This window comes from Henckelia pumila, chromosome 4, assembly GCF_033568475.1.
Source record: "Henckelia pumila isolate YLH828 chromosome 4, ASM3356847v2, whole genome shotgun sequence".
Taxonomy (NCBI): domain Eukaryota; kingdom Viridiplantae; phylum Streptophyta; class Magnoliopsida; order Lamiales; family Gesneriaceae; genus Henckelia; species Henckelia pumila.
Genome location: NC_133123.1, coordinates 221,810,309 through 221,882,397, shown reverse-complemented (window position 1 = coordinate 221,882,397; position 72,089 = coordinate 221,810,309).

Here is a 72,089-nt window from a genome sequence, read left to right as displayed (position 1 = left end):
TCGACTAGGAACAATTTAGAATATACAGTATTCCAAACATGAGTTTCATGATAGTCATCACATGACCATCTCATATTCTTTCTACTATTTGTATATACAAGGGCTTTATCTATGCAGCTTGCATGGGTATACAAATAAAGATTTGCCAAATTAAATAATGTCAAATATTAATAAAATAAATATTGTCATACAAGAGTTCTCTTAAGGGCCATCGGCCAACACATTGGCTCGACGGACACCTACTCTAACAATCTCCCACTTGCACTAGAGCCAACTACCCATATTCTTCAAACCCATTGATTCGCGATGCTTTTCGAACAATGATCCTGGTAAAGGCTTAGTTAGTGTATCAACAACATTATCTGCGGAGGCGACTCTGTCTAACAAGACATCTCCTCGTTCCACAATTTCCCGGATGATGTGATATTTTCTCAGTACATGTTTGGATTTCTGATGAGACTTTGGTTCTTTTTCCTGAGAAACGACACTAGTGTTGTCGCAGTACACCGGGACTGGATCAACTCCATTAGGAATAACTCCCAACTCTTGGATGAAATTCCTAATCCAAACAACTTCCTTTGCAGCGTCGGATGCAGCAATATATTCTGTCTCAGTGGTTGAATCCGCAGTGATGTTTTGCTTGGAACTCTTCCAAAAAACAGCAGCACCATTGAGCATGAATACAAAACCGGAAATTGACTTCGAATCATCAACATCGCTTTGGAAGCTAGAGTCGGTATAGCCTTCCAATTTTAGTTCTCCACCCCCATAAACCAAGAACATATTCTTAGTCCTTCTCAAATACTTGAGAATGTCTTTCACAACTTTTCAGTGTGGAAGACTAGGGTTCGATTGATATCTACTTTTAACACTAAGTGCAAAGGCCACGTCAGGACGTGTAGATATCATCGCATGCATGATAATACCAATTGCAGATGCATATGGAATGCGTGTCATCGCCTCTATCTCTACATCATTCTTGGGAGACATGAACTTGGATATAGACATGTCATGACACATTGGTAGATGTCCTCTCTTAGACTTATCCATCGAGAACCTCTTCACGATGGTATCAATGTATGCGGACTGGGTGAGACCAAGAAATCTTTTCTATCTATCCCGATAGATTTGTATTCCCAATACAAAAGATGCTTCACCCAAGTCCTTCATCAAGAAATTACTCGATAATCATACTTTAGTTGATTGCAACATTCCTACATCATTCCCAATGAGTAAAATATCAGCAACATAAAGTACCAGGAATGTCACAGCACTCCCACTGACCTTCTTATACACACAGGGTTCCTAAGGATTCTTATTAAGCCCAAACTCTTTGATTGTACCATCAAATCTGAGGTTCCAGCTCCTAGATGCCTGTTTGATACCATAAATAGATCTCTGAAGTTTGCATACTTTATGCTCACTTCCAATAGATGTGAATCCTTCAGGTTGAGACATGTAAATTTCTTTCATAATATACCCATTAAGAAAATCTGTCTTCACATCCATCTGCCATATTTCATAGTCATACCATGCGGCAATGGCTAGCATTATCCTAATAGACTTGAACATTGTGACTGGAGAAAAATTTTTTTCAAAGTCAAATCCTTGACTTTGAGTATAACCTTTTACTACCAATCGAGCTTTGAAGGTCACTACCTTCCCATCCGTCCCAAGTTTCCTCTTGTAAATCCATTTACACCCTATGGGAACAATTTCTTTAGGTGGATCTACAAGATTCCACACTTGGTTCGAATACATGGAATTCATCTCAGATTCCATAGCTTCAAGCCACTTGGATGAATCGGCATCAGACAATGCTTCCTTGAAGGTCCTTGGATCACATCCATGGTCAGGCTCATCTTGTCCCTCTTCAACAAGTAGACCATACCATATAGGTGGTCTTGAGACCCTCTCGGATCTCCTAGGAACTTGTATTTCCTCTCTTGGCTGTTCGGGTGTGGGTTCCACAATCGTGGGTGTTTCTCGAACTTCTTCGAGTTCTATCATCTCCCATTTTCTATCCAATAGAAATTCCTTCTCCAAGAAGGTTGCATTCCTAGAAACAAACACTTTTGTTTCTTTTGGATGATAGAAATAATATCCAACTGAATTCCTTGAATATCCCACGAAGTAGCATAAAATGGATCGAGCATCCAATTTATCTCCCACTTTCTGCTTCACATAAGCAGGGCACCCCCATATTCTAAGATAAGAATACTTTTGAGGTTTTCCCATCCATATCTCATATGGTGTCTTATAAACTGCCTTTGAATGGACATTGTTCAACAACAGTGCCACTGTTTCAAGCGCATATCCCCAAAAGGATGGCGGCAACTCTGTGAACCCCATCATAGATCAAACCATGTCCATCAAAGTTTGGTTAAGACGTTCTGAAACACCATTCAACTGAGGTGTACCAGGAGGATTCCACTGCAAGAGAATCCCATTCTCCCTAAGATACTCTTGGAATTCATCACTCAAGTACTCACCACCTCGATCCGATCGAAGTGCCTTGATGTTTCGTCCCAACTATTTTTCTACTTCATTTCTGAATTCTTTGAACCTTTCAAAAGCTTCAGATTTGTATTTCATCAAATACACATATCCATACCTAGAGAAGTCATCGGTAAAGGTGATGAAGTAAGAATGTCCATGCTTAGTGGTGATGCTAAGTGGACCACACACATCTGTATGGATCAAATTCAACAGCCATTTGGCCCGCTCTACATGGCCCTTAAAGGGAATTTTGGTCATTTTTCCTTTTAGACAGGGTTCACAAGTAGTAAGAGAAATAATATCAGACATATCAAACATGCCTTATCCCACTAGCTTGTTCATCCTTCTTAAAGATATATGACTTAATCGAGCATGCCAAAAGTGTGCCGGATTTAGAGTATCTTGTTTTCTTTTGGATGTTGTTGATATTTCTTGGACATTATACATAGGAATATCTTTCAATTTTAAATTATAGAGATCGTTTTCCAATTGTCCTGTACCAATTAAACATTCATTCTTATAAATATTGCAAACACCTTTGCCAAATAAACAAGAATATCCATCTTTATCAAGCATACAAATGGAAACAATGTTTTTCACCAAATCTGGTACAAACAAAACATCTCTCAAAATTAACTTAAAATCATTGTCCAACAATAAGTAAACATCTCCAATAGCTTTGACAGCAACTCTTGCCCCATTGCCCATCCTCAAGAAGGTCTCACCATCCCTGAGTCTCCTACTTCTTGTCATCACCTCCAAATCATTACAGAGATGTGAGCCACAGCCAGTATCCAATACCCAAGAAGAAGAGTTAAGTGAAATGTTAACTTCAATGTAGAACATACCCTTTCCAGAACCAATCTGGTCAAGATATTCCTTGCAACTACGCTTCCAATGTCCAGGTTTCTTGCAGTGATGACAAATGTCACTAGTCCTGTTAGCCTTAACTGGTGTGGCTACCACAACAGGACTCGGAGCTTGCCTCTTTAAGGGCACATTCTTTTTGGGAGCATGGAAAGAACGCTTATTTTCCTTCCCATGTGGTCTATTCTTTGAACCAGATGAAGATCCCACATAAATAACCGGCTTCTCTTTCTTGATTGTGGATTCAAACGTAACAAGCATGTTAACCAACTCCTCAAGGGTTGGATATAACTTGTTCATGTTGAAATTCACCACAACAGGGTCAACTGAGCTAGGCAGTGAGTGACAAGAGCAACACGTCTGTGGTCAACTCAGTTGGTAGCATAAGATCCATGCTAACGAGTTTCTCCATGAGCCCAATCAACTTTAGGCCATGCTCATGGACCGAAGCCCCATCTTGCATGCGCAAAGTAATTAGCTCCTTGACAATCGCATGTCGAAGTGGTCGTGTTTGTTCACCAAAGAGTTCTTTGAGATGCAAATGAATGTCAACAGCATGCTTTGCACTCTCAAAACGTTCTTGTAGCTCATCATTCATAGAAGCCTGCATATAACACTTGGCTTTCAAGTCATGGTCACACCAATCCTTGTAAGTTTGAAGCTCCTCAGGACTACAATCAGTCGGTGCCTTATCAGGGGGCGACTCATTAAGTTTATATGCAATCCTCTCCGAGTTCAAGACTATTTTCAGATTTTTTAGCCAATCGAGGTAATTTGGACCGGTCAGTAAATGTTTGTCGAGTAGTGTAGATAACGGATTGCGAATTGATGACATTGTCAAAAACTTTGTACGAAAAATAATAACAGATTAATGTCAATGACTATTTTAAAATATTTAATAAGATATAAAGTATGGACTTTAACTTTATAAATTTTTAATCCCACTGTTTTGACATTTTCACTACCCTCTAGTGAAAACGGGAAACTCCTTTTCTCAGTAGGTACATAAGGTCCAATTAGCCAATCATGATCCCGAATAATATCAGCCAATCACAATTTCTAAAAGGTAGTTTCTAATTGCATCTCCATGTAACCCTTACGTAAAATTTGTCTCACGCTTGATTAGGACCCAATAATATGACATCGTTCATCTTTACGTGTCAAGCCTTACCCATCGATATCGAACCTTAATGGACGGTCGCCATGAGTTCCCCCAATAATATGAGCCGAAGTCATGGGAGTTCCACGTAGTTCACATCACCATGCCAATGGATGTCACAGCTTTCCGGCATCCAAGCCCCCCCAATAATATGAGCCGAGCATTGAATACGGGTAGTGTTCATCATGCATCCATTGTCGATGGAAGACATGGAAATTATAAACAAATTTATAATTTCCCTTTTTGGGCTTGATATAAATTTTGAATCTAATTCAAAATGAGGGTTTTTAATTTTGAAATGGTCTCATCGTTAATTTTAAAAACTCGCCATGTTTGATCGTATGTTTGCCGGATTCATGCAACTTAGTTATTATAAAATAATAACGCACATACTCATTATTTATAATATATCATGCATATATTATAAACAGTAAATTAACAAGGATAATCAATCGCCCCAAAACTATTCGGCCCGTGTGAGCCAAACACGAGCCTAGGTCCAATCCTAGGGAATGCATGGGATGCAAATGCAACAATTACATAAGCTTCCAATATTTACTTGTCTTGGATCTTCATAATTCATCATGGCCCACCATCTTCTAATCTTGAACTTCCACTATCAAATATTTTACATTAAAATATCCATGGCAAATAGGAATACATCTCATTGAAAATTGCACTCAAAGCCTTTAACCCTTCACATTCCCACACACACATTTATATAATATATATATATATATATATATATATATATATATATATATAAATATATATATTCAAATGGCTTTTGAACTTATTTTAATTAATTATTAAACCTAAACCCATTTAAGTTTAATCAATTAATTAAATTTAACTTGAACTCATTCAAGCCCACTAGCAAAAATAATTATATAACACTATTTTATTTTGAGCTCTACAAGACTCAATAGTGTTTAATTAATTCAACACTTGAATTAATTTAATCATTTGAACATAACAAAATCTACTAGTGTAAAATTAATTCAACACTTGAATTAATTAATTAAGTTCAAAATAATAGTTTAGAAAATCAACATTTTCACCAACTAATTATTTTAAGTCAACTTTTAATCTTGAAACGCATTCACAAATTAAAAGTTACTTTTGCATTTAATCTCCAAGTTAGAAGTCAAACTTCTAATTTATTTTACTTATAAACTCCTTTATAAGTTGTTCAGCACATTGAACTAATTTTAATCTCAACGGGATCTAGAAAGCTAGTACTTGTGTGACCCTCAATGGTTCATTGATACAACTAGCAGTGGGTTCACATCTCCATGTGATTCGGGATCAAGAAGTCCATTATGTGAGCACACCCATATAGCTCTATTCTTATTGATCAACTCCTTGATAATAAGAACGTTAGAAAACTCAAGTCTGATAGTACCCAACCAGTCATGTGAAACGTCTAGCAGCATCGCTTGCATGACTACTTAGGTATCAAATGATAGTGCCTGCAAGGACCAATCAATTCTGGTTAGCGTACAGTACGGTCCCTTCAACTCATATATCCCGACCGATTCGACAACCATTGGTTTATCGAGAGTTGTCATTGAATCGATAAATATGTGTCATGCCGTAGTTGCATCGAATGTGTAATTCAAGAAACCCCTTTCTTAATTATCACATACTCTGATCAGAGATTTCAAGCTACGTATGCATGAGATCACATAGGATATCCATACCCGTAGGTAAGTGGTGAATCCCCGACTACAATACATCGACTTCTATATGTTTCGTCACAACACCCAACATTGCCACCTGATGACCCCAGATGAGTCGGTAAACAATTCAAAGTGAAGCACTAGCATATAGAGTCTCCATGTTATTCCGGGTTATAAGGACTAATGGTGTACAACCATAAACTAGGACTTCTCCACTCGATAAGTGAGAACCACTTGGAAAATCCTTTAGGGAGGGTTGTTCAGTGTACTCTACAAGGAGCACCTATTTGCATGCTTGGACATCTTCATGTCCCCTACCAATGAAACATGGTACTTACATCGCAAATACTAGTCTCAAGCTGGAGCGACCTTTATCCTTCTTTATGGCGGCTGAATCGACTAGGAACAGTTTAGAATATACAGTATTCCAAATATGAGTTTCATGATAGTCATCACATGATCATCTCATATTCTTTCTACTATTTGTATATTCAAAGGCTTTATCTATGCAGCTTGCATGAGTATACAGATAAATATTTGCCAAATTAAATAATGTCAAATATTAATAAAATAAAGATTGTCATACAAGAGTTCTCTCAAGGACCATCGGCCAACACATTGACTCAACGGGCACCTACTCTAACATTATACAGTTCTTGTATTTGTGTTTTTCATGCAATAAGAAGTGTAGAGATAAATCTTGATTCTTTAAGAAGTCGTAGAGCTTGGGCTGTTGTTGGTTTCGGTGTTTTGAGCTCTGGGTTTTCATTAGCTAGTGTTTTGTTATTGTGTATGGATATTAATATTGTTGGGTATTTTGAAGGGAACATTTTCATTTCGATGTTACAGATTTTAATAAATTAAATACTATTTTTTATTTCATGTTTGAAAGAGAACTTGGCATCAAGAATTTGTTATTTGCTTTGAAGTAAATTTGCCATTTAGTCTAAAGCCTTGAAGTAAATTTTCCACGAGTGTTCTCTGTTAAGTTAAAGCATGATTTAGATTATAAGTTGGAGCTAATGTATAAGTGTGTCTGCTAATATTTCATGCAGATTTTCTTTTAGGAAAATGAGTGTACTTAGATCCAACTGACTTAGAGGTAATACACTTGTTCACACATATAGATTTACATAAACAGTAGCATTATCCCGGCGAAAATGCTCAGTGTTTGGTTATGCATTTTATGTTAACAAATTTTGTTGTTGTTTTTCATGGAGAATTTGATTCAAGGGCAGTAAAGCAGAGACTACTCTATCAAATTCAAATGTGCCGCAAACTTTATCATCGAGGGTCAATATCCAACGACCCAAGTCCAGTAAAGCAGAGACTTGCACCACTAAATGCGTTGCCAGTTGCATTCAGGGTGGCTTTGGATTTCCTGGAGAAGACCCTCTCAATATCTGGAGGTATACATACTGCAGATTCATTTTTTTTAAGTTTTTTTAATAATATAATTAATCAATTATGGTTTTACAAAATGAATTTAATATATTGAAATATATTGTGGTTCTCATATAGAAAAAGCGCCCATGCTTAATAATTTAATTAATCAAATTTGGTTTTACAAAATGAGATTAATATATATTTTAATGAATTTGTCTGTAATCCAATTTTTCCAAGAAATCTTTGAATGATTCATGAATTTGTCTGTATTAATGGGACCAGTTCATGATATTACAAGTGCCTCTAGCTGAGTTGGAACATTTGCTTCAATCAATATCCGATGTAGCTGATGTAGTAGTGATTCCGTATGAGTTTTCTACTAGTTTGAGTCTATATTCCTTAGTTTGTCTTAGTCTTTTCTAAAAATCCGCCTCAAATTTGCGACGAGGTATCTAAAAATCGAATATACTTCAGAATTATACCACTCCTGTACCCTTTGTTACAAAATTGTTGATTGATTACCATTACGAGCTACCATTTATGTTTCTACACTTTCATATATTTTCGAGATCGCGCAGCTATCCAGATAGCAGAAGCAGGACAGAGTCTGATGGCATATCTTGTAAGAAAACCTGGCAGCACTATCTCTGCCACTCGAATCATGGATTTCATTGCAAACCAGGTATGAAAAACCATGTCTTTTAACGAAATAGGATTCTTAATTATGTGTTTTGCCGAATTTTACACAAGTATTTTGCATAAGTGATTGTTTTGCCCACCATCTACAACATCTTTTTATGGTAAGATGTCGGAAGAATCCTTTGACTTACATCACCATGTAGTGTCTCATGAATACGGTAATGGGTTAGATTCTTCCACCCACGTTTCATAGCTGATACCTTCTCATTTATTTTTTTTTTTGTCAAAAATAAATCAAATGTGCTTTAAACTTAATGTTTGACATGTAACTTGATCAGTTATTGGGCATTATTTATTTTTTTTTGGTTATTTATTTGTGACTGAATATTTAGTCCGAGGGAAGTTTGGCAGCCCTGCTTCAGAGGCTAGTGGTAATGAATATCATATTCAAAGCACTTAAGGTGAATTAATTACTATGTTAATGATTTTTACCTTTTAATCATTTGTATTTGTCGTTGGATTATTAACATTATATATGTAAATATTTTTAAGGAAACTGACATTGGAAGACAAGTAACTCGACTGAGAAAACATTCATCTGATGAAGTTCATAGGTTGGTGAAAATCCTTGTCAGGTTTGTGTGAGAACTTTAGTTTCTCAAAAAATTCAACATTCTTGAAATCATTTCAAGAAATTGCTTCTTTCTTCCAGAAAATGGAAGGACACTGTTGATTAATGGGTGAGGCTGAATGTAACAGAGGAAGAAGGACAGATTATGTGGCTCTGCGTTTTGTGTTTGATATTTTGTTAATCATTGATTTTTCAGTGTTTATGTCTATTCTTTATGCAAATGGAAATGGAAGCAGTAGCTAATATCCTGTGCATATAAACTGAAGATGTTTGTTTTTTATATTTTGTTTGAGATTGATTTTTCAGTGTTTATGTCTATTCTTTATGCATATGGAAATGGAATACATTCTTGGCAGCATGCTTCTGTATGCGTCTTTAGCTTTGGTTTTGATAATTCAGTAATCTTCTGCATGTTTTGATGCAATTGGTTTACAGTTTTGAAGACGATTTTGTGTTTCTTTTCTTGTTTTTCAGTTGTATATTGTATTTTGATTGCATGATGGAATTTATTTTATTCATTTTTCTTGTGTTGATTCATTCTCATGAATATTGCTAATTGTTTTATTTATGATATTTCTAGGAGTCTCTAAAACAGGGGCGTCAATAGCTATTTGCATGTAATTTTTAATTTAAGTTGAATGACAGAAATGAATTTGTGCGTAGAAGCTATGTTTCAATAATCTGTTGTACATGATTGAAAGATTGTATATTAAATTTTATTTTAGAAATTTTTGAATTTCTTATTATTTTGTAGTGTAGAATTATTCTTAACCTTTTTATAAATATTTTGTGGTGGAGACTCTGAATTACAAATTAATAGCAACTTGAGTTACTGGAAGAACTATTATTGATGTGGAGCAGCTTTGCAAAATACTACATTTGCTCTCTAACATTCCTATATCTGATATTGCTGTCATATTTGCAATTTATATGTTTGTGAAGAAATGGTTTTGTATTTGTGTAGATACCACTACAATGTCGCAGACTCAAGGTTCTGTAAACATGTATAAAAGGGGAACGAAAATGGCTTACATATTAGCTGTGTGGCGTCAGCTCTAAACCTATGGTCCTTGATCATGGATGCTGGGATAGGTTTCAGTTTTCAAGTGTATGAGCTTTATGTTGTCTTTCTTCTCAAGTTTGTTTATTAAACTAATGTTTCTTGTTATGACTTCTTGTGTCACTTCCTAGCTTGGCCTTGTTTCCTATCCCAACAATAATGTTTCCTGGTTCTTATTAGGATTGGATCATGGAGCAGTAGGAGAGAAATTATTACATGTGCAATAGCTGGTTCATCTAATGGAAGTTCGCTGGTGGTTATATCTAAAGGTAGGTTGAAGTTTCTCTTTTCTTGTGATTTATGCCTTATGTCAGCTCACTTTCATTTTTTGTCATGCAATTTTTTATTCCCTCCAGTCTTAAATATGCATTTGGTGCTTCTTGCTTAGAAATTAAAATTCTTGTTCGCTCTAAAAGATGAGGAATCCAAATTATAAACGTGATCACCAGAAAGCTCGGTGTTGCTGCACTAACTGGAGGAACCTTGATGGCTATTACTGGAGGTATACAAACTTTATCACTCATTAAATAATTGAGTAACAAAGTCATGATTGTTAAATCTAGTATCTAAAAAGAAAATAATTCCGCATTTCTTAATTAAATGGATCATAACTTGATAATTCCAATCGCTTAGTGATAATTTCGTAATTCGTAGTTCATTTGATAATTCCAATCGCTTAGCGATAGTTTCGTCATTCGTAGTTCATGTTCTTTTACTAATAAATATGTGTTTGCTTTTACTTTTCATTTTAATCTATTCATATTTGTTTTATGTTTGTTTTTATTTTTAATAATTTACAGTATGGAGATACAAATTAAAGTAAAAGAGATTGTTGCGGCTTTTATGAAATCTTGAGACACTAACATGTGCTGAAGGAAGGAATCAAAGTTTTTCGAGATTAATGCATAGTTTTTTCTTATTGTTCATTAATTTAGAATTCAATTATTTTTATATTTGAATGATTTATAATATTGGAAGACTCTATATTAAATTTTATTTTACAAATTTTTTGAATTTTGAGTGATTTATAATATTGAAAATTTGGGAATTAATTTTTTTTTGGTTTTTTATTTGAACAAAGAAAACGCTTAAAAAAGCGTTGTCTTTTTTTAAGCGTTGTATTTTTCAGATACAGCGACGCTTAAAAAGCGTTGTCTTTTCCAAAAACGACAACGTTTTTTTATAAAAGACAAAGTTTTAAAAGTGTTGTCTTTTTTAGATTCGACAACGCTTTTTAAGCATTGTCTTTTCCAGAAACGACAACGCTTTTTCTGCGTTGTCTTTGAGCGTGGTCTTTTACAACACTGGCTACGACAACGCTTTTTCGGGGACATTTACAATGCAGAAAAAGCGTTGTCTTTAGCCGTTTTTCTTGTAGTAAAATACTTAAGATAGTATTTTGTCATGAAGTGCTAAGGAAATTTGTACTTGGTACAACCTCAGAGCATTCTACTATTTGGGCAATTTAGAATCTCGAGGATTGCCAAAGATGGGGTTTCTTTTAGGATTACTGCTAATCGGGGACGATTGCAATTTACCTTGTATGATCAAGTTAGACGATGACTTGACAGTAGAAACAAGCAAGGAAATTGGTAGTTTCCAATATAGTGCTTTTATGCAAGAAGAAGCCGAGATTGATCCAATCAATTGCTTAGTGATAGCAATGGTCAGGAAAGGATCATGTTGTTGCTTCATGTGGGAGTTGTCCATTGAACAATAATAGTGAAGGTTGTCAACCGGAAATTTCGATGAAGTGTTCCTGTGATGACATCTTAGTATACTGTTGGATTGGAAGGCTTCGTAGGATTGCGATGAAGAAACTTCGTTCTTTCCAGTCAGCAAGCCATATCCTTGCGGACTGTTTGTCAAGGATATTGCGTTTCAGCAATGGACAATAGTCGGATGAGTGATGTGTAGCAAGTTACTACAAGTATAAAGTAATCCTAAGAGTAACTTTGTAGCAAGTGGATTGCAATTTTCCGGGGATGACATGCTTGCCAAGAATCTTCAATGCTAAGGTTGATGCGTACAGCCAAGGCACGAGTTGACTGTTTGAATCCGTTGGGATTTAGTTTCCAGGATCAATAAGTTACACTTTGTGAGGTTGGGACGAGCGATGATGGTATCATCATAGACTCAGTAGAAATTTATACCAGGTGCAATGACTGTCGAGTTTTGAGACGGAATAGGAAGCATTTCCATATGCCAGTGCACTGTGGAATGTCCCAGTCGAGCATATTGGTGGGAGCTTGCCTTAGTCTTGATGTGTGTACAGTGATTGCGAGTATGTATAACTATCAAGAGGATGTCCATTGATTGGAATTCATGGGAGAATAGCCTATGGTCGAGATGATATAGATCATCAGAGATGCGATGATTTCCATTGCGGTATATGCATATGACTTCGCAGGCCAATGGTTCAAAGAAGGATTTTGTTACATGATTGTCATGTGATGAGAATTCCTTTATGACACAATTATTGAGTTATACTAAGAAAATATGAACTGTGATTAGCACTAGACTAGATGGTCTGAGTTCCCAGTAAATTATATTGGGAAGCTTGTTCTGCTTCAGGGTAACACGGGGAAAGATAATCAGTCTAGGAAATCATGTGAAACAGTTATGTTGAAGTATGACTTTATGTCGACTGAATTCTCTTGGAGAGAAATTCAGTATTTGCTGTGTCAACACAGTGTGGGGGAATGGTGTTTCTTGACTAGAGGTGCCGTGCACCGAGAGATTTTGGAACCATTTGGTGGATAGATGCAGTTAGTGATTTGACAAATGTCATAAACCAGTCAGGTTGTGACTTGGTATTCATCAGTCTAATATTTCCCTTGGGACGATGATCTCGATCGAGCGAGTATTTGTATCCTTCGTGATCAGGGAGATCGTGGTCAGAATAGAAGATGTATCAGTGTTGTGATACATTAGTGCCAGGGAAGTTCGACGGTCGACAAGAAGCACGATAATATTCAGTTGGGAGAATGCTAATGCGGTTCAAGCGGTTGAAGCTTGCAGGAAATTAGACAAAAGTCTGAATGTGTCGGAAGTTATTTCGACCAGGCGCTCGAGCAAGTGTCTGTAGTTCGTTCTCGAGGTTCTACCCTAAATTTCGAGGAAGAAATATTTTAAGAGGGGGGGGGGAGAATTTAGTGACCCGTAACAGTAATTAGCGATTAATGAGTATATTAATCGTGTGATTATGTTTTGATTTATTAATACATAATTAAGGAAACTCCATATGAGTTAACGGAGTTCGGAAATGGATCCAGAACACTCGAAAATGGCCGAGAGAGTCCCAAGACACGAGTGGGATTGGAGCCACCGATCCAGAATTGGAGCTTCCGATCTTAGTGAGTTCGGAACCACATCGGAAGCAGGACAATCGGAGCTTCCGATCAGCAATCGGAGCTTCCAATCGGCCGTCGGTGACAGGTGTGTGGTTTCATGTAAAGGAAATGACGCGTGGCAATCAAAGCCTCCAAAGCAGGAACAGAGCTTCCGACATGCGGCGTTCGAAACTTCCGATCATGGAACGGAGCTTCCGATCATTGTCTATAAATATAGGTGCGAGGGCATCATTTCAAAGCGCACCAAGTTCCTTTCCTTCGCCCGCGTGGCTCTATTTTAGGGCTTTGGGTACTCTTATTTTAGAGTTGGAGTAGAAAATATATTTTAGCATAGTCAGACAGTGTCTGACATAGTAGCGGAGCGGCATCCGAGTAGCGGAGCGTTGCTCGAGGCTGTGGAGCTGTAGCAGGGGTGTGCCCCTAGTTGCGGGATAGTCGTCATCAGTGGGCTGAGGACGGACGCAGGTATAGCTATGGTCTTCTTAAATTAATTAGGAGTATGCAATAGCTTAGTTAAGGCTTTTAGAGCTTATTGAATGATGTTTGGGTACTTGCATTGTAGAGTTGATGATAGGCTTGAGAACCTAGATTGGGACTGCTAGGAACTGCCTGTAGAAAGGTACGTATGATATATGTGTTGCATGAGCAAGTGCTATGTGTTTTTCATGTTTTACGGCTTTAGCACATGCATGTTTTTACGGTAGACTGCATCTGGTATGATGTGAGTCATGACAGTTTCTATCGGTGATGAGTTACTCCTTATGGATTCGTGCCTGGGGGACGCTCAGCCCCTGGTTTTGCTATCACTAGGAGAGACCACGATGGTGGAGTAGACGCTATAGTTGATAGGGTAATATACAAGTACCCCGCGGAGTCGCTCTCTTAGCACGGTACTGTGTATTCATGGCGCCCTGAGCTTATTGGTTTTAAAAATTGTCTTAAAGTCATTTACGTGCTACATATATTTTATATATCATTGCTTCCGTATTGAGCGTAGTCACTCACATGCAGCATTTTCTGTGTGTCTGGACACCCCATTCGACGGGGCAGGTGTAGGTGCGATTGAGCACCAGGAGCTTGGAGTAGCCGATGGCCAGTGAAGACAGCATAATTAGCTGTAGGTTTTTACCCTCTAAGCTAATTTATTCGATTGGGTTGTATAATCGAATTTGTTTAATCGGTTGTATTTTTCCGGTCTGTTTTTATTTTTGTTTCCATAGCAATTTATTTAATGCATGATTAGTTATGCTCTAAACTCTGATTAGATAGTGGATCCGGGTTGGGTCGCTACAGACTACTACAGGTTTACATCTCGGAGGGACATCAACAAACTCCCAAGTATGATTGTGCATGATAGAATCTATTTCATTTTGTATTGATTCCTTCCAGAAAGGAGATTCTGGATTTGACAAAGCTTCTTGAATAGTTCTATCTTCATTATCTAATATGTATGTTAGAAAATCAGGACCAAAAGATTTATAAACTTTTTCTCTCTTGCTACACCTTGGTTCGTCATTTCATAGTATCGTATCAATTGTATTTTCATAAGTTCTTTTGTTCGAACTTACTTCTTTCCTTTCTTTACAAGAAAACACATTTTCAAAGAATATAACATTCCTTGATTCTTTGACCGTTCCTTCACTTAGATCTGAAATTGTTGACTTATGCACTAAGAATCGATATGCACTACTATTGTAAGCATATCTAATAAAAATGTAGTCAACTGTTTTAGGTATAATTTTAATTTTTTTTGGCTTAGGTACTTTTACTTTAGCCATACACCCCCACACTTTAATGTATTTGTAAGATGGCTTACGTCATTTCTATAGTTCAGATGGGGTTTCATATTTTTCTTTGTTTGGTATCTTATTAAGAATGTGATTTTCAGAAAGTATCTCTTCTCCCCACATATTATGTGGTAGGTCAAAATTTAGTAATAACGCTTCATTATTTATTTTAGAGTACAATTTTTTGTGTTTTGCAACTCCATTGAATTGAGGTGAGTATAAGGCTATAGTTTGATGAATTATGCCATAATGTGAGCAGAATTCTTCAAATGGAGTGACCACTAAATTCGGTATCAACTAGCAAGTATACTAGGTCAAATAATAGTAAAGTGAACAGAGAGTCCAAGTATCGAACCCACAGAGACTGACATATTATAATTACCAAAATATGATTATTTTAAATTAATCTAGACTAAGCAATAGAAGTGATTTTCAGAATTTTAACTAACAATTAAAATTTATAAATAAAGTGAATTAAAATAAAATGCAGTAACAATTTTAAGGTTTGAACTATTGGTGAGAAATTCGATCAAGGACGCACGTTAAAAATTCTAGGTCTAGAATTTGTTAAACCTATTCAAGTATTGACGGATTAATTTTCATAATTCTAATCAAACATAAATGCATTCAATATTTGTGATAATTCTGTTTTTACCTAAAACCGCATACTGAAACCGAATACTAGGTCTAGTTGGTTTAACCATATGTCAATTATTGGAGTGAACGAAATAAATTCTTAATCGGTCGATTCAGAATCAATTAACATGTAAGTAAATAATTGGCCAGATTATTTGCAAGACAAAATATAAATCTAATAATCAATAATTTAGATATCAATCTAAAAACCCCAAATCAAAATCCAAATATTCAACGACAATTTGTTCGGCCCAAACACGTGTCCTTGATCGAAATAAAAAGACTACTCTAAATTAAAATAGTCTAAAACTCAAATTTTTCAACCCAAAACATGAATCAAAACTCAAAAAAATAAGAAAAGAAGAAGAAGAATGAAGAAAATCTCCACTCTGATTGTTGTAGCTGCCGACTCTATGGTAGAATACGTCTGGAACCCTCTTTATGATGATAAAAGATCTATATATACGCCAAAATATTCAAAAGATAAAATCCTTCTCGACCAAGGAATTTTTTAAAAATAAAAGTCTGCACGCCCGCGTCGCTCGAGCGGTAGAAACTTCCCGCTACCGCTCGAGCGAGAATTCTTCTGTCCATCTTATCTTTTCTTCTCCGCTCTAGCGGTAATAAATCCCCGCTCGAGCGAGCATATTTCTGCCCGAAACTTGACTTCTTTTCTCGCTTGAGCGGTATAAATACGCAACTCGAGCGAGCTTCGTTCTGGTCTGAAATTATCCTTGTTTTGTCATTTCCTACACAAAAACCCAGGAGAATGTTATATAGACATGATGCATGATATATGATAAAAACTAACTAAAACATAAACAATGCAACATAAATGCATGCATAATAACAATAAAACGACACAGAAAAATTATGCATATAAAACAAAGCTATCATGGAGCAACATATTATCTACCTCGATCACATCGAATCATCTTGATCTTTGAACTTCGTTGATTTTCAATCTCATTTTTATATTTTTTGAATGCTTCGAATGCTTCATCTTTGTTTTTCAATAAATATACATAATAAAATCTTGTGCATTCATCAATAAACATTATAAAGTACGTGTTCCCACCTTGAGTTTACACTAGTTTTAAATCACATACATCAGTGTGTATTAACTCAAGTGGTGTAGTACTTGTCACATAATGGAATGGAGCATTGGCCATTTTTTCTTCAACACAGATCTCACACTTTTTTGTGGATTTATTTTAAACGTAGATATTACATTTAGATTTGAAAGTCTTTGCAAGGTGTTGAAGTTAACATGTCCTAATCATTTCATGTCAGATATTAGAACTTTCAGTCAAGTAAGCAGAATTAATAACTTTATTATTCGCCTTTGGAGGATAGCATTCATTTCATTCAATTTAAAAATATCACTGTCATTGTATAATTTTCCTATGAATACACCAGATTTCGTTAACACAAATTTATCTGGTTCAACGACACTAAAGCCTTCCTTACTCAATAGGGAACCAAAAACTAAGTTCTTACGAATTTCTTGCACATGCAAACAATCTTGAGCGTTATTTCTTTGCCAGACGTCATTTTCAGCACAATTTTCCCATGTCCAGCGACATCAGAAGTTGTAGAGTTTCTCATGAACAGTTTCCTTTCACTGACAGGAGTGTAGGATGAAAACATCTATTTTTGGGCACAAATGTGGCTAGTCGAGCCGGTATCTATCCACCATTCTCTTGGATTATTCGCCAAGTTGGTTTCAAATACAACAGCAGACAGATCAAGTTCTGAAATTTCTATTGGCACATACATTTCCTCGACGACATTGTCTTGCCTTTGTTTCTGTTTTTTTATTGTCTCTCTTTGGAAGACGACAATACTTGTTCATGTGGTTCGGTTTGACATAGTTGTAGCTATCTCCCTTGAATTTTTTTTTTCTTCCCTTGTTTATTTTCACGGTAAGTACACCTTTCTCTTGTGACTGGTGCTAGATTCTGCTAGATTTGATTTGGCCTCAGCCTCCATTACCTTTTTGTATGATTTGGATTTGGTGTTTTGGTTGTATTCATCAATTCGAAGTCTGACGATGAGGTTTTTGAGTTTCAATTTCTTGTGCTTGTGTTTGAGGTAGTTCTTGAAATCCTTCCACAACGACGAAAAATTTTCAATGATGGATGCAACTTGTAAATGTTCATTTACTTCCTTTCCTTCAGCCAGTAAGTCATGCAGAATAATTTGCATTTCTTGCACTTTACTCATTATTGTTTTTGAGTTAATTATTTTGAAGTCCAAAAAATTTCCAACAAAAAATTTCTTGATGCCTGCATCTTTTGTCTTGTACTTATTTTCTAAGGAATCCCACAGTTCCTTGGCCATTTTGACAGAGCATAAGACACTATAAAGTGTGTCATCAAGGTCATTCAAAATGTAATTTCTACAAAGAAAATCACTGTAGTTCCAAGGATCAACAACAGTCCTTAGTTGGGTGTCAAAATCACCTTTTGTGACAACTGAGGGATCATCATTCAGAAATCTGAGAAAATTCAGTGTAGTCAGATAGAATAGCATCTTCTGCTGCCAACGTTTGAATTCGGCACCAGAAGATTTGGACAACTTTTCACCGTGAGTGGGGACAGTGGCGAGAGGAGTGAACGAAACAGTAGACATATCAAGAAAACAGTAGAATAGTAGGAGAAGATAGAAAAATAAAAATTTCTTGTGATCGTTACTGATATGACTGGAACACTGGATATGGAAACAGAAACCAGAAACGATACATCGAGGCAAGAGTGAAACTCTTAGTCCGCAAGGCGAAATTGCCCCGTACAAAGTTCTTAACAGTGGCGACAATCGTCTCTAAGATACAACGACATTAATCAAGAGATAGCAGCATAACAAATCTCTTGAAGGCAGCGAACAAATACATATGGCAGAACTTTTAGTGAGAAGGAAGAAGTGTAGGATTGTATGCAGAGCAAATAATAGAATTTAATAAAATAAAAAATATTATTTTAATTAAATTTTGTCCAAAACCAATAATAAGGTCATAAGACTCCACCCCACCCCACCGCGCCGAGTCGAGCCGAGCCGATCGCGTGCGCATTTGTGTTTGGTCTATCGACTAGCGTATTGCCCCTTCTTAAAACTTCGGGTGCCCTAAGGGCTCAATCTTACAAGTCAACCTTGGAATAGTTAAGGAAGAGAATACATTAGAAGGCTTCCAGTGTAGGACAAGCTATTTTCTTTTATTAATACAAGCTATTTTCCTTTATTATTTCATTCAAATTTTCCAACAGATTTTCAATTAATTTAAGTATTGATGAAGATGAAGATGTAGGTGACACTTCATTTGAGCGAACTCTTAGATTTAAAAAGACAAAATTATAAAGGGAAAAAAATGACAACATTCCATTGAACTTCAACAAAATTATGATCTTAAAATGCTTGCAAAATAATATTTAAAATTAGAAAATCAGCAAAAGAAAATTGAAACTCGAAAACAAGAATTGGCATTCGCTGCACTTCAAGAGGAGAATAGATTTTTGTATATGGATTTGAGTACAATTGGCGATCCAAAAATGTGTGAAATTGTTCGGATGGAACGAGAAAAAATTGTTCAAAACAGAAAAGAAGAGTCTGAACAACAAGATCACGTTTGTAAAATATTTGGGTAATATTTTACAAACGTGATGGAGGAACTCGATCTAATTTACCATATTATTTATCTTTTAATTGTGTTTTTCTTCTATTTGTTGTCGTTGTATTTGTGTCTGCATTTGAATTATGTGTTCAATTTGTATTTGTATTTCAATTAGGTATTATATATTTTAATTTTCATATATATATATATATATATATATATAGTTTGTTATGCTGCCCACTTTTCGTGCCCACCACCATGTCCACCTATGAGGTGACACTCATCCATTGGATGGACCATTTGTATATGATTCATCTCATCCATTGGATGATTGCCACCTCATAGGTGGGCATGGAGGTGGGCAGCATAGCATAACTCATATATATATATATATATATATATATATATATATATATATATCAATTATGTATTTCGATTTGCAATTGTATTTAAATTATGTATTTCCATTTACAATTTTATTTTAATTATTTACCCTTTTTATTACACAGTTATATTATTTATAAATCATAAGTTAATTATTTAATATTGATATAAATAAATAAATATTAAATAAAATTAGTAATTAAATATTTATTAATAAAATTGAATAAAAATAAATATAATTCAATTTTTGTTTGAATATTTAGTTATTAAAACAATAAAATAATATTAAATTATTATTATACGTTATTTATAATTCAAAAAAACAAATAAAGGTATTAAAAAATAAAAATAAATTCTTGCGCCAAATTTGGCGCAGGGTTGGATTAATTTTGCCAAGTTAAAATGGTGTTTTGTTGGAGTTTCCCTTACTGCGAATGTCCCTATGAATTTGAGGAGATATATATGTTTGGGTTGCGGAGCATTTTTGGTCATGATATTTGTATTTATTTTTTCGTTTTACATCATATTAATAGTGAATTTGTATTTTCAGTCCTTTAACTTGCATATTTTATTTTTGATCCTATAATGGTAAATTTATATATTTAGTCATGTATAGGGGTAAGTTTTAGGTATACCGTATAAAAAATATTAGTATGAAAAAAATTTATACCGATACTGATATCGAAATTTTGAATTTTTTGTATAAAAAAAATACATACTCATATCGTATAGATACCGAAAAAAAATTCGATATACCAAAAAAATGTCTATATATCGAAAAAATTTCGGTACGATATCCCAAAAAGTCGATATTTTGGTTTGGTATCCAGCCCTAGTCATATAACCTGTATATTGTTTCATTTTTTCTTATGATATTGTATGTTATTTTTATTTTTGATCTTTTTTTGCGAGGTCTATATGTAGTTTTTTTTTCCTGTCATAGAAGGACCGAAAACTCACTTTATATCACGTTATATACATTATTAAAATCTTTTTCCATCCAAATATGATTTTTAATTCGATGGTAACGACGTAGGCAATAAAAATTATTCAGTTTACATGACATTAAATTGCTAGATACAGGTCATATTCTTTCATGTTGAATAAGGGAATTAATTCTTCATAGCTTTAAAATAATTAAAATTCTAGCTTAATTAATAGACCTACACATACACAATAATTCTTGGAAAATTTGTGACTCCATGCACTCACTTCTTAACTACCATTTTATTCCTCACACCATGCTCGAAATAATTAAATATTCTAATAATGCCTATTAATGCAACTTCTCAAACGGTCAAATGTTCTCTATTCTACAATATCACTCGAAATTATAAATATTTAAATCATTATCAAGATAAGCTTTATACGGCAGAGAGTGATTAAAAGATACCGTCTAAAAACACGAAACACGAAAACTCTTGTCATACGATTTTAAGAAATTTTGTCAGACCAAATTCTTATAAATTCAGTAACTCATGAAAAAATATTATTTTTTATTCCAAAAATATATTATTTTATTGTAAATATAAGTTGAGTTGACCATATTATACATAAAAATTCATGAGACCATTTCACAAGGAACTTACTCGATGAAAAATTATATTTTTCACTTTAGTTTACATGTTAGACCTAATTCGAGGAGAAATTATATTTTTTCGCTTTTATTTACATGTTTTTCCCCATTTTTTATGATCATGTTATTGCTGATCAATTTAAATTCTCATCAACCTACTAATTTGTATTTTTTTAAAAAAAATTAATCCCTTTCAACGGAGTAAAACCATGGTACCGGATAAATAAAATATTTTCGATGACACGTCATCATTTTTTGGTGTCACCCCATTATTTTCTAGTACTCACCATCCTAGTGAAAATATATTAAAACTGAAAAAGTGCAAATTTAGTGGATCAAAACCATATTTGAATTGACTAATAACATGACCTAAAATAAAAAACGTACAAATTACATGTTTGACTCATATAGTTTTTAGGGGAAAATTAAGTGTGAATTGACTGATAACATGACAAAAAATGAAGACGTACAAATTGCATTACCAAACACTTAATTTTCCCCTAAGAAGAAATATATGAGTCACCTATATTCCAAAATTTTCGGGTTTATAATTTTAACATTACATACAACGCTTCTTTAATTTCGGTTATTTATATACGATGAGAAGAGGTTGTTTAGTCTGAAACTTAGATCATGGACGGTAAGCGTGGCCGGTCGGTCGGATTCGGAGAAATACACACACATATATATATATATATATACACCAATCATCAGGTGACATTGTCAAAATAAGAAAATGTTATATGTATAAATAAGATTACAAATTTGATTAAAAAGTGCAATTGAAATTACAAAATTATCCTTATAATATACATTTATTTGAAAAAAAATCTTTCAAAAATGTATTGAGGATATTTTTGTAATTACAAATGTAATTTGTAACTCAATTTGTATATGTAGCATCATCCGTCAAAATATTTGATTTTTGTGGTCATGCACAATGATCAGATTCTTGATAATTTGAATATTATGTAAGATCACACAATGGTATAGATACTATGAATGTGCCATTATTGAGGATAGTTTACTATATAAGTTGCCAAGTTGTGTGTGTGTGTGTTTTAAAAGGCTATTAGGAGCTACGAGATTCGTCAAAGTTTTTGCCCTAAAGTGTTCCATAATATTTGTCGATCATATGCGGTGTTCTGAACAAGGGTTTGAAAAACAAGTAAACAAATTACTTGATCAATTTGGTTTGTGATAATATATATTCATTCTTTATACATAAAAATTTCTATGAGATGTTCTTATGAGCTATTTTTTAGACGAATTTTCGACCTCAACCGACTCGACTTATGAAACATCATTAATTTTATGTCAAAAATATTAATTTTTACTAGATATATATGAATCGGATCGACTTGTCTCACGGATATAGATCACTGAAATCATATCACAAGAAAATTATTATTCTTTATATATAAGGGCTATAAGGATTCAATTGTTCGAATTTATGTATTGTATATCAATGAGAGTAATATTTTTTAATCGTACATTTTCGCATAAAATTTAATAATTAAATCGAGTCTTGTATATTAATCTCCTTTTGATTTATAATATTGAACTATCGTTCTTGGAAAAAAAAAAAAAAAAACGAGTCCATTGTCCAAATGCGTCAGCTTCTTTTCCAAAACCACTTATGTACGTACTCATATTAAAAGGTTTTTTTTTTTTAGAATTCATATTAAAGTGTTTTGACACTTTTGAGCTAACGGGATGCGTTTTTTTATTTATTTATTTTTATGAGAATTAGAAGAAATTATGCGAGTTTGATTGGAACCTCTGATAATTAAAATTTGTTCAGTAGTAGAACGAAATTTAAAATCTATAAAAGTACTAGACACGAATGTCTCATTAAAATTTTCGTTGTCCAAGTATGGACTAATATTTCAAGTTTAGTCTAGCTACTTTCTTTGTTTTTTTCTCATTTTAGTCCATTTTTCGTGGAAGTGAATATGTAATCGATGCGTGTCAAACACTCAAATAAAAACAAGACTAAATAAATTACTATAATGCAAAAACAATGAATATGTATTAGGTATGAGATTAAAACTCGATTGTGATAATATAGATTATCAAAATACGAAAACAGTTGGTAATTTTAATTTATATAAGTTTTACTACATTGTTCTTTCGCATTTTGCTTCTCTAATCTTAGAGAAGAAGACATATCCTTTCTAATAGCATTTACCGGCATTATTCTTACCAAAAGTATTTGAATACTTGTTTTTTTTTTTGTTTTATTTAAAAGGTATCTTTAAAAAAAATGAAAAATGAATATATTTGAATACTTCTCTTAAAAAACAAAATAAGAAAAAACAAAAAGCATTTGATTACTTAGAAAATAAAATGTATTTCCACTAACTTTTGGATTCTTATCCAAAAAATATGTGTACTCATTTTATTTAATAATATATTTGTATTTCAAAATAATTTTCATCACTTTTTAATACAAATTTAATTATATATCTGATACTAAGTAATACTAGATCAAAAATAAAAATCAAAGTTAATACTATATTTGACACCAGGATAATATTTATTTCAACCATGTTAAAAGCACCCACATATTATTAAAAGGAAAAATAGCCAAATTATTTATCTATTTTTCTATTTTTATAAAAGAAAATGATAGTGATTCTCAATATATTGAGATTGAATATCAAGATTTGATTCTTCTTATAGAAGAGAAAGACATCCAATGGATGAAAACTCCGTAGGCTATCATGGAAAGATATTTATCCAACACATCATATGTGAATGGATCTCATAAGCAAAGAGAATTTTATGAAAATCTCCTTTTATCCACTAATACAGTGGAAATTACTCATTTTTTTGGTAATACCCAACATGAAGGAGTTTATAACTTCTCTAAATTCATTGTCAAAAAGATTATATCTATTGAAGAATGGAAAATATCTCCACTAGTTGAAAAAGAATTTTCTTACAATAAAATGAATTTTAAATTCAATTATTGGGATTATGTAGAAGGTTTTAATAAAACCTTATTTTACGAAAATAAAAAGAAAAAACATTCGTGGTTTTTAAAATTCTGCAAAAATGTTTTTCATCATCCAGTTTCTAACTGGTTTTTAGACTGGTGGAAGATATTTGGTCCTTCGGCAAAAATTTTGCCTGAAATCTTTAAAGGATTAATGGAAGAAACTATTGGCTGTTTTCTAAAAATTCAAGAATTATCCTCACAAACTATTGAGGGCAAGACATCTTGCATTTTCTTTATTGAATTTGGCATTCCATGGATTTGGAAATGGAAGCCCCAATCAGTTTATACCGATAGAGGAATTCCTTGTCTTTGGAGGAAAAGTTTAACAAAATTCTGGGAAAAAATGATGAGAAAAGACCCGGAAACAAGAAAAGTGTATGGTGATGAAACCATTCAAAGAATTAATAAAAAAATCAAAGCTTATAAGCATGATTTGGAGAATAAAAAAGAGAAAGAGACTCCTAGTCCCTTCAAAATTATTACTCAAAAATATTCAGAGATTTATTCGAAAGAAAAAATGGTTGAGTTATATCTCGAAGAAATGAAGAAAGATTTATGCAGGAATATTTCCTATTCAGATTCAAAATCAGATACTTCTATGACATCGGAATCCAGTGATACTAAATTCCATAGACAAATGTTACAGGATGCGCAAGATCCTCAGGAAGAATTTTTTTACTTTTCCATTGACAAAGTCTTTGATTCTTTAAAAGAGTCATTAAAAGAGAATATTAAAAAGAGTGGTTTATAATGAATGAACACAAAGATATTTGACCCAGATGTTTCTGTTACATACAGTGGAAAAAGAATTTTGATCAAATCATTATTGAAGGCCATAATAAGAGGCAGAAGAGTATTGAAGAAAATACTCTTATCCACAAAGAAAAAGGATTCTCAAAGACACCAAAAAATCAATGAAATATCATAATGCTAAATTTCAGCATTGTATGAGGAAATATCCGGAAACTCCTGAATGCATTCATCAACAACTACCAAGAGACATGATGTGATGGCATGATGTGATTGCCATAATAAGGGCTTGCGTAAAACATCCGGATGAGTATGATGGCCACCAAGGACCACTCAAAGTGGTGAGGACCACAAAGAAATTGGTGCACTACTTTAATAAATTGGTTTGGAGTTATTTACTTTTATAAAGTAAAGTTTTATTATTGGTTATACTGTTTTTATTTAGAATTGGAATCCGGGGTTTCATATCCGGCTCTTCCCTCTATTTATAGGATAGTTTTTAGTCTTTTTAGCACGCTGCATTTTAGATTACTATTTTCTCTTAGAAACTCCCTTGTAATTATTCTTTTGGAGCTTTCAAAAATAAAACTACAACTGGTTTTATTGTAAGTTTCCTTGTTCTTTTTAAATTTTGTTTTGTTATTTAAATTTTTAATTCTTGTGTATTTAGCCTGAATGGCAGGCTAAATTATTTTGTACTAAATCACGATCTGAAAATATAATTATTTAAACTTGGTTCTTATATTGTTTATGGATTCATAAAACATAAATCAAGTTATTATGGATAAAATCAGTAGGTTAACTCACATGTTCAAATATTTGATTAAAAGTTCTATTTCATCTCTTTAGCCGTGTGAAGGCGTTTAGGCATTTCCGAGCGATTTTTTGAGAACTGATAATTAAATTATTTGGTAATATCCTATCTATGATTTTGTAATATCCTACACTGATTTGTAATATCCTATGATAATGCGATCTCTATGTTTTCCTGGTTCCAGAATGGTATCAAAGCCATGGTGGTAAATAATTTATTGTTAAGTGATTGATTTAGTGCAAAAGTTTCATAGAAATGAATCTTTTTAAGATTAATAATGATACTGTTGAAAACAGTATTATTGAAGAATATGATATTCCTAATAATTTGGATTTATTGAATAAATGGACTATTCCTAAAGTAGAACCTAAATTGGCTTATAAATTAGGAACTTTTGAAAGATTAGGTTTAAAACAAATAGTAAAAACTACAGAAGAATCTATTCCTCTCCATCGAAATGAGATGGTAATTGGTTTGTTAAATAAAAAGGATATTTTACCTTTTCAAAAAACTCATAAGTTTTTACATATTGGTTTAGTGCAAATTGCTTTTAAACCTCTTACTTTAGAAGGCCTACCAGAAAGCTTTTTAGCAGGTTTACGAGATGGTAGAAATTTAAATTGGAAACAATCCCTTATGGGAATTATTCAGCCTAGTCTAAGCTCATGGACCAGTTTACTTTGATGTTTATCCAAATATTTATTTATCTTTATCAGATATAAATATTCTTGATGCTTTAACATTAAATGTTAAAACCCATGGTTATAATTATATTCCTGGAACATAAGTTATATGTATCTGTTATAGAATATATTTTAAACCTTTATTTACCTTGAATCCTATGTGTAAAAGGATAGATAAAGATTTGAATGAAACAATTCTTATAGAGGCCAATTTCAGTAGATCTAATATCACTACTCGTAGATCTATAAAATGAAAAGAAATTATATTTCCTGAAAATTGGATAATTGAACAAACTGTTCCTAGAAATCCTATAATAAATAGTGATTTACAAAATATAGTTCAGAATAATGAAGGATTTGTAGAAATACAGTTTCATAACAAACAAAGAAGATTATTGCCATCTTCTGCTAGATCTTTTGCTAGATCTAGATCTATGTACTCTCATATTTCTCCTGTAGATTATATGATTGATATACCTCAATCATCCAGAGCATTCACTTCTCAAATAAGAGAAGACTGTGGATCTCAGTCCTCTAAAGAGGATGTAATTGATGAATTGATTATCAACAAGAATAATATTGTTCATGGTATTCATAATGTGAAAAACATTAGAGAAACTGATACGATATCAGAAATGAACTTTATATGATTTTTATGGATAGTACGCCAAAAATTGACTTTGCTAAAGGATCTTTTTCTAGGCAAAAGATTAATTATGAATTTTATCTTCCAAAATGGAATCTTTTCAGAAACTGGTATCTTCAAAGTTTTTCTGAAAAATAATATGATATTATAAGAAATGAATTCTATTCTTTCTGTGAAAAGCATAATAAATTAATTCATTTTGTTCCATAGTTTATTAGAACTTATGTGATTGATTATATCAATGTTATTGAAAGAACTTATAAACTTTCTTCTGGTTCTATACAGAAATCTTTGTATCCCCCTTAGCAATATTTTCAAATTGAAAAGAATAATAAAATCTTATGTTTTGCTTCTTTCTCTAAATTGCTTAAGAATGATACGTTACAAGTTACTGTTAAACATATTAACCAAATTTTGGAAAAAAAAAATTACACTAATTTATATTTGACTATTTTAGGAGAAGAAATTACTTCTTTACATAATAGAGTAGAAATGATTATTTCTGCTATAAATCAAATAAAACCAGATGTTCATGTTTGGAGAACTCGGCGATCAGATCAATCAGGATTGATACCCGGTGCAGCGGAAGTTTAAAAATTTTATATGGAACGATTCCATAATGGGTATCAAAACCTTACGATTAAATTGTGTGTGTAAAAATTAAATAACAATTATAAATTTTTACCTCCAATCTCGAAGCGAGATTATGGACACCAACAGATTGCTCTGCTCTTGTTGTATATCCCTGGAACTGATGGACGAACTGTTCTTCAATCAGGTCCACGAACGGATAATTAATCCCTCTGATAGATTGCACTAGAAAATCTATCAGAAGTTTCTACGAAGAGAATTAACGAATTTGATCCGTTAAACCAGACTGTAATTCAAAATTCACAGGCTGGATTTTCCCGAGTAGAGAGGGAAGGGGGGCGGCCACTTTAGAGAGAAAATAACTAGGTTTTCGAAAATTGTGACCTGTTGTGTCTAATTTCTGTACTGCAATAACTTATTTATAATGTAGGCCGCTAACAACTTAGGGCCCATTAGTCATAAGTTCAAGCCCGACAAGCAAAGCCCGCATGTTCAGAAATTAATATAAAATTCATCATGACTCCGATTGATAAACCGATTTCACCAATGTGTACAGAAACCATTTCTACACCTTTTAAAGTCAAGATAAATTTTTCTGAATCCGAATTCAGTGGTTTCCAAAAATGCCCATCCCTATGTCATTTTAGGAAATCTTACTCCTCTACTCATAATTTAAGAATTCCAACTTCTTTGTTCATTAAATTTAACTCTTTAAATTTAACTATCTCAACGGGGATTAAAAATTCATTACTCTGTGTGACCCTCAATGGTTCAGGGATACAGCTAGCCGTGGGCTCACAACTCCTTGTGACTCGGAACAACAATTTCCGACTTGCCCATCGAATCATGGTAAGAGCGCCTAGCAACATCGCCCCATGATTCCCTAGGTATCACTGATAGTGCCTGCAAGAACCAATAGATTTTGGTTAGCGTACAGTACGGTCCCTTCATCCATATATCCCGATCGAATCAACAATCATTTGTATATCAAGAGTCGTTCGAGATTCGATAACTATGCAATACATCTTGAAGATCAAATAGTGACATCGCATGTGTTACTAAGAAACCATTTCTTAAAACACATCATGTATTCTGGCCAGAGATTCGTCACACTAATATCTCCTCAGATCGCATAGGATATCCACACTCGCAAGTATGTGGTGAATCCTTGACAACAAAGCATCGACTCCTATATGTGTTGTAACTGTACCCAATCCCGACACCTGATGACCCCAATAGAGTCGGTAAACGAGTCAAAGCACAGTACTAGCATATAGAGTCTCAATGATGTTTCAAGTAGTAAGGACTAATGGTGTACAACCAAAACCGCGGACTTTATCCACTTGATAAGTGATAACCACTTGGAAAGTCCGGATAGGGTAGTTCGATCATTCATCGTATGAATATCCATTTGCATGCTTCGAACATCTCTATGTTCCTTACCAATGAAACGTGGTACTCTGCATCGCAAATGCTAGTATCAAACTCGAGCGATCCTTATCCTTATTATCGGACGGCTCAATCGACTAGGAACAGTTTAGAATATACAGTGACTATAAGATGTGTTTCATGATAGACATCTCCATGTTCTACCACATCTTACATACACTATAGTATATTCAAGGTCTTTATCAAAACAACAATAGTATATCACAATATAACAATATGAAGAAAGATAAAGTCATTGCCATTAATAAAAGTGTAAATTATATTAAACAAAAGATTGTTTATACAAAGAGTCATCAAAGCCCTTAGCCACAAGTTGGCTCACCGGGCACCTACTCTTTCAATCTCCCACTTGCCCTAAAGCCAACTAGTCATACTACGTAGACCCATTGCTTCGCGATGTTTGTCAAATAATGGTCCTGGCAAAGGCTTAGTAAGTGGATAAGCAATATTGTCTGCAGAGGCCACTCTTTCGATAGTGATGTCTCCTCTTTCCACAATCTCCCGGATGATGTGGTATTTCCTCAGTACGTGTTTGGATCTTTGATGAGACCTTGGTTCCTTTGCCTGAGCAACGGCACCCGTGTTGTCACAGTACACCGGGACTGGACCAACAACTTCAGGAATGACGCCCAACTCTTGGACGAAATTCCTCATCCAAACGGCCACTTTAGCAGCAGCTGATGCTGCAATGTATTCTGCCTCAGTGGTGGAATCCACTGTGGTGTCCTGCTTGGAACTCTTCCAAGAGAGCACCGCCATTGAGCATGAACACAAATCCAGAGGTTGACTTCGAGTCATCCACGTCACTTTGGAAGCTAGAGTCGGTATAGCCTTCCAATTTTAGTTCTCTTCCTCCATATACCATGAACATATTCTTAGTCCTTCGTAAGTACTTAAGAATGTCCTTCACGGCTTTCCAATGCATTTGACCGGGATTAGCTTGATATCTGCTTGTGACACTCAGAGCAAATGCTACATCCGATCTGGTAGATATCATCCCATACATGATACTACCTATGGCTGACGCATATGGTACATGTGTCATTTTCTCTATCTCTTCATCCGTCTTGGGACACATAGACTTGGATAGAGAAACTCCATGACACATGGGTAGATGTCCTCTCTTGGACCCATCCATTGAAAACCGTTTCAATATGGTGTCGATGTAGGTTGATTGAGTAAGTCCTATCATTCTCTTAGATCTATCTCTATAGATCTGTATCCCTAGAATATAGGATGCCTCACCCAAATCCTTCATCGAGAATCTACCTGATAACCATATCTTTGTTGACTGCAATATCCCTACATCATTCCCAATGAGTAGGATGTCATCAACATAAAGTACTAAGAATGTCACAGCATCCTTAACTACTTTCTTGTACACGCATGGTTCCTCCGGGTTCTTGATGAAACCAAAATCCTTTATTGTTTCATCAAATTTCTGGTTCAACTTCTTGATGCTTGTTTTAGACCATAAATTGATCTCTGAAGCTTGCATACCTTATGCTCGCTTTCCATGGATGTGTACCCCTCAGGCTGCTTCATATAGATTTCTTCCTTAATGTCTCCATTAAGAAAAGCAGTCTTTACATCCATTTGCCATATCTCATAGTCATACCAAGCAGCTATGGCAATAAGGATTCTTATGGAATTGAACATTGCAACTGGTGAAAAGGTTTCATCATAGTCAACTCCTTGTCTTTGAGTATAACCTTTCGCCACCAATCGCGCCTTGTAGGTCAATACCTTACCATCAGGCCCAAGCTTTCTCTTGTAGATCCATTTACACCATATTGGAACAATTCCATCGGGAGGATCTACTAAAGACCAAACTTGGTTTGTATGCATCGAATCTATTTTCGACTGCATAGCTTCAAGCCATAAATTTGAATCCGCATCAGAAATTGCTTCCTTGAAGTTTCTTGGATCACATCCAACATCGGGTTCATCTTGATCCCCTTCAAGAAGAAGACCATATCGAATAGGAGGTCTAGAAGTCCTCTCGGATCTTCTAGGTATAGGCGTGTCTATCAATGGTTCCTGAGGTGTAGGATCGTTATTTTGTATTTCGGGTTCTTCTCGAATTTCTTCGAGTTCCATCATCTCGCCTTTCTTATCCAATAAGAACTCCTTCTCCAAAAAGGTGGCATTCCTTGAAACAAACACCTTTGTTTCAGCAGGATAATAGAAATAATATCCGATTGAATTCTTCGGATAGCCTACAAAATAACATAAGGTGGATCGACTATCCAACTTATCTCCCACTGTCTGCTTCACGTAAGCAGGACATCCCCAAATCCTCAAGTACGAATACTTAGGAGCTTTGCCATTCCATAACTCGTATGGCGTTTTGTCCACTGCTTTAGTGTGGACGTTGTTCAACAAAAATACCGTCGTTTCAAGCGCATAGCCCCAAAAGGAAGGTGGAAGCTCAGTGAAGCTCATCATGGATCGAACCATGTCCAACAAAGTTCGATTACGACGCTCCGATACACCATTCAGCTGTGGTGTCATAGGAGGAGTCCACTGAGAGAGAATCTCATTCTCCTTCAGATAGTCCAAAAACTCGGTACTTAAGTATTCTCCACCTCGATCCGATCGAAGTGCTTTAATACTTTTACCTAGCTTGTTTTCTACTTCAGCCTTGAATTCTTTGAATTTTTCAAATGCTTCAGACTTATATTTCATTAAATATAAATACCCATACCTAGAATAATCATCAGTAAAGGTAATGAAGTAGGTGTGTCCATATTGAGTACCAACTCTAAATGGACCACAAACATCTGTATGGATCAAATCCAACAGATTTTGACTACGCTCAGGTTTCCCCTTAAAAGGAGATTTAACCATTTTTCCTTTCAGGCAGGATTCACAAGTAGGTAGAGAGTTAATATCAGACATATCAAACATGCCCTCTCCCACTAGCTTGTTCATCCTCCTTGAGGAAATATGACCTAGCCTAGCATGCCAAAGGTTTGCCGGGTTTTGACTATCGATTTTCCTTTTGTTTGTTTTTGCCGGTTTATCAACATAATTTATTGGAACGTCTTTTAGTTTTAAGTTATATAGATCATTTTCAAGTTGTCCATTTCCAATCAAACATTCATTCTTGTAAATATTGCAAATCCCATTCACAAAATTGCAAGAATAACCATCTCTATCAAGCATAGAAACAGAAATAATGTTTTTAATCAAATCCGGAACAAATAAAACATCTCTCAAAAGTAACTTAAAACCGTTCTGCAAAATTAAATAAATATCTCCCACAGCTTTAGCTTCAACTCTGGAACCATTTCCGAGCCTCAGCTGGGTCTCACCCATTCTAAGCCTGCGACTTCTTGTCATCACCTGCAAATCATTGCAAATGTGAGATCCACATCCGGTATCCAATACCCAAGAAGTAGTATTAAGTGAAACATTTATTTCAATATAGAACATACCCTTCGCAGTTCGCAACTGCTCTAGATATTCCTTGCAGTTACGCTTTCAATGACCGGGCTTCTTGCAGTAATGGCAAACATCCTTGGACTTTTCCATGTTTGAAGCCTTTGTCTTGTACTTCTTCTCGGGTTCGGTTTTCTTGGGTGGGGCAGAACGTTTCTTACCCTTTGTACTTGGCCCCTTCTTAGCAGAAGAAGAGGAGCCCACCAAGAAAGCCGGTTTATCCTTCTTTAAAGTGGATTCATATGTCACAAGCATATTGACCATCTCTTCAAGGGAGGCCTCTATCTTGTTCATATTGAAATTCACCACAAATCCGTCAAACGAAGAAGGAAGAGATAGAAGTAGTAAGTCCACGTTGAGTTCATACTCCAACACCAAATCAAGGGTTACCAACTTCTGTATGAGCCAAATCACTCGTACCCCATGATCACGGACTGAAGTCCCTTCACGCATGCGACACGTCATTAGCTCCTTTACAGTAGCGAACCTTTCAGCCCTCGATTGAGCCCCAAAAAGTTCCTTGAGTTGTACGTGAATGTCAGCAGCATTCACGGTATCCTCAAATCGCCTCTGGAGTTCATCAAACATCGAGGCTTGCATATAACATTTGGCCTTGATATCATGGTCCCACCATGTATCAAGTTTGGCTAACTCTTCCGGACTTATGTCAGCTGGTGCTTACTTCGGAGGAGATTTTTCTAACACGTTTAGCATCTTCTCCGAAGTCAAGACAATCTTCAACTTACGGAACCATTCCGTATAGTTTGCGCCAGTAAATTTATTTTGTTCGAGGATCGAGAAAAGTGGATTACGCGAATTCATCTTTATGAAATACTGAAAAGAAACAGACAAATATCAGTGATTGTTTAAGTAATTTACTAAGACATAAAATAGGCGAAATTTATTTTATGAATCTCACTCCCACTATTTTAACGATTTCACTACCTTCTAGTGAAAACGGAAAACTGTTTTCCTTAGTGAGAACATGGAGTCCAATTGACAAACTATGGTCCCGAATAATATCAGCCAACCATAATTTTCAAAAGGTAGAGCCCAATTGCTTCCAAAGCAACCTCCACATTTTTACCTCATATCCAATAAGGGCCCAATAATATGACGCCGTTTATTGTGACATGTCAAGATGACCCATCAATATTAAGTTGTGATGGACGGTCGCCATGTGGATCCCCCAATAATATGAGCCGATCCCATGGGAGTTCCACCCAACTTACAACATGTGTCGATCCAATGTACAGCTTTCCGACGAACGGGCCCCCCCAATAATATGAGCCGGACCGTATCCGCGGGTAGCATCTCATACATTGATCGTTGATGGAAGGTAGGAACATTTAAACAATTTTAAATTTCCTTTATTTATCTTGATATCAATTTTAAATCATATTTAAAATGAGGGATTTTAATTTTGAAAATTTGTCTCATCATTTTAAAATTTTGTATGCTTGCCGGATTCACACAATTTTGTCTAAAACATGCATACCAACAATAATATCATATATTATATAGGATGATCGATTCCATTTCTAATCGACCCGTGGTTGCCAATCACGAGTTTTAGTCCAATCCTAGGTAATATGCAGTATGCAATGCAATCCTATTACATTGAGCTTCCAATTTACATTTCTTCTGTCTTTATTGTCTGCTGGGCCCACCTCCGTCTTCAAATCTTCATCTCCCACTAAATCTAATGTATTTACAATAAATAACAATGACAAGTAGGGGATACATTTTTAAGGGGTGGGAACGGACCATAAACCAAGCCCACTTTTATTACATATGACAATTCATATTGGGCCATAAACCAGGCCCATTAATAAATCCAACAACAATAAAAACAAATGTAAATTCCTAACATACACCTACAAAATTGGTCATGGCAATCGATCATCCTTATCCAATAACATTTAATTCAAAATTAATTTATTGGATAACATACAATGGCAATTTAAATTTAAAAGGATAAAATCATATTCCATATATAAAATCTTATTTTACATACAAAATCATATTTTATCTTTTTATCAAATAAAATCATATTTTATCTATAAAATCCAATTTTATATATAAAATCATATTTTACTCAATATATCCATAAGATCATATCTTATCATCAATTGTACCAAAAATAATTAATTTCATAAAATCTGATTTAACGGATAAAATATTTAAAATTTCCAAAAATTCAAATTTATCTAAAAATCAATTTTAAAATTTTCGGACTCGAACAATTCGATCCGATTCCTCGTGGACCAATCAAAAACAATTTTCGATCGGACCAAAAATAGAATTTGAACATATTAAAATTTTAATTTAAAAATTAAAAATAATTTTTCGCGGGCCGCCCGGGACACTCCCGGGCTGCCCGCGCCCCCTGGCAGCCCGGCTGCCCCTAGGGCAGCGGCCATCGCTGCCCCCCCGGGCAGCGATCCAATCGCTGCCCGGGTTTTGTCCGAAATTTTTTTTTTATTTTTTAAAATTTTTATTTTTTAAAATATTTATTTTGTTTCAAAAACCGAGGCTTAAAATTTTTTGTACAATCGATTAATTTAATCGCTTGATCTGAGCAACCTGGCTCTGATACTACTGTTGGAGAACTCGGCGATCAGATCAATCAGGATTGATACCCGGTGCAGCGGAAGTTTAAAAATTTTATATGGAACGATTCCATAATGGGTATCAAAAGCTTACGATTAAATTTTGTGTGTAAAAATTAAATAACAATTATAAATTTTTACCTCCAATCTCGAAGCGAGATTATGGACACCAACAGATTGCTCTGCTCTTGTTGTATATCCCTGGAACTGATGGACGAACTGTTCTTCAATCAGGTCCACGAACGGATAATTAATCCCTCTGATAGATTGCACTAGAAAATCTATCAGAAGTTTCTACGAAGAGAATTAACGAATTTGATCCGTTAAACCAGACTGTAATTCAAAATTCACAGGCTGGATTTTCCCGAGTAGAGAGGGAAGGGGGGCGGCCACTTTAGAGAGAAAATAACTAGGTTTTCGAAAATTGTGACCTGTTGTGTCTAATTTCTGTACTGCAATAACTTATTTATAATGTAGGCCGCTAACAGCTTAGGGCCCATTAGTCATAAGTTCAAGCCCGACAAGCAAAGCCCGCATGTTCAGAAATTAATATAAAATTCATCATGACTCCGATTGATAAACCGATTTCACCAATGTGTACAGAAACCATTTCTGCACCTTTTAAAGTCAAGATAAATTTTTCTGAATCCGAATTTAGTGGTTTCCAAAAATGCCCATCCCTATGTCATTTTAGGAAATCTTACTCCTCTACTCATAATTTAAGAAGTCCAACTTCTTTGTTCATTAAATTTAACTCTTTAAATTTAACTATCTCAACGGGGATTAAAAATCAATTACTCTGTGTGACCCTCAATGGTTCAGGGATACAGCTAGCCGTGGGCTCACAACTCCTTGTGACTCGGAACAACAATTTCCGACTTGCCCATCGAATCATGGTAAGAGCGCCTAGCAACATCGCCCCATGATTCCCTAGGTATCACTGATAGTGCCTGCAAGAACCAATAGATTTTGGTTAGCGTACAGTACGGTCCCTTCATCCATATATCCCGATCGAATCAACAACCATTGGTATATCGAGAGTCGTTCGAGATTCGATAACTATGCAATACATCTTGAAGATCAAATAGTGACATCGCATGTGTTACTAAGAAACCATTTCTTAAAACACATCATGTACTCTGGCCAGAGATTCGTCACACTAATATCTCCTCAGATCGCATAGGATATCCACACTCGCAAGTATGTGGTGAATCCTTGACAACAAAGCATCGACTCCTATATGTGTTGTAACTATACCCAATCCCGACACCTGATGACCCCAATAGAGTCGGTAAACGAGTCAAAGCACAGTACTAGCATATAGAGTCTCAATGATGTTTCAAGTAGTAAGGACTAATGGTGTACAACCAAAACCGCGGACTTTATCCACTCGATAAGTGATAACCACTTGGAAAGTCCGGATAGGGTAGTTCGATCATTCATCGTATGAATATCCATTTGCATGCTTCGAACATCTCTATGTTCCTTACCAATGAAACGTGGTACTCTGCATCGCAAATGCTAGTCTCAAACTCGAGCGATCCTTATCCTTATTATCGGACGGCTCAATCGACTAGGAACAGTTTAGAATATACAGTGACTATAAGATGTGTTTCATGATAGACATCTCCATGTTCTACCACATCTTACATACACTATAGTATATTCAAGGTCTTTATCAAAACAACAATAATATATCACAATATAACAATATGAAGAAAGATAAAGTCATTGCCATTAATAAAAGTGTAAATTATATTAAACAAAAGATTGTTTATACAAAGAGTCATCAAAGCCCTTAGCCACAAGTTGGCTCACCGGACACCTACTCTTTCAGTTCATATACAACAGAAAGAAGAGACTAATATTGTCTCCATAGCTTCTTCTTCTATTCAGTCACCTCTTGAAATCAAAGATTTTAAATTAAAATCTTCCATGTCTGAATTAAAAAAATTCATAGAAGAAAAAATGAAAATTTTTAATGTTTCTACTTTAGATGGAAAAATAGAAAATGATTCTTTTATATCTGATGATGAGGTTAATAAATTGAAATGGGCTGATAGACCTACTCATAATAATATTATTATAGTAGACCTACTCCTATGGATGTTCTTAATGAAGAACAAGAATATATTATTTCTAATAATTATTATGGTAAAAGCATTTATGAATGGAATATTGATGGTTTTGCAGATAATCATATTTATAATATTGCTCACCGTATGCTTATGTATAGTAATGTTTGTAAGAATAAGGGTAATACTGAAAAGAATATTGCTAAAATGATTACAGCTGGTTTTACTGGCCAACTTAAAGGTTGGTGGGATAATTATTTATCTCAAGTTTAAAGAGATGAAATTTTAGGAACTATTAAAATTGAGAATAATATTCCAACTGAGCATGCAGTTTATAATTTAATTATGACTATGATTGAGTATTTTACAGGTAGATTTACTGGTAATAGTGAAAATATTCGTATTTTGCTTAGTAATTTACGTTGCAAAACTCTCACTGATTTTAGATGGTATAAGGATACTTTTCTATCAAGAATTTATGAATTACCTAACTGTAATACTAGTTAATGGAAAGCCAAATTTATTGATGGTCTTCCAGGTTTATTTGCTGAAAGAATTAGAAAAATTCTACGAAAAGATAATTTGTCTATTCCTTATGATAGTTATACCTATGGAAAACTTATTAGTACTTGTGTCCAAGAAGGTCTAGCTCTTTGTAATGAATTAAAGCTAGATAAACAAATAAAAAGACAAAATTTGTTAGAAAAAAGACAACTTGGTAAATTTTGTGACCAATTTGGTATTGATATGCCTAAAGATAAGAAAAAATTACCTGATGTAGGTAGATCTGATAGATCTAACATATTTTATAGAAAACGTCGTCCCTTATCTGAAAAACAAAAAAATAAAAAAGAAAAAAGAAAAGAGATACGTAGGCAGAAAATGACATATCCTAAGAAAAAATATAAAGTTATTTGTCATAAATGTGGTAAAAAAGTTCATTATGCTAATAATTATTGGACCAAAGAAAAGATTAAAAATCTTGACATAGATGATAGTATTAAAGAAAAATTATTTAATATCTTTCTAAATTCCGATTCTGATAATAGTTCGGAACAAGAATCTTATAGTTTTGAGGATATTAATGCCTTAGAAAATGATTCGATTATCTTAGATTTTGATACTGAGGATTGTGATGCTTGAATTCAAGGACAAGTATGCACTAAGAAAGATGATAAAAATGATGAGTTTTATAAACTTATGTCTCAATTTGAAGATATTAATATTAATGTTCTTGATAATAATATTTTAGAATTCCTTAAAATGATTAAGGATCCTAGTTTACTGTCTAGTATCATTGATAAAATGGATAGTAATCCATCTGCTAGTAATAAGATAGAGAGTCTTATTAATCCTACTTATACTATGACAGAGTTCAAAAAACTTCTTAAGCAGAAGTATGATAATCAAAATCCTGTTACTATTCAAGATTTAGTTAAGGAGATTAATAATCTCAAAAAAGAGGTAAAAATTTTACAAAATGACAATCTAGTTCTTCATAAAAGAATCAACAAAATTGAGAAAGGAAAAGATAAAGTGTATAATCAAGAAAATTTTCAGGATACTGAAAATGATTATGAACAAGAAGATTATTTTAAAAAATTATCTTTCTTTGAGGATAATCACCTTTTTGTGTTAAGTATGATTATATCTCAAAAATGGTATACTAATATTACTCTTTTGATTGATAATTCTTATAAGAAAAATTTTATTGCTATGATTGATAGTGGTACAGATTTAAATGTTATACAAGAAGGTCTCATACCCACAAAATATTTTCATAAGACTACTCATTCTTTATATCATGCAGGTGGAGAACCTCTTGATATAAATTATAAATTACCAAAAGCTTATATTTGCAAGAATAAAAATTGTATTGCTACAAGTTTCTTACTTGCTAAAAATATTTATAGACAACTTATTTTTGGTCTTCCTTTTATTTATAAAATTTATCATTTAACTCACATAGATGAAAAAGGAATTACAGGTACCTTTGAATGGAAACCTATTTCTTTTCAGTTTATTACAAAACCTATTAATAGGGTTTTAAATGAATTACAGGATAAAATTGATAGAAAGATTTTTCATATAAATTCTTTAAAAGATGAAGTCAATTCCTTAACTATTGAAAAAATATTGAATAATTCTAAATTACAGGAAAAAATCAAATTTGTTCATAATAAATTTTCTCTAGAGATCTGTAATGATCATCCTAATGCTTTTTGGGATAGAAAGAAACATATTGTTTCTCTTCCTTATGAGGAAACTTTTAATGAAAAAAGTATTCATACCAAGGCTCGTCCTTGTCAAATGAATTCTGAATATTTAGAATTATGTAAGAATGAGATAAAATCTTTATTAGATAAAAAGTTGATAACACCCTCTCAGTCTCCTTGGTCTTGTACTGATTTTTATGTCAATAAGCATTCAGAGAAGGAAAGAGGAGTTCATAGGTTAGTAATAAATTACAAACCTCTTAATAAAGTTTTGAAATGGATTAGGCATCCTATTCCTAACAAAAAAGATTTATTAGATAGACTTTTTAATGCTTTAATATTTTCAAAATTTGATTTTAAAATCAGGATATTGGCAGATTCAAATTTTAGAATCTGATAGATATAAAAATGCTTTTAATATTCCAATAGGACATTACGAATGGACAGTTATGCCACTTGGACTGAAAAATGCCCCTTCTTGTTTTGAAACTTAGGGTTTTTCTCGCTTTATTCTTATTTCATCCAAATGATGATGAAGTGATGTAAAATGTTATCTAGCGTTTGAAAACACTGACTTGACTTCAGAAAATACAATACAAACTAATAAAATAGAACCAAAAAAGACAAAAATAACTTAGGGATTATTATTAAAAATGTCCCTAGAGTTGCACACAATTTCCAATTATACATATTTTCTTTCATCATTCCCATCTTAGTCCCTCATATACCAAAATGATACCCTAATTGTTCCTCAAGCTCAAAAACACTAAAAAAATTCATATAATACTCATAGTTCATAATTATGTTTATAATTGGGCCATAAAAATTATATCAGTGCCTTCTTTTTAGACATATAAAAATATTATTATTATTATTATTATTATTATTATTATTATTATTATTATTATTATGTAACTTACTTGGCAGAGGAGAGATTCTTCTCAAATTATGGATCCGACATATGTTCGAGATTTTTTATTTTCAAGATTTATTCTAATATTTTGGAATATTTTAAACATAGAGATCTAACTAAGGTTAGGTACCAAAATCTGAGAATAAATCGGGATAATAAGGTAAATTATGATTCAAAGTCATTAATTCCTAGAAATTATTCCGAATTCATCTAAGATCTCAGGAGATTTAGATAAATAGAAAATATAGTACATAACCAGTTATATTATGTACCATAACAATTTGAAGATATCCTTAAAAACAAAGAAAAAATTTGAAAATTTTAATGGATATTCGAACAAGAATCCAAAACCTAGAACAACAACCTATTTTTAGTCAAAGGGTCACGAGAGAAAAGCGACCACCATCATTTGGTAAAAAATCTTTATTACAATTTACATCAGTGCGGATAAGCCAAAGTAGTGTAGAAATCTCTAACCGTCGAAGAAAAATTTATCAATCTTATCAAACATGTCTCAGAAAACAAAAACTGATGACAACTATAGAAATGATTGGTTTTTAGGATCTCCAAGACCTTGCAGAATCGTTTATATATCTCAAGGTCATAGATCTAAGGAAAATTGGACACCATCAGTTCCTAGTTAGAATAATTTCACAAGAACCACCAAGATATTTAAGTGTGGGATCCCATAACACAAATATAGGAGAAAACAACACAGACTTCCGAACAAGTGGAGAATTACACCTAGCAGGGACAAGATCAAGAAGGAATCATATTCCATTTTCCCAAACACCCCATGAGAAGACTGTTTTAGAACAAATACATCTTTACGAGATTATGCTTAACCTTGATGTACTGGACTTTAAAAATTGAGAAGATCTCATAGATGATTGGACATTAGCTATGAGAATCGCATGAGGAACACTTGATCTTAATAAAGAATTAATAATTAATTAAAAATTTAGAGGATTCTAATGGGATCATTAAAAATCATCTGGGAAATGACCTCGGAAAAAACCAAAGAGTCCGTCCTATTCGAAGAATCTCTTAGTGAGATAGCTAGAAAAGTGTACACCATATTTCAAGAGCAATGTATAGGGGTTGATCATTTTAATAATCAAGATACAGAGAAAAAGAATAAATATACTCAAGTGTTGTATAGTCTTGAATTACAAGACATCTCTTTGAAAGAGTTGATGCCCCGTTAGCCAAGTTGTGACTAAGGGCTTTGAGAGTCTCTTATTGTAAACAATCTTTGTTTAATATAATTTACATTCATTAATGGCATTTTCTTTATCTTTCTGCATAATGTTATATTGTGATATACTATTGTTGTTTTGATAAATACCTTGAATATACTATAGTGTAAGTAAGATGAGATAGTGAATAAAGAGAGATCACTATCATGAAACACATCTTATAGTCACTGTATATTCTAAACAGTTCCTAGTCAATTGAGCCGTCCGCAAATAAGGATAAGGATCGCTCGAGATTGAGACTAGCATTTGTGATGTCAAGTACCACGTTTCATTGGTAATGAACATAGAGATGTTCAAAGCATGCAAATGGATATTCATATGATGAATGATTGAACTATTTTATTCGGACTTTCCAAGTGGTTATTATTAATTGAGTGGATAAGTCCGCGGTTTTGGTTGTACACCATTAGTCCTTACTACTTGAAACATCATGGAGACTCTATATGCTAGTACTATACTTTGACTCGTTTACCGACTCTATGAGGGTCATCAGGTGTCGGGATTGGGTACAGTTACAACACATATAGGAGTCGATGCTTTGTTGTCAAGGATTCACCACACGCTTGCGAGTTTGGATATCCTATGCGATCTGAGGAGATATTAGTATGACAAATCTCTGGCCAGAGTACTCGATGTGATTTAGGTTACTTGGTTTCCTAATAGCACATGCGATGTCACTATTTGATCTTCAAGATGCATTGAATAGTTATCGAATCTCGAACGACTCTCGATGTACCAATGGTTGTTGATTCGATCGGGATATATGGATGAAGGGACCGTACTGTACGCTAACCAAAACCTACTGGTTCTTGCAGGCACTATCAGTGATACCTAGGGAATCATGGGGCGATGTTGCTAGGCGCTCTTACCATGATTCGATGGGTAAATCAGAAATTGTTGTTCCGAGTCACAAGAAGTTGCGAGCCCACGGCTAGCTGTATCCCTGAACCATTGAGGGTCACACAAGTAATGGATTACTAATCCCCGTTGAGATATTTAAATTTAAAGAGTTAAATTTAATGAAAGAGAAGTTGGACTTCTTAACTAAAAGGAGTGGAATTTCCTAAAATGACATAGAGATGTGCATTTTTGGAAATCACTGAATTCGGATTCAGAAAAATTATCTTGAATTTAAAAGGTGCAGAAATGGTTTCTGTGCACATTGGTGAAATCGGTTTATCAATCGTAGTCATGATGAATTTTATATTAATTTCTATAACAACGGGCTTGGCTTGTTGGGCTTAAGTTATGGATTATGGGCCCTAAGGAGTTAGAGTCCTAATAAAGATATAACTTAATCCAGTCTAGAAATTATATATAAATATATGTGTAGTTTTCGAAAACAGAACATTAATTCCATCTTGAAATTTTCGAAAATACTGAAATATATTCTAGAGGGTTTTTCGAAAATCCTCTTCTCCTTTTTGAGAAAATTCAATCTGTGATTTTTCTAAAAAATTATATTCTGAATTGACAGATCAAATCTGTTTAATCTCTTCGATAAACATCTGATTGAGTTCTAGTGCAATCAATCAGAGGGTTTCAGTTCTCTGTTCGTGGACCTAATTCCGGAGATTGATCGAGTAGTCATCAGTTCCTGGGATTTACAACAAGAGCAGAAAATTCTGTTGGAGTCCATAATCAAGCCTTAGCTTGAAGAGGTAAAATATTAATTGTAATTATTATTTTACTTGCATAATTTAATCGTTAGGATTTGATACCCATGATATGGAATCGTTTCATATAAAATTTTTAAAACTTTCGCTGCACCGGGCATCAGATCTATGATCTGAAAAGCATGTTCCAACAGTGGTATCAGAGCCAGGTTGCTCTCAGATCAAACGATTAAATTAATCGATTGTGCAAAATGTTTGAGCCTCGGGTTTTAGAAACCAAAACAAAAATTTTTGAAATTAAATTTGAAGAGGGTAATGGGGCAGCGATCATCGCTGCCCGGGGCAGCAAGATCGCCGCCCAAGGGGCAGCAATCGTTGCTGCCCAAGGGCAGCAAGAACGCTGCCCAGGGCAGCGAAGGGGCTGCCCTAGGCCCCACGTGGGGGCTGCCCTGCCCCACGTGGGGGTGCAGCTGCCCGGGAACGTCTCGGGCAGCTCGGAAAATTAAAATTTGATTTTTTTAATTAGAATATTAACTTTTATGAAATTTTAGTTTTTGGTCCGATCGAAAATTGTTTTTGTTTGGTCCACGAGGCATCGGGTCAAATTGTTTGAGTCCGAAATTTTTAAAATTGATTTTTGGATAAATTTGAATTTTTGGAAAATTTATAAATTTTATCCGTTAAATTAGATTTTGTAAAATTAATTATTTTGGTACAATTGATGATAAGATATGATCTTATGTATATATTAGATAAAATTTGATTTTATCTTTTAATTATGTTGTCATTGCATGCTATCCAATGATTTAATTATTGAATTAAATATTGGATAAAGGATGATCGATTGACATGAGTAATTTTGTAGGTGTATGTTAGGAAATTTACATTTGGTTTTTGTTATTGTTGTTGGGTTTTATTAAAGGGCTTGGTTTATGTTTATGGCCAAATTTGATTTGTCATTAGTAATAAAAGGTGAGCCTGGTTTATGGCCCGTTCTCACCCTTAAATATGTATCCCCTACTTGTCATCAAAATTTATTGTAAATTTATTAGACTTAGTGGGAGATAAAGATTTGAAGACAAAAGTGGGCCCAGCAGACAATAAAGACCGAAGAAATGTAAATTGGAAGCTCAATGTAATAGGATTGCATTGCATACTTGCATATCACCTAGGATTGGACTTAGACTCGTGATTGGCAACCACGGGTCGATTAGTTTTGGAGTCAATCATCCTAAATATAATATATGATATTATTGTTGTATGCATGTTTAGACTAAATTGCATGAATCCCGCAAGCATACAAATATGATATGATGAGACAATTTTTCAAAATTAAAAATCCCTCATTTTAAATATGATTTAAAATTGATATCAAGATAAACAAAAGGGAATTTAAATATTGTTTAAATATTCTTACCTTCCATCAAAGATCAATGTATGAGATGCTACCCACGGGCACGGTCCGGCTCAAATTATTGGGGGGGCTCGTTCGTCGGAAAGCTGTACATTGGATCGACACATGTTGTAAGTTGGGTGGAACTCCCATGGGTTTGGCTCATATTATTGGGGATCCACATGGCGACCGTCCATCACAACTTAATATTGATGGGTCATCTTGACATGTCACAATAAACGGCGTCATATTATTGGGCTCTTATTGGAAATTAGGTAAAAACATGGGGGTTGTTTTGGAAGCAATTGGGCTCTACCTTTTGAAAATTATGGTTGGCTGATATTATTCGGGACTATGATTTGTCAATTGGACTCCATGTTCCCACTAAGGAAATCGGTTTCTCGTTTTCACTAGAGGGTAGTGAAATCGTTAAAATAGTGGGAGTGAAATTCATAAAATTAAATCTCGCCATATTTTATGTCTTAGTAAATTAATTAAGCAATAACTGATTATTGTCTGTTTCTTTTCAGTATTTCATTACAATGAATTCGCGCAATCCACTATTCTCAATTCTCGAACAAAACAAACTGACTGGCGCAAACTATACGGAATGGTTTCGTAAGTTAAGGATTGTTCTTAGTTCGGAAAAGGTTTTCTACGTGTTAGAAAATCCTCCTCCGAAAGAAGCCCCGGCTGATGTGAGTCCGGAAGAATTGGCCAAACTTGACAAATGGTGGGACCATGATATCAAGGCCAAATGTTACATGCAGGCTTCGATGTCTGATGAACTTCAGAGGCGATTTGAGAATTAATGCAGCGAATGCTGCTGACATTCACGATACTCTCAAGGAACTTTTTGGAGCTCAGTCAAGATCGGAGAGGTATGCCACCATCAAAGAGCTCATGACATGCCGCATGCGAGATGGGACTTCGGTCAGTGAGCATGAGGTACACATGATTGGGCTCATTGAAAAATTTTAACACTCGATTTGACATTGGAGCATGAACTGAACGCGGACTTGTTACTTCTTTCTCTTCCTTCGTCGTTTGATGACTTTGTGATGAACTTCAATATGAACAAGATAGAGGCCACCCTTGAAGAGATGGTAAATATTCTTGTGACTTTTGAGGCCACATTAAAAAAAGGATAAACAGTACTCTTTGTTGGTTCCTCTTCTAACTCTAAGAAAGGGCCAAGTGAAAAGGGTAAGAAACATTCTGCCCCACCCAAGAAAATTATACCAAAGAAGAAGATCAAAACAAAGGCTTCAAATGTGAACGGATCTGAAGACGTTTGCCATCACTGCAAGAAACCCGGTCATTGGAAACGTAACTGCAAAGTATATCTCGAGTAGTTGCGAACTGCAAAGGGTATGTTTTACATTGAAATAAATGTTTCACTTAATACTACTTCTTGGGTATTGGATACCGGATGTGGATCTCACATTTGCAATGATTTGCAGGTGATGACAAGAAGTCGTAAGCTTAGGATGGGTGAGACCCAACTAAGGCTCGGAAATGGTTCTAGAGTTGAAGCCAAAGCTGTGGGAGACGTTTATTTAGTTTTGCAGAACAATTTTAAGTTACTTTTGAGAGATGTTTTATTTGTGCCAGATTTGGTTAAAAACATTATTTCTGTTTCTATGCTTCATAGAGATGGTTTTTCTTGCAATTTTGTGAATGAGATTTGCAATATTTACAAGAATGAATGTTTGATTGGATGTGGACAACTTGAAAACGATCTATATAAATTAAAATTAAAAGACGTACCTATTAATTATCTTGATAAACTGGCAACAACAAATAAAAGGAAAAATGATAGTCAAAACCCGGCAAACCTTTGGCATGCTAGGCTAGGTCATATTTCCTCAAGGAGGATTAACAAGCTAGTGGGAGAGGGCATGTTTGATATGTCTGATATTAACTCTCTACCTACTTGTGAGTCCTTCCTAAAAGGAAAAATGACTAAATCTCCTTTCAAAGGGAAACCTAAGCATAATTAAAATCTGATGGATTTGATCCATACAGATGTTTGTGGTCCATTTATTATTGGTATTAAATTTGGTCACACCTACTTCATTACCTTTACTGATGATTATTCTAGGTATGGGTATTTATATTTGATGAAATATAAGTCTGAAGCATTTGAAAAGTTTAAAGAATTCAAGGCTGAAGTAGAAAACAAACTAGGTAAGAGTATTAAAGCACTTCGATCGGATCGAGGTGAAGAATATTTAAGTACCGAGTTTTTGGACTATCTAAAAGAGAATGAGATTCTCTCTCAGTGGACTCCTCCTATGACACCTCAGCTTAATGGTGTTTCGGAGCGTCGCAATCGAACTTTGTTGGACATGGTTCGATCCATGATGAGCTTCACTGAGCTCCCACCTTCGTTTTGGGGCTATGCACTTGAAACGGCTGTATTGTTGTTGAACAATGTCCACACTAAAGAAGTGGATAAAACTCCATACGAGTTATGGAATGGCAAAGCTCCTAAGTATTCGTACTTAAGGATTTGGGGATGTCCTGCTTACGTGAAGCAGACAATGGGAGATAAGTTGGATAGTCGATCCACCTTATGTTATTTTGTAGGATATCCGAAGAATTCAATCGGATATTATTTCTATCATCCTACTGAAACAAAAGTGTTTGTTTCGAGGAATGCCACCTTCATGGAGAAGGAGTTCTTACTTGATAAGAAAGGCAAGATGTTGGAACTCGAAGAAATTCGAGAAGAACCCGAGATACTAAATAACGATCCTACACCTCAGGAACCATTAAACGACACGCCTTGTGAGACCTCGGTTCTAAACATCTAATTAAGGAGTAAACAATAATTAAGCATCCAAGATCTATGAACTAAAAGCAAAGCAAGGAAAATTTTTTTTTTTTTTTAAAGAGGGCCGCGCTCGGGCGGCCATAAACCGCCGCTCGAGCGCGCCCTGGATAGAGGCGCTACTGGTCTCGGGGTGGGGTGCGCTCGGGCTGCTAAAAATTGCAGCTCGGGCGCCCCCTACAGCAGAAACAGAACAGCAGAAAAACATGCTTGCAACTCCATCTAAAACTATTCCAATGCAATCCAAATCAACACATACATTAAAATGCAGTTCCTCCGATTAATACATGAAGTTCTAGAGTTTAACAACTACTCCAAAATAGAACATGCCATGATAACAACACGGCAAAGCTTGCATGTCAATACAACATAATAACGAAGTTCGATATCTAAACATGTTCTAACAACACTAAGTAGACATGTTGACACGACTTCTAAACCGAGTCTCACTGCTACGACTTTCTCTCGGAGCTAACCATGCCTCTTCTGACTTGATCCTGCCCCACCTGTTGCCAAGTACACATACAAAACAAAGCAACAGCCGGATAACCGGTGAGAACGACATTCCCAGTAAAAGCAACATAACAATTTATACAACAATCAACATGCTTTCAATACAACAATTAAATTAATAACAACGTAATGAATGCATGTCTTTTAAACCGGGATATCAATCTGATAAACGAGGGATTGCTGCTGTGCTTTTGGGATCCCGAGGATAAGATCACGTAACAACTCACCGACCCTCCCAATCGAGGTGGTGCCACGTATCCCACTCCTCTAGACTTTGAGCAACCATAATGAGTATGCTAGCACTAGGCGAAATACTACAACCTAGGCCACTCAATCATAGTTCCCAAACGTCTAAACAAAAAGGGCGGTTCTGCCCGCTGAAAACAAGATTGGCTCAAGATGAATGCATAACATAATTATAACACATAAGTCATTTAACAAAAGCCAATACAATCAAACAAGACACAAGTTCCTCATGCTAGAACAAGTGTAAATGCAAGTATGTGATTTCAAAGGGAAAACTCGAGAACCACAGTCCCGAGTATGCTATCCCGCTACGATGACTGCTTTTACCTTTCCATGCAGTAGCTTCCAACTCTGGATACGCTACAAAAGAGACTGTATCAACAACTATACAATCTAACAACAGCAAGGCAACGGTTCAAGGAAATGCTCTATACCGTTCTTTGTTCAAATCTCGGAAACGATCAAACAGCTGCTAACTCTGGGCTTGATACCTCCAAACGGATCTGTACGGAGACAAATGAATGATCAATAACCAAGATCAACTTATAAGCCAAGTTCCAACAACTCAAAAGCGGTTCAAAATCACCAAAACTCAAACCGACGGCATAACGGCTATAACTGAACAAACCGGCAACGCAGACGGCAGTTCAATACCGATAACAACTCAATTCAATGCTAATACAACAACAACAAGACAAACCCAACAAATCTCAAAACTCACATTTTCGAAAATAGCTTCCAAAAATCATAACAATTCCGAACGTCGCTCTATTTCAAAACCGACAGATAATTAACGATCAGAACTCTGCCAAGAACAACATACTCGAATCTAAAACGATTCTAACAACATCCAAAAACTAGAATGTATCGGATCGAAGAAGAACTTACGATATAACAGAGCTCTCACTGCAGTGATCGATAATCTGCCTTCAGAAATAATTTCCAACGGACGGATCGAGCCCGGGATGAAATCACAAAGCTCAAAAGCTCAAAAGTGGCGTCTACAATGGAGGAGGCGTGCTAGAGGAAGGAGGAGAAAGCTTCTCCAATCAAATCCAAGTGTAGATAATATATAAAAATCAATATTTGCATTTTAGTCCCTAAAATTTCCAAAATTTGCAAAAAGGACCCTGATCAAAAACAAACCGGCTCGAGAACTCTGTAATCTCTGATTAACTCAAATAAACTCATTTAAGATAAAAACAGGGCGTTACAATTCCCCCCCCACTAAGAAGAGATTTCTTCCTCGAAATCAACGAGAACCACAACTCATAAGATAGAATAAAGAACTAAAGACAGTAAGAAGAAACTCAAGTCATCCGAATAGCTCTAGAAAACGCTGTCTCATGTCAGACTCTGTCTCCCAAGTCGCTTCCTCGACTCCGTGACGGCTCCACTGCACTTTCACCAACGGAATCAACTTGGTTCTGAGTTGCTTTTCTTTCCGATCAAGGATCTGAATCGGTCGTTCAAAGTAGCTCAGAGTCTCATCTAACTTGACTTCGTCAGGCTGAAGAACGTGAGAAGGATCTGGATGATACTTTCGCAGCATAGAGACGTGAAAAACGTCGTGAATACCAGATAAAGACGGAGGAAGTGCAAGTCTGTAGGCAAGATCGCCTATCTTCTCGAGAATCTCGTACGGCCCGATGAATCTCGGAGATAACTTCCCTCTCTTACCGAATCTGACGGTGCCTCTGAACGGAGAAATCTTAAGGAAAACACGGTCTCCCTGCTCAAAACTCAGAGGTCGACGTCTGACATTTGCATACTTCGCCTGTCTATCTTGAGCTGACTTCATTCTGGTCTGAATGATCTTAACCTGCTCTGCCATATCTCTAAGCATATCCGGTCCCAAATCTGGTGACTCGGACAAGTCATCCCAAAACAACGGAGATCGGCATTTCTTATCGTACAATGCCTCAAAAGGCGCCATACCGATACTCGCTTGGAAGCTGTTGTTGTAAGAAAACTCGACAAGAGGCAAAGAATCCTGCCAACTAGTGCCAAAGTCTAGCTCTACCGCTCGCAGCATATCCTCAAACGTCTGGATAGTCTGCTCTGACTGTCCATCGGTCTGAGGATGATAAGCTGTACTCAGATGCAATCGAGTACCAAGTGCCCCCTGAAGACTGTGCCAGAAGTGAGAAGTGAATCTAGGATTTCTGTCTGAAACGATCGACTTTGGCACCCCATGCAGTCTCACAACATTGCTAACATACAACTCAGCCATCTGATCATGACGATACGTCATCTTGTACGGAATAAAACACGCAGATTTCGTCATTCGGTCGATCACTACCCAAATGGCATCGCATCGTCGAACGGATCGTGGTATCTTAGTGACGAAATCCATAGAAATGTGATCCCATTTCCATTCAGGAACAGATAAGCTGCGCAATAGACCACCTGGTCGCTTCCGCTCTGCTTTTACTTGCTGACAGTTCAAACACCGAGATACAAACCTCGCAACATCGCCCTTCATCCTCTTCCACCAGAACTGACTCTTCAGATCGTTGTACATCTTACGACCTCCAGGATGAACACTGAACCGACTGCAATGAGCCTCTCGGAGAATACGCTGTCTCAACTCCAAAATATCAGGCACAACAATACGGTTATTCACAAACAAGAAGTCATCTCTAACCTGGAATTCTGACTGATGCCCAGATCTGACTTTCTCTACTGAAACCTGAATGCTCGGCTCAGACTTCTGTGCTTCTCTGATTGCAATAAACAACTCCGGTTCGGCTTGAATAGCAAACACTCTGATAGTCTCCCTATCTGTTTCAAACTCTAAACCAGAAGTGCAACAATCGTCGATCAACTGAGAAACACCAATAGTAGAAAGAGATAAAGAACAAAGCTTTCGGCTCAACGCATCTGCAACTGCATTCGACTTCCCCGGATAATACTTGATCTCACAGTCGAAATCTTTCAACAGATCTAACCACCTTCTCTGTCTCATATTCAGCTCTACCTGAGAAAACAAGTACTTAAGACTCTTATGATCAGAAAAGATCTCGAAGGACTCACCATAAAGATAGTGACGCCAGATCTTCAAAGCAAAGACGATCGCAGCTAGTTCAAGATCATGAACCGGATAACGAGTCTCGTGCGGTTTCAGCTGCCTCGATGCATACGCCACCACATGCTTATGCTGCATAAGAACACAACCCAAGCCTCGGTTAGAAGCATCACAATATACTGTGAAACCTCCAGTACCCTTCGGAATAGAAAGAATTGGAGCACTGGTCAGTCTCCTCTTCAGATCAACAAAGCTAGCCTCACAATCTGGAGTCCAATCAAAAGGCGCATTCTTCTGAGTCAGCTGGGTAATTGGCTTGGCAATAGACGAAAAACCCTCGATGAAACGACGGTAATAACCAGCTAAACCCATGAAGCTTCGGATCTCCGGCACTGAAGTAGGTCTAGGCCAATTCATAACCTCTTCAATCTTGCTGGGATCCACAGAAATCCCATTTTCAGAAATAATATGACCGAGAAAGACAACTCGATCTAACCAGAATTCACACTTAGACAGCTTGGCAAACAACTGCTCAACTCGCAAAATCTGCAGTACGGTCCTCAAGTGCTCTACATGGTCAGTACGGTTCTTCAAGTAGATAAGAATATCATCGATAAAGATAATGACGAACTCATCTAAATAACGCTAAAAGATACGGTTCATCAAACCCATAAAAACCGCTGGAGCGTTAGTCAAACCGAACGGCATGACTATAAACTCAAAGTGACCATACCTCATCCTGAATGCGGTCTTAGGAACGTCTTCCTCTCGCACTCTCAGCTGATGGTACCCTGACCTCAGATCAATCTTAGAGTAGACAGAAGAACCCTGCAGCTGATCAAACAAGTCATCTATTCGGGGTAAAGGATACCTGTTCTTAACTGTAGCCTGATTCAATTGACGGTAGTCGATACAGAGCCGCATAGAACCATCCTTCTTCCGAACGAATAGAACAGGAGCACCCCAAGGCGATACACTAGGTCTGATGTATCCCTTGGCAATCAAATCCTCAAGTTGCTCCTTCAACTCTCTCAATTCAACAAGTGTCATACGATAAGGAGCTTTTGAAATAGGTTGAGTACCTGGCACTAAGTCAATACTGAATTCGACTTCTCGAATAGGCGGCAATCCAGGAACATCTTCCGGAAACACATCCGCAAAATCTCTAACCACTGGTATATCGACCAAAGCTGGGCTAGATTTCAGTACATCAACTGCATACACCAAAAATCCTTCTGCACCTTTCTGTAGCAAACGAGTCATAGATAACACTGAAATCAAAGGAATTCTAGATCGAGAACCCTTACCAAAGAATTTCCACTCGTCGGCCATTTCAGGTCTGAACCGGACAACCTTCAGAAAACAATCGACTGTTGCCCTGTACTTGGTCAAAGCATCTATACCGACAATACAATCAAAATCTGACAACCCAAGCACAATACAGTCGAATTCTAACAAATTCCCCTCAAAACAAAGTTCACAGTTCCTGACTAGTCTGACAGAAACAATTCCTCCACCCAAAGGTGAAGTAACAGCTACTACTGTAGGCAACAATTCAGTTGGCAAAGTATGCAATAACACAAATTTCTCAGAGATAAAGGAATGGGAAGCACCCGTATCTATCAAGACATGAGCAGAATAACCGAAAATCGAACAGTTACCTGCTATGACATCGTCAGGTGCTGCCTGAGCCTGATCTTCTGTCAATGCAAAGACTCGTGCTTGCTGTCTCGGAGGCTGATTTGCACTAGAGTTACCTCCTTGTCGGTTCTGCTGCTGAGGCTGGAAAGAATGCACTGCAGAAGACTGCCTCTCAGGCTGAGCTGCAGGTCTAGACGAACTCCCACTCTGAGCTCTATCTCTGTTACGTTGAGGGCACACCTTAGAGAAGTGTCCCGGTTGCTGACATGTGTTACAATTGCCGAAGACTCCCACACACTGATCCGGTGAGTGTCTTCCTCCACACTTGCTGCAGTACAAGGATGATGACCCAGAACTCGGTCCTGAACCGAATTGCTTCGAACCACTGGAACTGGACGAACTGTTTCCTTGCCTCTTGAACTGTTTACCTCTTGCTTTGTACTGATCCTTTCTGTTTCCCCCACTGCTACCACTTTCATACCTCTGCTGCTGGTTCTGATGTTGAGGTGGCTGATTCTGGTACTGAGATGGTTGGTTCTGATACTGCCTCTGCTGCTGAGGTGCCCCCTGATTACCTCTTTGCCTCCACAAGCCTGCTTTTGCTCCCTTTGCGTAATTCATGGCATCCGCAAAGTTGCTAGGCCTGTTGGTGTTAACATGAAGACATCGGGGTTCAACCCGTTGATGAACTGATCTACCTTAGCTTCTTCATCTCCGGCAATTAGCGATGCGAAACGCAACAGACTATCGAACTTAGCCACATACTCTTCAATGTTCAGATTCCCTTGCTTCAGATTTTCAAACTCTGCTCCCTTATCCTTACGATACGAGATAGGGAAAAACCGCTTATAAAACTCAGATTTAAAAAGAGTCCAAGTAACCTCTGTACCTCTACTCTCAAATGCTTTCTTTGTCATGATCCACCAGCTCTTAGCACCACCACGCAGCTGATGAATTACTAACCTGATTCGGCGGTCATCTGTGTAGTCAATGGAATCAAACAACTGATCTATATCATCCAACCAACTTTCACAGTCAACTGGATTTTCTGAACCCATCAACAATGGCGGATTGAACGACTGAAACCTTTTCAGCAAGGTTTCCATAGGAGTCGCTGAAGCATCCAACTGATCAACTTCAGTGCTAGCTTGCTCAGTCATAGGGATAACTGGCGGTGTGTTTCTGTTTATTACTCGATGAGGACCCATCTGATAATCAAAGGTTAGGACACGAGATATTTCAATCGCTACAATCAGTGCCCTTACAACCTCTTGGAATACCGGATACCAGTCGGTAACAGAAACAGTTATATCTCAAGTAGATCATGCTTTATCAATTAAATCACATAACCATGTAATTCAATAATTCTCAATAATAAAGCATGCTCGCATGGAATTAAGTACACAGTTAAAATAATTCAAACACATGCGAGGAGTCAATACACGCAGACTCGATCTACCCGCTCACTCTAGTTCGACCAAGAATCTTAACTCTCTGATACCACTTAATGTGAGACCTCGGTTCTAAACATCTAATTAAGGAGTAAACAATAATTAAGCATCCAAGATCTATGAACCAAAAGCAAAGCAAGGAAAAAAAATTTTTTTTTTTAAGGAGGGCCGCGCTCGGGCGGCCAAAAACCGCCGCTCGAGCGCGCCCTGGACAGAGGCGCTACTAGTCTCGGGGTGGGGTGCGCTCGGGCTGCTAAAAATTGCAGCTCGGGTGCCCCCTACAGCAGAAACAGAACAGCAGAAAAACATGCTTGCAACTCCATCTAAAACTATTCCAATGCAATCCAAATCAACACATACATTAAAATGCAGTTCCTCCGATTAATACATGAAGTTCTAGATTTTAACAACTACTCCAAAATAGAACATGCCATGATAACAACACGGCAAAGCTTGCATGTCAATACAACATAATAACGAAGTTCGATATCTAAACATGTTCTAACAACACTAAGTAGACATGTTGACACGACTTCTAAACCGAGTCTCACTGCTACGACTTTCTCTCGGAGCTAACCATGCCTCTTTTGACTTGATCCTGCCCCACCTGTTTCCAAGTACACATACAAAACAAAGCAACAGCCGGATAACCGGTGAGAACGACATTCCCAGTAAAAGCAACATAACAATTTATACAACAATCAACATGCTTTCAATACAACCATTAAATTAATAACAACGTAATGAATGCATGTCTTTTAAACCGGGATATCAATCTGATAAATGAGGGATTGCTGCTGTGCTTTTGGGATCCCGAGGATAAGATCACGTAACAACTCAACGACCCTCCCAATCGAGGTGGTGCCACGTATTCCTCTCCTCTAGACTTTAAGCAACCATAATGAGTATGCTAGAACTAGGCGAAATCCTACAACCTAGGCCACTCAATCATAGTTCACAAACGTCTAAACAAAAAGGGCGGTTCTGCCCGCTGAAAACAAGATTGGCTCAAGATGAATGCATAACATAATTATAACACATAAGTCATTTAACAAAAGCCAATACAATCAAACAAGACACAAGTTCCTCATGCTAGAACAAGTGTAAATGCAAGTATGTGATTTCAAAGGAAAAACTCGAGAACCACAGTCCCGAGTATGCTATCCCGCTACGATGACTGCTTTTACCTTTCAATGCAGTAGCTTCCAACTCTGGATACGCTACAAAAGAGACTGTATCAACAACTATACAATCTAACAACAACAAGACAACGGTTCAAGGAAATGCTCTATACCGTTCTTTGTTCAAATCTCGGAAACGTTCAAACAGCTGCTAACTCTGGGCTTGATACCTCCAAATGGATCTGTACGGAGACAAATGAATGATCAATAACCAAGATCAACTTATAAGCCAAGTTCCAACAACTCAAAAGCGGTTCAAAATACCCAAAACTCAAACCGACGGCATAACGGCTATAACTGAACAAACCGGCAACGCAGACGGCAGTTCAATACCGATAACAACTCAATTCAATGCTAATACAACAACAACAAGACAAACCCAACAAATCTCAAAACTCACATTTTTGAAAATAGCTTCCAAAAATCATAACAATTCCGAACGTCGCTCTATTTCAAAACCGACAGATAATTAACGATCAGAACTCTGTCAAGAACAACATACTCGAATCTAGAACGATTCTAACAACATCCAAAAACTAGAATGTATCGGATCGAAGAAGAACTTACGATATAACAGAGCTCTCACTGCAGTGATCGATAATCTGCCTTCAGAAATAATTTCCAACGGACGGATCGAGCCCGGGATGAAATCACAAAGCTCAAAAGCTCAAAAGTGGCGTCTAAAATGGAGGAGGCGTGCTAGAGGAAGGAGGAGAAAGCTTCTCCAATCAAATCCAAGTGTAGATAATATATAAAAATCAATATTTGCGTTTTAGTCCCTGAAATTTCCAAAATTTGCAAAAAGGACCCTGATCAAAAACAAACCGGCTCGAGAACTCTGTAATCTCTGATTAACTCAAATAAACTCATTTAAGATAAAAACAGGGCGTTACACGCCTATTCTTAGAAGATCCGAGAGGAATTCTAGACCTCCTATTCGATATGGTCTACTTCTTGAAGGGGATCAAAGTGAACCTGACATTGGATGTGATCCAAGAAACTTCAAGGAAGCAATTTCTGATGCGGATTCAAATTTATGGCTTGAAGCTATGCAGTCGGAAATAGACTCGATGCATACAAACCAAGTTTGGTTTTTAGTAGATCCTCCCGATGGAATTGTTCCAATAGGGTGTAAATGGATCTACAAGAGAAAACTTGGGCCTGATGGTAAGGTACTGACCTACAAGGCACGATTGGTTGCAAAAGGTTATACTCAAAGATAAGGAGTTGACTATGATGAAACTTTTTAACCAGTCGCAATGTTCAAGTCCATAAGAATCCTTATTGCCATAGCAGCTTGGTATGACTATGAGATATGGCAGATGGAAGTGAAGACTGCATTTCTTAATGGAAACATTAAGGAAGAAATCTATATGATGCAGCCCGAGGGATTCACATCCATGGGAAGCGATCATAAGGTATGCAAGCTTCAGAGATCGATTTATGGTCTCAAACAGGCATCAAGAAGTTGGAACCAGAAATTTGATGAAACAATAAAGGATTTTGGTTTCATCAAGAACCCGGAGGAACCATGCGTGTACAAGAAAGTAGTTAAGGATGCTGTGACATTCTTAGTACTTTATGTTGATGACATCCTACTCATTGGAAATGATGTAGGGATGTTGCAGTCAACAAAGATATGGTTATCAGGTAGATTCTCGATGAAGGATTTGGGTGAGGCGTCCTATATTCTAGGAATACAGATCTATAGAGATTGATCTAAAAGAATGATAGGACTCACTCAAGCAACCTACATCAACACCATATTGAAAAGGTTTTCTATGGATGAGTCCAAGAGAGAACATCTACCTATGTGTCATGGAGTTTCTCTATCCAAGTCTATGTCTCCCAAGACTGACGAAGAGATAGAGAAAATGACACACATACCATATGCATCAGCCATAGGTAGTATTATGTATGGGATGATATCTACCAGACCAGATGTAGCCTTTGCTCTGAGTGTCACGAGCAGATATCAAGCCAATCCCGGTCAAATGCATTGGAAAGCTGTGAAGGAAATTCTAAAGTACTTGAGAAGGACTAAGAATATATTCATGGTTTATGGAGGAAGATAATTGAAATTGGAAGGCTATACTGACTCTAGTTTCCAAAGTGACGTGGATGACGCGAAGTCAACCTCTGGATTTGTATTCAAGCTCAATGGCGGTGCTGTCTCTTGAAAGAGTTCCAAGCAAGACACCACAGCGGATTCCACCACTGAGGCAGAATACATTGCAGCATCAGTTGCTGCTAAAGAGGCCGTTTGGATGAGAAATTTCGTCCAAGAGTTGGGCGTAATTCCTGAAGCTGTTGGTCCAGTCCCGGTGTACAGCGACAACACTGGTGCCGTTGCTCAGGCAAAGGAACCAAGGTCTCATCAAAGATACAAACACATACTGAGGAAATACCACATCATCCAGGAGATCGTGGAAAGAGGAGACATCACTGTCGAGAGAGTGGCCTCTGCAGACAATATCGTTGATCCACTTACTAAGCCCTTGCCAGGACCATTGTTTGACAAACATCGTGAAGCAATGAGACTACGTAGTATGACTAGTTGGATATAGGGCAAGTGGGAGATTGAAAGAGTTGATGCCCCGCTAGCCATGTTGTGGCTAAGGGCTTTGAGAGTCTCTTATTGTAAACAATCTTTGTTTAATATAATTTACATTCATTAATGACATTTTCTTTATCTTTCTTCATAATGTTATATTGTGATATACTATTGTTGTTTTGATAAAGACCTTGAATATACTATAGTGTAAGTAAGATGAGATAGTGAATAAAGAGAGATCAATATCATGAAACACATCTTATAGTCACTGTATATTCTAAACAGTTCCTAGTCAATTGAGCCGTCCGCAAATAAGGATAAGGATCGCTCGAGATTGAGACTAGCATTTGCGATGTTGAATACCACGTTTCATTGGTATGGAACATAGAGATGTTCAAAGCATGCAAATGGATATTCATATGATGAATGATTGAACTACCCTATTCGGACTTTCCAAGTGGTTATTATTAATTGAGTGGATAAGTCCGTGGTTTTGGTTGTACACCATTAGTCCTTACTACTTGAAACATCATGGAGACTCTATATGCTAGTACTATACTTTGACTCGTTTACCGACTCTATGAGGGTCATCAGGTGTCGGGATTGGGTACAGTTACGACACATATAGCAGTCGATGCTTTGTTGTCAAGGATTCACCACACGCTTGTGAGTGTGGATATCCTATGCGATCTGAGGAGATATTAGTGTGACAAATCTCTGGCCAGAGTACTCGATGTGATTTAGGTTACTTGGTTTCCTAGTAGCACATGTGATGCCATTATTTGATCTTCAAGATGCATTGCATAGTTATCGAATCTCGAACGACTCTTGATGTACCAATGGTTGTTGATTCGATCAGGATATATGGATGAAGGGACCGTACTGTACGCTAACCAAAACCTACTGGTTCTTGCAGGCACTATCAGTGATACCTAGGGAATCATGGGGCGATGTTGCTAGGCGCTCTTACCATGATTTGATGGGTAAGTCAGAAATTGTTGTTACGAGTCACAAGGAGTTGTGAGCCCACGACTAGCTGTATCCCTGAACCATTGAGGGTCACACAAGTAATGGATTACTAATCCCCGTTGAGATATTTAAATTTAAAGAGTTAAATTTAATGAAAGAGAAGTTGGATTTCTTAACTAAAGGGAGTGGAATTTCCTAAAATGACATAGGGATGGGCATTTTTGGAAATCACTGAATTCGGATTCAGAAAAATTATCTCGACTTTAAAAGGTGCAGAAATGGTTTCTGTGCACATTGGTGAAATCGGTTTATCAATCGGAGTCATGATGAATTTTATATTAATTTTTATAACAACGAGCTTGGCTTGTTGGGCTTAAGTTATGGATTATTGGCCCTAAGGAGTTAGAGTCCTAATAGAGATATAACTTAATCCAGTCTAGAAATTATATATAAATATATGTGTAGTTTTCGAAAACAGAACATTAATTCCATCTTGCAATTTTCGAAAATACTGAAATATATTCTAGAGGGTTTTTCGAAAATCCTCTTCTCCTTTTTGAGAAAATTCAGTCTGTGATTTTTCTGAAAAATTACATTCTGAATTGACAGATCAAATCTGTTTAATCTCTTCGATAAACATCTGATTGATTTCTAGTGCAATCAATCAAAGGGTTTCAGTTTTCTGTTCGTGGACCTAATTCCGGAGATTGATCGAGTAGTCATCAGTTCTTGGGATTTACAACAAGAGCAGAAAATTCTGTTTGAGTCCATAATCAAGCCTTAGCTTGAAGAGGTAAAATATTAATTGTAATTTTTATTTTACTTGCATAATTTAATCGTTAGGATTTGATACCCATGATATGGAATCGTTCCATATAAAAATTTTAAAACTTCCGCTGCACCGGGTATCAGATCTATGATCTGAAAAGCATGTTCCAACACTCTTTAGTGGATAAATACATTATGTTATTCAATAAATATAAATGGAATTCAGGGTTCAAAGAAAGTACAAACAAAATTTCTTTGCCAAAATGTCAAGTCCTTGAAGGAAAATGCTTATAAGGGACTTCCTAGGCAATTCGGATACCCTCTCCCGGAGAGCTTCCTTTATTTTAAGGAAAATTAGCATAATGTTGTCATTTGACAGCATTACAAAAGAAATACAAAAGAATAAGGTGTACTAACAAACGTATTATTTTATGTTATAGATAAAATGATCTTCCAACAATTATTGGAAGTAACCCGCATAGGCAAAAAATAAATAATTGCAGATATTATCCATATTCCAGAATCGTAAAAAGTGCAAAAATTTCTTGGAAAACAAGAACTATATGGTCTATACACAAAGCCAGATCTTATAAATCCCAACAAGGAAGTGGTGTAGTAACCCGATTTTATTTTAGGGATTTATAATAACTAAACATGTTTAAAATAGTTAAAACATGATTAAGAAATTCTAATTTAGGTTTATTGAGTATAATCGGATTCAGGACGTCCGAAAATGGTCCGGAGAGTTTCAAGGTTTAGAGTGATTCGGAATGTCCGAACTTGAGGGCTTTGAAGTTCAGAGATCCGAAGTGTTCGGAAGATGCGATGCAGTTTGGATTCATGGGTACATTCGGGAGCTTTGAACTCACGATCAAAAGTTTTGAAGTCCCTCAGTCAGACAGGGTATGGGTTTTGATTGGTAATTCGACAGGTGACAGATCGGAAGCTCCGAATCGGAAGGTCTGAAATCCGTCAGCAATAGTGAATTATCCAATCAGGGACTTGTGTTTGTTGGACAGTGATCGGAAGCTCCGAATAGTGTTCGGAAGGTCCGATCGTGGTCTATAAATAAGGGTCGAATTCCTCATAGTTAGTGTGTTTTTTGAGGTAGGGCTGAGTGTTCAATGTTTACTTCTTAGTGTTTTGGTCTTTTTATCAAGGACTGGGCGATAGCGAGGTGCTACGAGACTTGTACCTGATCTATGCTTGTGTCAGGACCTTCCACATCGTCGGGCTAATGACAGACACAGATATAAGTCTAGAATTTTAGTAGTTAAGATATACTGACTGAGATAGCCAGCTGAGTATGCATATTTATTTGTTGCATTATTATGTGTTGCATTATTATCTGACATGAGATGCATGATATTATAGTTCATCAGTATACCTCAACGAATGGATAAATTTTTCTATACAAAGCATGACACCGCCGAACAAAGCACAAACATCAGTGTACTTGGTGTCAGAAAAGTTACAAGGTAGCAGACAAGTTGTGAGACCTCGATTCTAATCATCTAATCTCGGGTTAAACAATAACTAAGCATACAAGTTCCATGATTTAAAACAATAAATTTTTTTTAAAGTGAACAGTGCCTCGCTCGATCAGTAAAACTCAACCGATCGAGCGAGCAAAGTTTCACACTCTGATGCCCGCCTCAAGACCAGCTCCACTCGATCGGTAAAAATCAACCGATCGAGCGGGAAAGATTTTAAAAAAAAACAGAGAATAGGCTACAGACATCTTGCTCGATCAGTCAAACTCTACCTATCGAGCGAGGGCAACCCTGAATCAATTTACAGAAAAATAAGCTTACCAACTCAACTCCAATATCAATTCCAAACATAACGATTAATATAATACATGCAACAACAACATTCAATTCTCAATATTCGAATATTAGATACTACAAACATCAAACAAGTTCGAGTTCTAAACATGCTTCAAAATATAAACTAGGTTGACATGCTATTTGACTTCTAAACTGAGTCACACTTTTATTCCTTGATCTCGATGCTAACCAAGACTCTTCTGACTCGACACTTCCCCACCTGTTTCCAAGTACACATACAAAATAAAGCAACAGTCGGATAACTCCGGTGAGAATGAAATTCCCATTAAAAGCAACATAACATGCAATAAAAAGTAATCTATCAATAACATGATATAGAGACAACATATTCAAAGTTAATACAAATTAAATGCATGTCTTTAAAACCGGGATATCAACTCTGATAATCAAGGAATTTCTGCTATGCTTTTGGGATCCCGAGGATGAGATCACGTAACAACTCACCGACTCTCCCGATCGAGGTGGTGCCACGTATCTCCATCCCCTAGACTTTGGTGCGACTATAAGGAGTATGCTTACATTAGGTGAACTTCTACAACCCAGGCCACTCGCAATATAGCCCCCAAAACGCCTAAACAAAAAGGTTCATTCTGCCCGCTAGAAAACAAAGATTTAGGCTCAATTTGAATGCATATAGGAAACACAAAGCATTAACCATAAATCAATTAATAACAAGAGTTAAATCAACAAAACACAAGTTCCCCATTCTAGAACAAGTATTGATGCAAGTATGTGATTTAAGGGAAACTCAATAACCATCTGTCTCGAGTGTTCTATCCCGCTTAAACAATTACTTCTTGTACCTTTCGATTCAAAAGCTCCAGCTCTGGATAAGCTACAAAAAGAGATTATATCAAAATCCAAACAACCACTAAAAAAAACGCTTAAGGTAAAACTATTTACCGCTCTTCGACTAATTATTCGAAGATCGACTTCTGCTAACACTGGGCTCAATAACTTCAAACGAATCTGTACGGAGGCAAAAGGAGATCAACAATGACAATCAAACTCAACTGCCAATGGTTCAACAATTCAAACGAATCAAAATTCCAAAACTCAAATCGGCGGCATAACGGCTATATTCCGATCAAACCGAAAACACAGACAGCAGTATAACATCGCAATCAACTCAAACCAATACCAAAACAACAATATTGATTCAAAACCAAAAAATCTCAAAACCCCATATTTCAAAATATGCCTCAAAAATCATAACAATTCCGAACGACGCTTTTTCCCATCTGACTGAGAATAAACGATAAGAACTAATTCAAGAACAACATACTCGAAACTCAATCGATTCTAACAACATCCAAAAATTGAAGTATAACTGATCGGAGAAATACTTACGATAGAACAAAGCTCTCGCAGCCGGGATCGCGAATCTGCCTTCGAAAATAAATTATAACGGACGGATCGAGCAGAAATCGGAAAAGAAAAGCTTGAAGAAACGTTTCCCAAGCTTTAATGGAGGAAAAACGTGATGGAGGTGATGGAGAATGAAAGAGACAAGTCAAACATGCTAAGATATTATATAAAATCTTAAATTTTCACTTTAGTTCCTGAAAAATCCAAAAATTGCAAAATAGACCCTGATCAAAATCAAATCGGCTCTTGAATTCTAAAATCTCTGATTATCTCAAATAAACTCAATTAAGATAAATTTGGCCGTTAAAATTCTCCCCCTCTAAGAAGATATTTCGTCTTCAAAATCAATAAGAATCAATCACATAGGATAGAATAAAGAACTTGAGACAGAAAGAAGAACTTAAGTCATCCGAATAACTATGGAAACCACTGTCTCATATCAGATTCTGTCTCTTAAGTTGCTTCCTCTACTCCGTGACGGCTCCACTTAACTTTCACCAAAGGAATCGATTTGGTTCTGAGCTGCTTCTCCTTTCAGTCAAGGATCTGAATCGGTCGCTCAGAGTAGCTCAGAGTCTCGTCAAGATCTGCTTCGTCAGGCTGAAGAATATGAGAAGGATCTGGATGATATTTCTGCAACATAGAGACGTGAAAAACATCGTGAATACCAGATAAAGATGGAGGAAGTGCAAGTCTATAGGCAAGATCTCCTAACTTCTCGAGAATCTCATACGGTCCAATGAATCTCAGAGATAACTTCCCTCTCTTTCCAAATCTAACAGTGCCTCTGAAAGGAGAAATATTCAAGAAAACTCGGTCTCCCTGATCGAAACTCATAGGTCTACGTCTGATATTCGCATACTTTGTCTGTCTATCCTGAGCTGACTTCATTCTCGTCTGAATGATCCTTACTTGCTCTGCCATGTCTCGAAGCATATCTGGTCCCAAATCAAGTGACTCGGACACATCTTCCCAAAACAAAGGAGATCGGCACTTCTTACCGTACAAAGCCTCAAAAGGTGCCATTTCGATTCTCGCTTGATAACTGTTGTTGTAGGAAAACTCGACAAGAGGCAAAGAATCCTGCCAACTAGTGTCAAAGTCTAGCACTACTGCTTGTAGAATATCCTCTAGAGTCTGGATAGTCCGCTCTGACTGTCCGTCGGTCTGAGGGTGATATGCTGTACTTAGATGCAATCGAGTACCAAGTGCCTCTTGAAAACTGTGCCAAAAGTGCGAAGTGAATCTAGGGTCTCGGTCTGAAACTATCGACTTCGGCACACCATGCAATCTCACAACGTTGGAAACAAACAACTCAGCCATCTGATCGTGACGATAAGTCATCCTGTACAGAATAAAGCAAGCAGACTTAGTCAATCTGTCGATCACTACCCAAATAGCATCGCAACCTCAAACAGATCTCGGTAGCTTCGTGATGAAATCCATCAAAATGTGATCCCACTTCCATTCAAGAACAGCTAAACTGTGCAACAGACCACCCATTCACTTCCTCTTTGATTTCACCTGCTGACAGATCAAACATCAGGATACAAATCTCGTAACATCGCTCTTCATTTTATTCCACCAGAACTGATTCTTTAGATCGTTGTACATCTTCCGACCTCCAGAATGAATACTGAACCGACTGCAATGTGCCTCTCGAAGAATACGCTGTCTCAACTCCGCAATATTAGGCAAAACAATATGATTATTCACAAACAAAACATCATCCCTGACCTGAAATTCAGACTGATGCCCAGATCTGACTTTCTCTACCGAAATCTGAATGCTCGGATCAGACTTCTGTGCTTCTTTGATCATCACCAATAACTCTAGCTCGGCTTGAATAGAAAACACTCTGATAGTAATCCTATCTGTTTCAAACTCCAAACCAGAAGTGCAACAGTCGTTGATCAGTTGAGAAATACCGATAGTAGAAAGAGATAAAGAACAAAGCTTTCGGCTCAAAGCATCTGCAGCTGCATTCGACTTTCCCGGGTAGTATTTGATTTCACAGTCGAAGTCCTTCAACAAATCTAACCATCTTATCTGTCTCATATTCAGCTCTGGCTGCGAAAATAAGTACTTAAGGCTCTTATGATCAGAAAAGATCTCGAAAGACTCACCATAAAGATAGTGACAACAGATCTTCAAATCAAATACGATCGCAGCGAGTTCAAGATCATGAACCAAATAAAAAGTATTGTGCAACTTCAGCTACCTTGATGCATATGCTATCACGTGCTTATGCTACATAAGAACATATCCCAAGCCTCGGTTAGAAGCATCACAATAGATGGTAAAACCACCAGTACCTGATGGAATAGATAGAATCGGAGCACTGGTCAGTCTCTTCTTCAGATCAACAAAACTAGCCTCACAATCTGCAGTCCAGATAAAAGGCGCATTCTTTTGAGTCAGCTGGGTAATCGTCTTTGCAATATATGAGAATCCCTCAATGAATCGGCGATAATAACCAGCTAAACCCATAAAGCTTTGGATCTCAGGCACTGATGTCGGTTTAGGCCAATTCAAAACCGCTTCGATCTTGCTGGGATCGACAGAAATCCCTTCTCCTGAAATAATATGACCGAGAAAGACAACTTGGTCCAACCAGAACTCACACTTAGACAACTTGGCAAACAACTGTTCAACCTGCAAAATCTGCAAGATGATCCTCAAATGCTCTGCATGGTCAGTACGGTTCTTTGAATAGATAAGAATATCATCGATGAAAATAATCACAAACTCATCCAAATAACGCTGAAAGATACGGTTCATCAAACCCATGAAAACTACTGGAGCGTTAGTCAAATCGAACGGCATGAATATAAACTCGAAATGACCATACCTCATTCTAAATGCGGTTTTAGGAATATCTTCCTCACTCACTCTCAGATGATGATATCCCGATCTCAGATCAATCTTCGAATAGACAGAAGAACCCTGCTGTTGATAAAAAAAGGTCATCTATTCTAGGTAAAGGATACCTGTTCTTTACCATTGTTTGATTCAGCTGACTGTAATCAATACATAGCCGCATTGAACCATCATTCTTCCGAACAAAGAGAACAAGAGCACCCCAAGGCGATACACTAGGTCTGATGTATCCCTTAGCAATAAATTCCTCAAGCTGTTCTTTCAATTCTCTCAATTCGACCGGTGCCATACGATAAGGAGCTTTGGAAATCGGTTGAGTACCTGGCAATAAATCAATGGTGAATTCGATCTCTCGAATAGGCGGCAATCCAGGAATCTCATCTGGGAAGACGTCGGCAAACTCTCTAACCACTTGTATATCAACCAATTCTGGGATAGATTTCAAGACATCCACTGCATAGATCAAGAATCCCTCTGCTCCTTTATGTAACAAACGAGTCATCGACAAAATATATATTAAAGGAATTCTGGATCGAGAACCCTTACCGTAGAATTTACACTCCTCTGCCATCTCCGGTCTAAAACGGAATACTTTCTGAAAATAGTCAACGGTAGCCCTGTACTTTGTCAAAGCATCTATACCGATAATACAGTCAAAATCTGACAACCCAAACACAATACAATCTAAACTAATCACGTTACCTTCGAAAAGAAGTTCATAGTTCCGAACCAATCTTACGGACACAATTCCCCCACCCAAAGGTGAAGTAACAACTACTTCAGCAGGCAAAGGCTCACAAGGCAAGACATGCATCAAAAAAAATTTATCAGATATAAAAGAGTGAGACACACCCATATCAATCAATACATGAGCAGAATAACCAAAAATCGAATAGTTACCTGCTATAACATCGTCAGGTGCTGCCTGAGCATGATCTTCGGTCAGAGCAAAGACTCGTGCCTACTATCTCGGAGGCTGGTTCGCATTCGGGTTACCTCCCTATCAATTCTGCTGCTGAGGCTGGAAAGAGTGAACCACAGAAGTCTGTCTCGCAGGCTGAGCTGTAGGTCTAGAAGAACTCCCACTCTGAGTTCGTTCTTTACCTCGTTGAGGACACACCTTAGAAAAGTGTCCTAGCTGCTGACAAATATTGTAGTTCCCAAAAACTCCTACAAACTATTCTAGGGAGTGTCAACCTTCACACTTGTTGCATAACAAAGATGAAAATCCAGAACTCTGTCCTAAACCAAACTGCTTGGAGCCACTGGAGCTAGAAGAACTGTTCCCCGGCTTCTTGAACTGTTTCCCTTTGGCTCTGAAATGATTCTTTCTTTTACCGCTACTGCTTCCTCCTTCATACCTCTGTGGTTGGTTCTGATACTGCGATGGCTGATTCTGATACTGAGACGGTTGGGTCTGATACTGTCTCAACTGCTGAGGCACAAATGGAGCTCTTCTTTGTCTCAACAAACCTGCTTCATCCCTTTTTTGCATAATTTATGGCATCCGCAAAATTATCAGGCCTAAAAGTGTTTACCAACGTGAAGATATCTGGGTTCAAGACATTAATGAACTGGTCGGCTTTTTCTTTTCTATTGTCGGCAATGTGCGGTGCAAATCTCATCAAACTATCAAACTTGGTTACATACTCCTTGATATTCAAGTTTCCTTGCTTCAGAGTGGAAAACTCGGCTCCCTTATCCTTTCGGTACGAAATTGGGAAAAACAGCTTATAAAACTCAATTTTGAACAAGTTCCAAGTAATGACTGTACCTCAATTTTCCATGGCTCTGTTCGTCGTGATCCACCAGTTCTTGGTAACACCATGCAACTGATGAATGACTAACCTAGTTCGGCGATCATCTGAATAATCAAGGGAATCGAACAACTGATCAATCTCGTCCAACCAACTCTCACAGTCAACAGGATTTTCAGTACCCTTCAAGGTCGGCGGCTTAAAAGATTGGAACCTCTTCAGTAAGGTTTCCATAGGAGTTGTTGTGGCATCCATCTGATTAGTTTCAGTACTAACCTGTTTATTTCTAGGAGTAACTGGCAGAGGATTTCTGTTAATTACTCGACAAGGACCCATCTAATAATCAAAGGTTAGGACACAAGATATCTCAATCTGTATTCGGTGCCCTTCAACCTCTCAGAATTTCGAATACAAGTTGATACACAAACATTTATATCTCAAGTAGTTCATGATTTATAAATTAAATCACATAATCATGTAATTCAAATAATTCTCAAATAATAAAGCATGCTCGCATGAAAATTAAATAATCAAACAAATAACTCAATCACATGCGAGGAGCCAATACACGCGGACTCGATCTAACCCACTCACTTCTAATTCAACTAAGAACTTATCGCTATGATACCACTTAATGTGAGAACTCGGTTCTAATCATCTAATCTCGGGTTAAAAAATAACTAAGCATACAAGATCCAAGATTTAAAACAATAAATTTTTTTTAAAAGTAAACAGTGCCTCGCTCGATCGGTAAAACTCAACCGATCGAGCGAGCAAAGTTTCACACTCAGTTGCCCGCCTCAAGAACAGCTCTGCTCGATTGGTAAAACTCAACCGATCGAGCGGGCAAGCTTTTTAAAAAAAACAGAGAATAGGCAACAGACATCTCGCTCAATTGGTCAAACTCTACTAATCGAGCGAGGGAAACCCTGAACCAATTTCCAAAAAAATAAACTTACCAACTCAACTCCAATATCCATTCCAAACATAAAGATGAATATAATACATGCAACGACAACATTCAATCCTCAATATTCGAATATTAGATACTACAAACATCAAACAAGTTAGAGTTCTAAACATGCTTCAAAATATAAACTAGGTTGACATGTTGTTCGACTTCTAAACCGAGTCTCACTTTTATTCCTTGATCTCAATGCTAATTCCAAGCCTCTTCTGACTCGATCCTGCCCCACCTGTTCCCAAGTACACATACAAAACAAAGCAACAGCCGGATAACTCCGGTGAGAATGATATTCCCAGTAAAAGCAACATAACATGGAATAACAATTAATATATCAATAACATGATATAGAGACAACATATTCAAAGTTAATACAAATGAAATGCATGTCTTTAAAACCGGGATATCAACTCTGATAATCAAGGAATTTATGTTATGCTTTTGGTATCCCAAGGATGAGATCACGTAACAACTCACCGACTCTCCCGATCGAGTTGGTGTCACGTATCTCCATCCCCTAGACTTTGGTGCGACTATAAGGAGTATGCTGACACTAGGTGAACTTCTACAACCCAGGCCACTCGCAATATAGCCCCCAAAACATCTAAACAAAAAGGGCCATTCTGCCCGCTGAAATCAAAGATTTAGGCTCAATATGAATGCATATAGAAAACAAAAAGCATTAACCATAAATCAATTAATAACAAGATTTAAATCAACAAAATACAAGTTCCCAATTCTAGAACAAGTATTGATGCAAGTATGTGATTTAAGGCAAACTCAAGAACCATCTGTCTTGAGTGTTCTATCCCTCTTAAACAATGACTGCTTGTACCTTTTGATTCAAAAGCTCCAACTTTGGATAAGCTACAAAAATAGATTATATCAAAATCCAAACAACCACTAAAACAAACTCTTAAGGTAAAACTATTTACCTCTATTTGACTAATTATTCAACGATCGACTTCTGCTAACACTGGGCTCAACAACTTCAAACGGATCTGTACGGAGGCAAAATAAGATCAACAACGACAATCAAACCCAACTTCCATATCCGGTTCATCCTTCAGAACCCTATCACACCCCGGATCTGATGAAATAGGATGAATTCAGACAGTATTTTGTAAATATGTAATTATCTTGAATATATTAACCAGTTCTTTTTTTTCCAATCGCCTGGAAGGGACAAAAGAAGGATCTTGTTGTTTCTTCAACAATTTCTGATCTCTAGTGGATCTCTTAATAGGATTCGAACCTAGATGAAGTTCTGACCATCTATCAGAGAAAAAAGAACGAACGGATCTTGTAGGATTCCCAAGAAATTCTTCGATTTCTTCCGAAAGCAGATGTTTCAACAATTCAAACGAATCAAAATCCAAAAACTCAAACCGGCGTCATAACGACTATATTCTGATCAAACCGGAAACACAGACATCAGTATAACCTCGCAATCAACTCAAACCAATACCAAAACAACAATATTGATTCAAAACCAACAAATCTCAAAGCCCCATATTTCGAAATATGCCTCAAAAATCATAACAATTCCGAACGATGTTTTTTTTTTGATCCGACTGAGAATAAACGATAAGAGCTAGTTCAAGAACAACATACTCGAAACTCAATCAATTCTAACAACATCAAAAAATTGAAGTATAACTGATCGGAGAAATACTTATGATCTAACAAATCTCTCGCTTCCGGGATCGCGAATCTGCCTTCGAAAATAAATTCTAACGGACGGATCGAGCAGAAACCACAAAAGAAAAGCTTGAAGAAATGTTTCCCAAGCTTTAATGGAGGAAAAACGTGATGGAGGTGATGGAGAATGAAGGAGACAAGTCAAACACGCTAAGATATTATATAAAATCTCAAATTTGCACTTTGGTCCCTGAAAAATCTGAAAATTATAAAATAGACCCTGATCAAAATCAAATCGGCTCTTGAATTCTAAAATATCTGATTATGTCAAATAAACTCAATTAAGATAAGTTTGGGGCGTTACACAAGTCAAACCAACGGCTAGACTTTTGAATCAAGTTACCGCCGGAGTTGTAGGCTATAAATAGAAGATCATTTGAAGCCAATTGGGGAAAGAGTGTGGTGAAGAGAGAAGAAATGAGAACGTGGTTGTAAGGTCCAAATCCACTAAAATCGCTCACGATGATTTTTAACATGGTTTTAATAATTTTATGCCTTTAAATTTTTTAATTTATGTTTATATTATGCGAGTTCATGATATGTTTATTTTTACGTTAACGTCTTCAATAGAGCTAATGGTTTCAGGTCGAGTTTGATTCTGGACTCACGGGACTAGGCTAACCTACGAACGAGGTGATAGAGCGTATTTTTACCATTATTTCAAGTATAATACTAATATGCTATTGATAAACGAGTCGGGGGATGGTATTTTATTAATCGAGTCGGGACGTGTGATTGATTTCGTTTTAAATAGTCGACACACGATACGTATGAAATGATGCTTATCTTATCTACTTCCTCCCATCCCCACACCATTTACTACATGTTCCCTCACTTCTTCTTCCTCTCCCCCACGGTTCCCCTCCATTTCTGAAATATCTTCTCCCTTAGTTCCTCACGGTCCTTCTAGATTTAGCACTTTCAAGCTCCAAACATCATGGAAACTCTTCGTGCCTTCCTTCTCTACCTATCTCAGGTTAGGCGGGAAGCTTCATCAGGGCTGGCGGGAAAGTTGCATCTTGCTCAGGATGAGAGGGCTCCTTATGCCGGGAAGCGCAGTTGAATGTGAGATCTATCCCCTTTTTATAGTTGGCCTGATCAAAGTAATCGGGGATGTAGTAGCCCAAGCACCTACTGGGAGTAGCCTCGTCTTCGTTCAGTGATGGAATCCTTGAATCCAGTACATTCTGGGTCTCCACAAGAGGTTAGAATTCTCTGCCTTAGACATTGACATTTTCTTTTTTTCCTTTAATTAATAAAAATTCTTTTTATTGTTCCCAAAAGCAGACATACTCCAATTAATCAAGCCCACTCTGCAAGCTTTAACTTTCTCCCAAGCCCTATGAGCAGCGTTCCCATCAGCATCTAAGTCCCATTGCTGTCTAATTACTTCTTCATACTCGTCTGATTTCACCCATGTAGCTTCCAATTTTCATTTATTCTAATTATACTCGACCCATGAGCCAATTATCTCTGCTCAATAGTATTCAAAATTCCCTCTTTATTACCAGTCAAGTAGTACAACAGCTCTAGCTTACAGCCTGGCACGACGGGTCGCATTTTGAATTCAGTATATGGAAGAGACTATTAAATAGATAAGGAGTAGGTGAGTGAATGAGTCTTCACTGACCTGAGCGATTTCGATCACCTA